At 43.4% G+C, this 65623-nt stretch overlaps 1 protein-coding gene and 1 pseudogene across 1 annotated transcript; one reads left to right on the top strand and one right to left on the bottom strand.

The window, feature by feature from the left end:
• The first annotated feature begins 25819 nt into the window (after positions 1–25819).
• On the top strand, positions 25820–59053 carry TTL (tubulin tyrosine ligase). The gene is made up of 7 exons (XM_032843931.1): positions 25820–26166; positions 28731–28809; positions 36677–36909; positions 45066–45201; positions 46145–46414; positions 54182–54325; positions 57961–59053. The coding sequence occupies exons 1-7, from the start codon at positions 26010–26012 to the stop codon at positions 58073–58075; spliced, it is 1134 nt and encodes a 377-aa protein (XP_032699822.1). The 5' UTR covers positions 25820–26009; the 3' UTR covers positions 58076–59053.
• On the bottom strand, positions 56421–57343 carry LOC116858969 (annotated as a pseudogene).
• Positions 59054–65623: the final 6570 nt, after the last annotated feature.

The raw sequence follows: 65623 nt of genomic DNA on the forward strand, positions 1-65623 counted from the left end.
TGCAATAAGGGAAAAGGCCTAGCACTGTGTGTAAGGTCCCCTTACCTGGAATGAAGAATTTCCACTTGTGACTTCCAAGTGCCCAGAAGACGCAGAACCCCTTCCCAAACCCACGTCCTCCCTCAGCAGCTTCTCTCGGGCTCACTGTTTGAGGTGTTGATCTGGGCTAGACAGCGGGTGTGTCTCTGCCCCCCCAGGGAGTGGGACAGTGGCACAGACATATGCCATGCATGGTGATTGTCCCTTTTCTGCAGGCTCTTGCATGGGGTGGGGGGCGCTAGAGGCAGAGCCACAGTCCCTATTGGAGTGATGTGTGTAGGACCGTGCTTCCTCTGGGATAGGAACCTTGGAACATGAGGCCTTGCTCCTCGCACAGGGGAAACCAGCCTCCAACAGGAAAGATGACGCCCCTTCGTGGACAGGAGTGGCGATGAAGGCTGAACGGTTCTCTTCACCAGGGGGCGTCAGACCTGGGCGGCAGGCCTCACCTGCCCAGGTGCAACTGTGCGAAAAGCTCCCGACAGGAGGTTTTGACAAAAAGGGGATGCGTCACGGGAACGGAGAGAAATAGAATGTTCTTGAAGCCAGTGGCATCAAGTAAGCGTCAGAAAGACCATATACAGAAAAAGGAGGAGACTGCAGGCTACTGATTTCATGAGACAAACAGCTATGGAGCAAGGTAGGCCTAAAAGACAGCTGGAATCTGAGGCGAGAGGCCTTAGGCTGTAGAGGAAAAGGCACTGTGCCTGCTCTCCTCCCAGCTACTTTGGGAAAAGGGTCCCTCCCCTCTCATGGTAATGACCCTTCAGGGAGAGAAAGGAATTAAAGAGGAAGGGAGTGGAGGCACACGGTCTGGTCAGCTTTGCCTTGGGAGAAGGCCCCGGGAAGGTTTTGGAAGGGCCCACGCAGCCAAGCATAAGGTCATGAAGGGGATGGATCGAGTTGTGCATAAAACGCTGGGCTGAGCACACCTGCTAGGGGATTTTTTGGCCATCACCAACCTACTGTACCTACCACTGACTTTGGTCACAGCAGGTCTAAGTAAATCAAACATCTGGGCTCCCCAGTGGCTGAATGTCCTGTCTGGTGCCCTAGAAGGAAATGTCTCTGTGTGGAAGGTGTCCAACAGACCCAGCACCCTTCCAGCAAACTTTCTGCCTAGGCTGCTTCAAGTTGGGTCCCTACCATATGCCAACAAAAGAACCTCGACTGGGGCGGGGAGGTAAGATCACAGAGGCCAAGGCGGCACAAGGCAGTCTGACCCACAGGAGGGGTGCTGTCTGTCACAGCAAGGGGAACCACTTCCAGCCGGAGCAATAGGGAAAAGCTTCACAGAGGTCCACAATCACAGCCACCACGTAAAGGAAGGACACTTTCTACGTCCCTCCAGGCAAGTGTGAGGATTTTACATGGAAGCTTTCGTTAACCCTCTGCCAGAAGAGTGTCAATGTTCCCAACCCAGCTCAGAAGCTTAACTGAGGTCTCAGAGCTACAAAATGCTGGAGGCAGGCAGAGCCCCGGGCAGTGAGATTCCTGGTCTCAGATTCTCAAAGGCTGCGCTACTCTCTACTGCGTGCCGGATGTGAATTACACAAGTGGGCACCAAGACAACTTTTTCTGGAACTTGGCAGTGGTCTGTGGGTACTAGAAAGAGGGCTGTGGTGGGGGAGAAAGAAAGATGCTGACTGCCCTACCGTGTCCGGGTCTGCCGCGATTGTCCCGGGGATGGCTGGATCGGCAGCGCAGGTCCCTGCTGATATCCCTGGGGTGTTTTGGGGGGCAGCACCCTGAGAATCCACACTGCCCACTGCAATAGCTCCTGATGCACCCTCATCACAGTGGAGCTGGGCCTGGGCAGCATCCTGTTCATCCCTGGGTTTCATCACTGTTGTCTCCTCACTGGGCTTCAGGCACTGGGCCAGGAGTCTCCAGGCCTCAGTGTGACCACCCTTCCAGGCCTGGAGCTGGGCCATAGCACAATGGGCCTTGGCTGCCCACTCCCACTGAAGCCAGTCCAGGGTGTGCATTCTCCACTCTTCTGGGAGTTCTTGGAGTACTGGGACCCTCTGGGCCACCTCCTTGGTGAGGATGAGAATGCTCTCCAGAGCCATAAAAAGATCTTCCTGGCCAGGCCCAGAGTCCTGACTTCCTGCCACGATTCCCTGTGCAGCTTGGATAACAGACACCATTCTTTCCAGGGAGCTTTCTGGTCTGGTCTGAGGTTCTTCACAGACAGGGAGGCTTGGACAGACGGCATCTTGGAAGGCATGTTCATAGTCGGCATTGATGATGCTGAGGTGGCCAGTCAGGGCCTTGGCTTGAAAGGACAGCTCCAAGCAGAGAAGTTCAAAACGTGTGGACAGGCTGGGAGATGGTTTGGGGGAGGAGGCCAGGATCTCAGCCACATCCAGCACAGCATCTGTGAGCACGTGAATTTCCCTGAGCAAAAAGGAGACCTCACCTTTTACATACACATCCCCACACAGGAGGCTAGACAGCCTGGCAGCCTCTTGTAGCCTCTGAGAACCATCTGCTGCCTTGGCCAACCCTTCCTGCAGTCCCTGCTGGTCCTTCATGGCCCGTCGCAGGGGCAGTAAGAACAGGCCTTGTCTCCTGCTGAGTCTCTCCATGCACTGGAGTAGGTCTTGGACAGCCACTGACCATAGAAGGCACCCTTCGTCCATGCTCTCCTTGCATGACTTAGGGGTCTGAAGACCATCAGAAGCCAGAATCTTGTCCAACAGCTGATTAGCTTGGGTCTCTACCTCCTCCAATCTGCCTTGCATTTGTAAAAGTGTTTCTGGATGCCCAGTCGAGGCAGGGTCCTTCTTCCTCAAGCCCACAGGCCCACTTTTGGCTGCTAGTTGAACCATTGAGGCTAAATTCTGCTGAAGCTCCATGAACACTGCCATGTTCGCTGGAAGATCAGCTGCAGCGTTGTGACAAAATAGCTGTTGACACAAAAGGTACCAGTCACCAGCCCTGGCCACCAAATCCTGCCCAGTTTCCCTGGGTCTCCCAGACAGCTGGAGAGCCACTTCCAGAAGCCCATCACTTCTAGCAGTTGTGCAGTGTGCTAGCTCCCTTGCTAGGTCAGTAACAGAAGGTGCTAGTGTTGGGGTTTCTTGGAGTCCAAGCATCCTCTCTGACCCCAGTGGTCCATCCCCAGCCAGGGCCTCTTGAGGTACATCCACAGCTGCCTCCTGCTCCTGCAAGCTGGTGCTAGCTGAGGTCACTGCCTGGTGGCTCTGACTCTCTACATCAAGGATGAGTTTGCTGATGGCTGGTAACAGAGACTCCCTCCTCTGTGGATGGGTGTCAGGAATCAGGGAGCAAGAAAGATTGTCCCTCGGTGGATAGGAAGTACCTGAGTTGCTTTTCTCCAACCTAGGTTCCTCCTGGTGTTTGGGTGCAGGATCTGTAGAGTCCTGAAGGCTGGGGAGAAAAAAATAAGGTCGTCCCTTAGCGGTGTCAAACCTTTGGACCTGGTCCCGGAGAGGGCTGAGGATATCTGGGTGGTTAGTCCCATCCAGCCCCTCTTGGATGCTCTGGGCTGAAGAGATCAGATGTTTTGCCATGGTTAGAAACGCATCTGTGCTCTGAGCACTGTGCCCATCTGAACAGCACTCAGCAGCTGCACTCAAGAACAGGGAAGACTTCTCCAGCTGCTGGATCAGGACTCTCAGGCCGTTCCGGAAAATGGGATCTCGATGTTGGTCCACATACCTGCTCATCACCTGCACTATGTGTGTGGCTCGACCCTGTAAATATGCCACAAGGCCGGGAAACTCTTTGGAATCTCCACTCCTCAAAGCCCATGTAAACAAGTCCAAGTGGTTGGTCATTTCCTGAATGGACACACTCAGGAACTCAGGAATATGGAGAACATCATCGAAACATGCCAACAGGCCTTCAGAGGCCTTGGTCCATTCATGAAGCAGGGTCTGCAAGGCATCAGGGCTCCAGTCCAGACCAGACCCTTGGGGGCTTTGTGAAAAAAGTTGTTGCGCTCTGACCACAAGCCCCCAAAGTCCTGCCATGGCGACCTCCATGTCTTTGCCAGTTTGTTGTCGGGGGCAGCAAACCAAGACCAAGTGAGCCACTCTGAGCATCTGCTTGGCCTGGTCACGGAAAGCAGCATGGAAAAGCTGGAGTTTCTTCGACAAGGCCTCGCCATGGAACGGGGAACCGAATGGACGAGCAGCCAAGGCGGTCTGGACCAGTCTTTGAAGGGCACTTCGCGTGTCAGTGAACGTGTCCAGGATCTGGCGCAGCAGCCCAGCCCGGACTCCCTGGGTGAGGGCCTCGGTCGCGGCCTGCAGCGCCGCGCACTCCCGCCCTTGCTCCGGGCTCCCGGGAGGCCCGTGGACCCGACCCAGGCGCCGGGCGCCCAACAGCTCCAGCAGCTGGCCGCACCGGGCCACCAGGCGCAGCCTCTCGGGTGGCGCGGAGCACGCGGCCAGGCGCATGCAGTGCCACACCACGGCGGCCAGCAGCGTATCCACTGGGCCGCTGCGCATGCGTTCGGGCGCGGGCACCGCCAACAGCCCGTGCAGTCGCCGCAGGCGCCAGGAGAGCGCGCCGGCCGCTGGGGCCACGGCTCGGGGCTCCAGCTGCGCTAGGAGCCCGCCGAGAGTCTTCCTGGTCTGGGCAAAAGTGTGGCGCTGGGAAGCGGCCAGCTGCGGGTCGCGGGGACGCTGCAGGTGGCCGCGGGCGGCCTCAAGCAGCGCGAGGACACAGCCTCGCAGCAGGTGGCCGGCGCGGCCCAGGCGCTCCCCAAGCCGGCGAGCTGTTAGGCCGCCCAGGCGGAGCAGCGCCGAGGCCAGGTCCGAGAAGGGGCCGCGCAGCGAGGCCGCGTCCTCCCCGCACTCCAGCGCATCCAGGCAGGTCAGGCACCACCCCGCCGCCTGCACCATCTTCCTCGCCATCACCTCGTCTTCAAGGAGCAGGACCTGTTCAGACAGATTGGGGCGGGGGGGCGGGGGGCGCTTAAAAACGCTGGCACGTTCCAGGAGCGATAGCAGACAGCGGCAGCTGCTTCCCTCCCCCGCCACCCCGCCCCAGTTTTACGAATAGACGTTCCCCGCAACATCCCAAGGCTGCAGAGTATAGAATCCCAGGGCCAAAACAAAACAACGTAAGGTATCTAGGAGTGACCTTTAAAGTAAATAGTCGGCCTGGCTGAAAATGTGAGGCTTCCTAAATTTGAGCTCCATTTAATGGGAGGTCAAACTTGGGTTTGGAGAGGGCATCTCTAGGTTAGAAGAGGAGCAGTCAACTGTCTATGTGGTAACTGACACGTAACTAAGGGGAAAGTGTTTAGGAGGGACCTACTGTTGGGAGGACTATAAGAGGGACGATAGGAGAGACTTACTATTTGGATGAGGATGATGGGGGCTGGAGAAATGGCCTGTCTAGGAAGTGACAGAGCAGGTACCCAAACACTTCCAACAGACTGCCCTTCTTCCCCTCTGCTCCTCCCATCACCAGGTGCCCCAAAACCCTTTGGCTTTGCCTCTCACATCGCCCCACTTCCAGTCTCACTTTAATGAGGATCTGTTAAGTTTCCAATGCTGTCCCCACACAATTACCCCCATCATTAAAGGTTTAACAATGAATGTTAATATTATAATGTTTAAGACATATATATCCTACTCAGGAACAATGCCCCAACTTACAAGAGTTGTGCCATACAGTGGAATGTCAGGAAAATGGGGAATATTTGGAAGCCAACGGGTTATCCTGCCCCCCGGCCCCAAGATTCTTCCTGAAAAGCTTTCATTTTGGGGCCACATTTGCCAAACAGGTTAAGACTCACAGAGGTTTCAGCAGGCTCTCCCCCCAGAGCTCCTGGCCATGAGCCAGGTGAAAAATGAACCCCTCAGTGACACCTTTTTATTAGAGGTTGATAAACCAAGTGTGGGGGGTAAGGAGGTACATATGCGTTTAAGACCATAGACCCCAGGGTGCCTGGGTGGCTCAGTTTTTAACTGTCTGCCTTCGGCTCAGGTCATTATCCCAGCGTCCTGGGATGGAGCCCCATATTGGTCTCCCTGCTCGGTGGGAAGCCTGCACCTCCCTCTCCCACTCCCACTGCTTGTATTCCCTCTCTCGCTGTGTCTCTCTCTGTCAAATAAATAAATAAATCTTGAAAAAAAAAAGAGAGAGAGACCATAGACCCTAATTTAGTAGGTCTACTGGCTCCCTATGGCATCTTCCACATTTAGCATTTATTAAATTGGTAATGAAGTCGTGCTGTGATCTTATTGGAAGCTTGGGTGAGGGATTTCTCTGTAAAGGCCATCCACTGTGGGAATGATGTGCCCAACCCATGCTTCATTGCAATGAGCTATGTCCCACTAACCAGCTAACCAGGTCTGATATCAGCCTCACCTTGGTAGTATCCACCAAGATCTGTTGAGCTGTAGTCACTAGCTCCTCCTGGTGGCTATGACATTCGGGCTGAAGATGGAGCTTCTGAGCTACCAGCGTGATGGTCCTCCCAGACAGGTTCAGAGACTCAGCAGTAGGCCCCATTTCCTCCCAGAGCCACTCCTCTTCAGGGTCTCCTGCCAGCCTGGACAGACACGTTTTCAGGCAGCATTACAGACATGTCCATGAATGGAATGATACAAAAAAGAAACATACCCATAAGCAGATTATGATACATAGAATTTACAGAGTACTATAAGCTCTTAAAATGGTAAAGTAAATGTGTATTAATGGTGATAAAAGCCTCTCCAAGACATAATGTTAAGTAAATAAAACCAAATTATAAAATAGCATGTATGGCAAGATCTCATCAGTTTTCAATTATGTACATATCTATATAAAGAACTATCTATCTAGATGGATAATCATCAAACTGTGGTTATAGCTTGGCATTTAAAAATATGCTTCATTGGGATGCCTGGCTGTCTCAGTTGGTTGAGCGTCTGCCTTTGGCTCAGGTCATGATCTCAGGGTCCTGAGATCCAGTCTCGCATCAGGCTCCCTGCTCAGCCGGGAACCTGCTTCTCCCTCTGCCTGCCGCTTCCCCTGCTTATGCTTTCTCTCTATCTCTGGGAAATAAGTTAATAAAATCTTTAAAAATAAAAATATGCTTCATTCCTTTTTGAATTGTCCTCATTTTCTCTGCACTGAACATGTATAATTACATAAAACCCCAAAGCCTCTTCTTGTAAGAAAGAAATAGCTAGAATCTCATTTCAATCCATGTTATCAAGAGGAAAGGTTTTGCATAACAAAAATCAATTTCCATGAACACAGATGTCCACAGCAACTGTTTTCATGTGATGCAAACATTTCCCTTTCAACAGTAATCCTTGATTACACAGAGCAGAACAAGTCCTCTGGCCCCCTTGTGATTATTCTTTGCAAATGAAGCTGAGTTCTGTGCCTTCGGAATTGTACGCTGAGAGAACACAGGAGTGCCTGCTGGGGTAATCACCAAGAATCTCCTCTCCACTTTTGGTCCCTTACATAGTGGCAGCCAATTTCAAAGCCCCTTCATCCCGGCCTGTTCCAAACATCCCAGTGACCCTTGAGTTCCCCTCGTGCTGAGTGGGATAAACCAAACAACCCAGCATGTCGAAATGCTGAAACGTTAAGGGCGAGGAATATGTGACAGCCGTCTCCTTCCCTTACTTTACTTTTCACTCCTTTTGGAGAACATACCCCTCAGCTGCACGTGACATGCAGTCCGCTCAGCCCGTAAATAGGACTCGCCACATCCTGTCAGCTGTTCAGTTGCAGAGCTGGGACCTTCCCCAATGCAGCCTGGCCTCCTGGCATTTCTCACTTCCCGATGTCAAAAGGAGGGGAGAGAAACAAAGCTATCAAACATTGGGCCAGTCAATGTTAATTGAGGCTGTGGAGCACTGTGTTAAGGAAATTTCAATGGCTGTATCCCAATACAAGCTTGAGTCCAAGGTGCTCATCAGAGGTCAGTAGACACCTGTCATGACCTGCCAGATTTCCCCATGCTCCTCCCTCTTCCTTGAGACCTGGGGAATATTCTCCTCTCTTCCCCTCAGCCTGAACTCCTATCCCTACTTTCAGATTTGGCTCAGATAGTTTAATGTTATTCATTTGAAGCTACAGTTGGAATTTCCCTTAGCATTACATTTTCTCTTCCAAGAATTTTGATCATCAAGGCATTCCAAGATACGATACTACTGTCCTGTACAAAGTTCTTGGCTTTTTCATCTTCCCTTACCTTGAAGTCTCTGTTTGTGGTTTCTGTTTGTGGGTTTCTGTTTAGTGTTGTTAATCATTATTTTTCTTGATTTTCATGGTTTCTGGAATTAGAGTACATGGTGGTAATAGTCACCACGTCTTTGTACATCTGCACTGTTTATGTCCTTCCTGCGCGAGGGGTTGGGAGAGCAGGAAATATAATGATAAGTGACCATTCTTTGTGGTGGTCCTTTCCTCCAAGCAGCCCATAGACCCGATTCCAGCACCTTCTGGCCTCCAGAGGTACAGGTCAGAAATCTGAGGCCAGTCTATTTGATACCAGTCTAGTTGATTCTCCTTTGTGAGTAATTCTTTTTTTCTGTGTCTGAATGTACTTAGAGTTCAGGAATTTTACCACCATAGGCTTTAGATGTATCTTTTCTCCACAGTCTCACCGAGAACCGAGGGAGCAGTTTTTGTGGACAGATTTGGGTCATTAACAGGCTCAGAGAAATTTTCTTCTATTATTGAAGTTTTGCTTCTCCTCAATGTCTTCATTTTTCTCTTTCTAGAAGCCCCATTATTTGCAAGCTGGGTCTCCTGGATCTGTCCTCCAATTCTACTGTTTCTTCATGCATGATTTCTATCTTTCTGCTTTTGCTCTCTGGTTTGAATTGTATTATTGGCAATCCTTCAGATCATGATTGGAGGGATAACTATAAACATTCTCAAGCTTCTGTGTCAAGTCGTGAGAGCATCAGAGTAACCTGCTCATCAAGAACAGTTATAAAAGATGAATAAAACAGTTTACTAAACCCAGAGAACAACCAAGATAACCAAGACTTATCCCTGAGTAACACAGGCCAAAAGACAGAAAAGCCATTACAAAATGGCAGCTGTAACACAACGTCTGAGAAAACAAAAAATTGAGTTTGGGTCTTGTTGTTGTGAAGGGAACCTGATGAACACCCCCAGGATTTTAGCTGAGACCCCAAAAGCCTACACCTTGGGAACAAGAACAAGTCAGAAATAATTATCTTCGTACAAAGAGTGAAATTAGTCCTGAATCCTCTCAAGGCTTTGATTGGATAAGTGTTACCTTTCCCTATGTTAATTGCCCACCAGAATAAATTAAAATTTCTCTAGAAGGAGACAATACTTCATAGAAGCACTAAAACTTTTCATTCATAATGTACTGTAGCTAATTTTTCAAAATTATCCCCCACATCAAAAAATAAAGGTGGCTCAAGTTATTTGGGTGAACATAGACTTTATAATAAATAGTGCTGGGAAAACTGAATAGCCATCAGAAAAACATAGTCAGATTGTTATTTTAAGATACATTCAAGGAGCGCCTGGGTGGCTCAGTGGGTTAAAGCCTCTGCCTTCAGCTCAGGTCATGAGCCCAGGGTCCTGGGGTCGAGCCCCGCATCAAGCTCTCTGCTAGGTGGGGAGCCTGCTTCCTCCTCTCTCTCTGCCTACTTCTCTGCCTACTTGTGATCTTTGTCTGTCAAATAAATAAATAAAATCTTTAAAAAAAAAAAGATACATTCAAGATGGAACTCTGAGTGGATTAGGGAATCTAATGTAAAGTCAAAACCATACAAGTACTAGAAGAAAACACCAATGAATGCCTCTTTAATCTTGGTATAGGGCACCTTTGTTACTATGATTCAAAAATTCAAAGGCAATAAAAATCGGTTGATAAATTTAACTACATAAAAATTTTTAAATTTGCATAACAAAATAATTTTTTTAAGTCAAATGACATGGCAAACTGGGAAAAGATATTTTCGGTATATATGGCAGTAATAACTTTAGAATATATAATATATTCAATGTTTATAAACCTGGTAATATAACTTTGCATTGTACACTTTGCTTTTACCACTTAATACTGTATGTGAGTATTGGGTTAATAATACAGTCCCAAAATATGTTACAAAAACCTATTATATAGGGATGCCTGGATGGTCAGTTGGTTAAGTGTCTGCCTTTGGCTCAGGTCATGATCCCAGGGTCCTGGGATCAAGTCCCACATCTGGTTCTTTGCTCAGTGGGGAGCCTGCTTTTCCCTCTGCCTGTTGCTCTCCCTGCTTGTGCTCTCTCTCTCTCTCTCTGGCAAATAAGTAAATAAAATATTTTTAAAAACCCATATTATAGATTTCAATATATTCAATATATAATATGTGATATATTTTAATCCAGCAATGTCACTACCAGGAAACTACCACCTCCAACAATATGAAAATAAATATGCACAAAGTTATTCATTGCCACATTGTTTGTAACTTCAAATATTGGGAACCTAAATGCCCATTCATAGGAAAGTGGTTAAATAAATTATGGTATACTCATACACACAACGGAGTGGTATGCTATTATATAAAAAAGCAAAGAAAATTTCTATGAAGTGATATGTGTGATCTCCAAATATATTCTTAAGTAAAATAATTAGAGTGGTGCCTGGGTGGCTTAGTGGGTTAAAGCCTCTGCCTTCGGCTTGGGTCGTGATCTCTCTGCTCAGCAGGGAGCCTGTTTTCCATCCTCTCTGCCTGCCTCTCTGCCTACTTGTGATCTCTGTCTGTCAAATAAATAAATAAAATCTTAAAAAAAATAATTAGAGTACAAACAATGTCTACAGTATGCTACCTTTTGTTCCCAGTGTGGAGCCCAACATGGGGCTTGAACTCACAACCCTGAGATCAAGACCTGAGCTAAGAACAAAAGTTGGATGACTGAATGAGCCACCCATGAGCCCCTGAGAAAATACACGTGTTAAAATTAACTGGCATGTGGGGGGAAACCCCAAAATGAAATATGAAAAGGAATCTAACTATTAATAAAGTTGTCAGAATTCTAAGATGGCCCCAAAATTCTAATCCCATGGTGCACACACCTGTATAATGGCCTCCCCTTACGTGTGGGTGGGACTTACAAATAGGATGGGATGTTATTCTATGATCAAGTTATGTTATATAGAAAAGGAGAATTTTGGGGGGGTGTAATTAGGGTCTCTAATCAGTTCGCTTTAGTTAATCAAAAGGGGAATATCTTAGGTGGGCCTGACCAAATCAGGTGAGCATTCAAAAGAGGGTGTGTGGGTCCTTCTTGAAGAGACAGATTTGAAGCAGTGAGAACACTCTCCGGTTAGCCTTGAAGAAACAAACTGCCACATTGTGGAGAGGACCATACGTCAGGGCCTCCGTTTTGCAGCCCTAAGAAACAATTCTGTCAACAACCAGTGAGCTTAGAAAAGGGACCCAAGCCCCAGATACTGCAGCCCCAGCTGCCACCTCCAACACACAGCTCACCCCATCTGCTGAGACCCAAAGCAGTGGACCAGATCCTGACCCACAGACACTGGGAGATAATAGATATGTGCTGTTTTAAACTGTGGCAATTTGTAATGCAACAGTACAAAACTAATATGAATACAGGTGGGTAACATAACAACTCCAAGAGGGACAGGGAAGAACTAACCTAAGTAACTTTGGAGAACAGTATTGTTCCTGGCTAGGAGCAGGTTAAAGACAGTAGGAACTACACAGGAATACTGCTGTCCAGTTAGTCAGTTTATTTCTCCTATGGTTACATAGGAGTACTCCAGGGTTGAACAGGTAAGTGGACATACTGTGGAGATAGGGAGTCAGGATTCATATCTGTCTTATATCTCATATGAGTATGAGATAGACAGACAGACAGACAGACTGACATACACAGGATGAGGGAGAGATGGGAAAAGAAAACAGGATGGGAAGAGGAAGTGCAAAGAGAGAGAGAAAGGGAAACTCCCTGTAAACAACATGTACCAAGATGTTCTCAGTGGTTATCTTTGGGCAGGAGGCTTATGGGCAATTTCTTTTTTCCTCATTGCACTCATATTTTCTAAATATTCATCATAGGATACATTTTTAAGCAAAAGGAAACATATACTTGTATTGACCTCTTCTTGTGGGGTCTTCTCTGAAGTCCTAGCTTCCTGCCAACACTAGTCCACTGATGTGGCAAGTTCTTTTGGCTTCCTGAGAGCTTACTGGCAGACAGATACAGGGGAACTTGCCAGCCAAACACTTAACCACGTTTTGTGCTGATTGTCTCCTTTTGACCTATCTTGAGAAGTGCTTAAGGAGCTGCCCTGAAAGCCAATGGAACCAAACCCAAGTCAGAATATGAATTATTTGCAGTACTGTCCTGATGGGTGAGCTGGACCATTTCCCATGGTCATGAGCATGGATAATTCTCTTTATAAATAATTTGTTTGCTCAAAACAGACCATACAACAAAGACATTCATACTGAAACAGACAAAAAAGCTTACCTACTCCCAAAATTTTGTGTGCTTTTTTTTGTGTGTAAATTACCCTGTGGTGGGCAATTCTAAACGCACTCCCACAACCCCAATTTCCCATCCCCCGGCTAGTCAATCATGTGTTAATCTGTGAAGGGGCTTTGCGGAAGTAAGTAATGTTAATAACTACCTGAACTCAAAACAGGGAGAGTGTCCTGAACTACCCAGGTGGATCCAGTGTACTCGCATGAGCCCTTAAAAATAGAAGAAGGCAGATGGAGAAGTCAGAGAAGTTTGAAGTATGAGAGGAACTTGACCTGCCATCGCTGGAGGGAACACATGGAATGTAGGCAGACTGGAAGGGCAAAGACTGTCAGCTTCGAGCTGACAGCCAGCAAGAAAATGGATTCCTCATTCCCATCACCACAAGCAACTGGCTTTGGCCAACACCCTGAATAGCCTGGAAGTGGATTCTTCCCAGAGCCTCTGCATAAGAGTCCTCAATTTTTGCTTGTGAGACCCCAAACAGAGGAACCAGCCAAGCCCACCAATTTCCAACCTGCAAAACTGTGAGACAATACATTTGTGTTGTTTTAGGTCCCTAAGCTGGTGATCCCTTGTGAGAGCCCCCACAGGAAACTAATTCAGGTCCCCTCAGTCTCCTTTACTCTGGAACATTTCCTGAGACTTTCCGTCTTGATTCCTGACGTCTTATGATGAGTACAAGCAGTTATTCGTAGTTATTGTCTGTTTCATGAATAGATTCTCATTATAGTTTGGGAACATTCCAAACAATGGTGCTGGGCACCACATCAGCAGGTACATTGTGTTTTTCTCCCAATATAATGATGTTAACTTTGATTACACTTGCCAGGCTTCTCTTCTTTAAAACCACTACTGTCCCCTTTGTAGTTAATAAAAACCTTTGCCAGAAGACACCTTGAGACAATATACATATCTTGCTCCTCTTAAACCTTTGCCCACCAATTCAACAACCGCTGGTGACCCTTGCCTGGAAGAGTTGTTATGACAGTTGCACACTCTGTCAGGATCAATTCTAGCTCTATTAGCTTAACATTTTTGTTTGGACCAGCTTCTCCACATAAAGCAATGCTACAGATTGCCCCTAATTAGCCAATGTTCATCAACAATTTTAGCATCCGTTTTGTGTTTTAGGTTTCACCATAAAGCTGTATCATGCTTAACCGGACGAGGGCATTTAGCTTGTTTCTGCTTGGTCACAGTTTTTAATTATGTGGGGCCAGAGACATAGAGTCTTACCATCATAATTTGCATTTTGTTGTTTGCTAAATTGTTTGGTAAAAGAATTACTGAGTCTACGGGCGCCTGCGTGGTTCAGCTGGTTAAGAGTCTGACTCTTGGTTTCAGGTCATGATCTCAGGGTCACGAGATCGAGATCCATGTTGGGTTCTGTGCTGGGCATGGAGCCTGCTTAAGATTCTCTCTCTCTCTCAAAATAAATAAATAAATAAATAAAATTACTGAGTCTAAGATTGAATATATTTTTCATTTAAAAAATTCATTTTAATTTCTTCTTCAGTGAAATATCTGTCCTTTTCCCACTTTTCTATTTATGTATTTGTTCTTTCCTTCTTGATGTAGTTATGTCCTTTTTAAAAAGATTTTATTTGGGGTGCCTGGGTGACTCAGTGGGTTAAAGCCTCTGACTCAGGTCATGATCCCAGGATCCTGGGATCGAGCCCTGCATTGGGCTCTCTGCCTAGCAGGGAGCCTGCTTCCTCCTCTCTCTCTGCCTACTTGTGATCTCTGTCTGTCAAATAAATAAATAAAATCTTTCAAAGAAAAAAAGGTAAGATTTTATTTATTTATTTGGCAGAGAGAGAGAGAGAGAGACAGCAAGAGAGGGAACACAAGCCGGGGGGGTGGGGCGGAGAGGGAGAAGCAGGCTTCTCACCAAGCTGGGAGCCCCATGCAGAGCCTGATCCCAGGACCCCAGGATCATGACCGGAGCCAAAGGCAGATGCTTAACTGACTTTGCCACCCAGGCGCCCCTAGTTATGTGTTTGTATGTTTTTCTTTTCTGTTTGCTCCACTGCTCCTGAAGGCAGGAACTGTGAACGTCTTATTCACTTACTCATTTCAGCACTTAGGATAGGACCTGACCCCTTCCCATGTGGTGAATAAATACTTGCCAGATGAGGGAGAGGAATACTGGGACACCTGAGTGGCTTAGTGGGTTAAGTGACCAACTCTTGGTTTCTGCTCAGGTCATGATCTCAGGGTTGTGGGGTCCAGCCCCATGCCTGGGAGCCTGCTTGGATTGTCTCCCTTTGTCTCCCTCTCTTACCCACTCTCTCTCTCTTTTAAATAAATAAATAAAATCTTAAAAGAGAGAGAGAAATATTTATGATGCCTCTTTTTATTGTAAAGATCTATATGAAGCAATCGGTCATCAGCCACCATATGTTGGGCACCGTGCTCAGTGACTTGGGCAGTCTACTCTCGTACACTGATGACAGGTCTGTGAGGGAGATTTGGTTATTTCCTCTACCTACCCAGATGAGGCACCCAGAGATTTCAGACGTTAGCCATGGCTAGACAAGCAACAAGGGGTTGGGGCTGGCGTTCAAACACAGGCAGTCAAGCTGCTGTGTGTATGTTGTTTGGGACAGTGAAATGTAAATATTTTGTTGTAGTATTTACCTCTGTTTCATTTATAGAGTTCAGTTTTGCTGTTACAACTGACTCTTTTTATGTGGACCCTGGAACTAAAGTTAATATGGAAATAATTTGCATGCAGGTTTGCTAATAATCAGGCCCAATGCAGATAATAAACAATAGATAATGAAAATCCTGTTTAGACAACTCTGAAAATTCTTATCTCTACCATACAGAATAACCTGTAAAAAAGAAGGAATCAAGAAACCTCTTGATGGAACATACAATGGCTTCTTAGTGCAAAATGGAACTAATCCTGAAATGACTGTATACTGAAAGTATCCCCCAGAGTGCCTGGGTGGCTCAGTCAGTTAAGTGTCTGACTCTTGGTTTTGGCTCAGGTCATGACCTCAGGGTCATGTGATCAAGCCCCACATCAGGCTCCATGCTGAGATTCTCTCTCTCCCTCTTCCTCTGTCCCTCCCTCCTCTCTCTCAAATAAATAAATTTTTTTTAAAGTATACCCCAACTAATAAGTAACAATATATTAACTAAGTTTGCTTTATGTTATACTGATTTATTTTCCCAACTGACTTCTTTCCAGAGCCTTTAAGGAGACTATAACTGGCTCTAGTTAACACTCCTCTTCTTTGGCAGTCCTGTCAGGGAAAAGGGCTGGAGTTCTTTGAAATTATTACCTTTTGGCAACTTGCACAAAGTCTTCACTAGCTTGAGCCAATTCCTCTGCCATCTTCTCCAAAGAGGCGAATACTTCATTTTCCATATCTTTCCTCTCCATCGAAATGATCAGATGGCAAAGTTGGACAGTCATTGGGGAGATGATTTTCTCAATGGCCCTGTTCTGTATCATGGAGCCAATGTCTTCCAAGAGGAAAGATTCCATCTCTTCCAGTCTGTGAACAGAAGTGTGACGTGATCTGAGCCCATGCTTACTCACATGTATAAATATTTCTCCAACTTGATGTTCATCTAATTTTACCTCTACAATGGGAAAGAAATCTACAAAGTATTAAAGGGCTAAGTGGAGGTAATTTTCAGGACCCTACAAGTATAGAATATATTGTGGCTTAGCAGCAACATGCTAAAAAAAAGTAAAAGAAGGATACTTGAGACAGGTTCAGAGGAAGGCAAATAGGAAGGAAAACGGAGTCACTCATGCAAACTGTATGACAAGACCAGTTTAAGCAGTGGTTAATCTGATTAAGAAGACATGACTGAGGTCTTCATTATTTGGAGAACTACATACAGTAGAAGAAAGAAAATTTTTAAAGATTTTTATTTACTTATTTGAGAAAGAGAGCACAAGCAGAGGGAGTTGCAGGCAGAGAGAGAAGCAGCCTCCCCACTGAGCAAGGTGCCCAACTCAGGACTCAGTCCCAGGACCTTGGGATCACAACCCAAGCCAAAGGCAGACACCCAACTGATTAAGCCACCCAGGGACCCCTCAAAGAAAGAAATTTTGCCTGACTTTTATTCTATGGAGCTTCTCAGAACAAGGGATGAAAGTCATATGGCAAGAGAAAGTTCTCACTTAGGTTGAATGGACATCTCAAATAAAAATTCTCAAAGACCCTAGGAGTCCTATTACTTGGAGATAAATAAACTTCTTTTCCCTGGCAGTATACAAGGCTGAATGACAACTTGAGGATAGTATATAGAAATTTCAAGCATCGTGTGGGCAAATGGACAAATTCCAGTACTGAAATTTTTTTTAAAGATTTACTTTTATTTATTTGACAGACAGAAATCACAAGTAGGCAGAGGCAGGCAGAGAGAGAGGGGGGAAGCAGGCTCCCCACTGAGCAGAGAGCCCGATGTGATATGGGGCTCCATCTCAGGACCCTGAGATCATGACCTGAGCCGAAGGCAGAGGCATTAACCCACTGAGCCACCCAGGCGCCCCTGAAATGTTTTTGATCAATAATTCCAAGAGTGTAGCCGTGCATAGGGAGCCAACAAGGGAGAAAAACATGGACATTTTTGCTTACCTTGATGAGAAGATACTTTCCACTCTCTAAGCCAAAGAGAAGACCCCTGAATTCACTCTAAATGTAAGAAACCCAGTTTGGGTCTTTTTTTTTTTTTTTTAATTCAGCAACAGGAATCTATTTACATCCACACTACAGTTCAAGACTGTGGCATTGCCCAGCAACTGTTAGCTGACTCTGCCACTGACGTCACAGGCAGGATTGCTAAGAAGCAAACATCATAATTTATGCATGCAGCTATAGAGGGTCTGCTGTTTCTGCAGTATTAAAAGTCCTGCTTCTCCACAAGAATAAGAACGAGGTTCAAGTATGAGAAAAAAGCTAACTTGTTTTAGTCAATCCAGTCATAAAAATAAAACTCAACTATGAGTCTTTGGACAGTTTTGTTGTGGGCAACAAAAAGGAAATTTGGCACTAGTGCTAATAAAAGGCAGATGATGAATCACTGAGCAATTGAATTAACTTGGCTTCTTTCTAGTTCCTTCGTGTGGATTTTCACAAGAATTTGCTGAGGGAATATTCTGGCTATTTCTTGGAACAAAAAAAGGAATTGGGGCTTAAACTAGAGGAAAAATAGACTTTAATTTATATTAATTTGTATTGTGTCCCAGGTGTTTTCCACATATCAGTTCACTTATTCCATAGAATAATTTAGTTAGGTAAGTATTTTTTTTTAAAGATTTTATTTCACAGATAGAGATCACAAGTAGGCAGAGAGGGAGAGAGAGGGGTGGGGGGAGGAAGTAGGCTCCCCGCCCAGCAGACAGCCCGATGCGGTACTCGATCCCAGGACCCTGAGATCATGACCTGAGCTGAAGGCAGAGGCTTAACCCACCGAGCCACCCAGGCAGCCCAGTTAGGTAAGTATTGTTAAGTTCACTTTATGAGTGAAGAAACTGAAGACTGGGGCATATGAATAGTACCAAGTTTCTGAGAATTATTTCCTATTCAAATTACTGGACTTTTAGTAAGTTCCTAGAAATTACTGTTTGAGTTGTGTCTGGTCAGGAAAACAGAAACCACTTTAGGTATTTAAAATAGAGGGAATTTGGTTCAAGGAATTAATGACAACAGCGCTGGGAAGGATGGTGACTGAGGCAGGACTTCTGGTAACAGCTGAGTGAGGAGACAATCAAATCCTCTTCCTCAGAAGCAACTCCAAAGATGGATGAAATGGCCCTAAAACAACCATTTCAGCACTCTGGAAGTTGACCAAAGGCAAAAAAACAATCCTAGGAATGGTTATGCATGAGCACTTGCTGGACGTTGTGGAGCTCTATGGCATTCCAGTCTGGGGCTGATTCCATCTAAGCCATCAACATGGGGTTCAGCCAGAGAGGGAGGTCCAGAAGAACCAGTAGCTTCTCTCTTGCCATTGAGAGGGATTCCCTCAGTTTGGAGTGGTGGATGATGACACCCAGGATGACTGTCATTGAAAGTGATTTCCCCGAGGCAGGAGAGTCTGTGTTTATCACAAGTCAAACTATCCTGCAGCCTATAGGGCAATGGCACTGGATGTTAATTCAAACCAACAGAAAGCAATGAAGAAGTCCTATAAAGTTAATTACATAAGTTATTATCAGAACCGTACACACATTTTCTTCTTTTCTCTTAACAGATTTAAAAATATAAGATTATGTAAAGTAACTATAACACTGTATTGTTGGATTTACAAGAAAAAGAGCATGAAGGAAGAGAAAGAGAGAATAGAACTACATTAAAGCAAATTTTCATTATTTTACCAGAATTAAAATAGTATTAACTTGCAGCAGATTTTTTTTTCAAAGTTAACGTGCACGTTATAATCCCAATTGCAAACACCAAGAAAATAACTGAAAAAACAATAAAAGGGGCACCTGGCTAGCTCAGGTGGTGGAGCATGTAACTCTTGATCTTGGAGTTGTAGGTTCAAGCCCTACCTTGAGTGTAGAGATTAAGAGCCTGACATGGGGCTTGATCTCACAACCCTGAGATTATGACCTGAGCCAGAACTAAGAGTTGGACATTTAACTGACTGAGCCACCCAGGCACTGCCCCCAAAATAAAATATTTTTTTTAAAAACACTAAAGTTAACCAAAAATTAATTAAAATTGCACACTAGGGGCACCTGACTAGCTCAGGCAGAGGAGCATGTCTACTCAGGGTCATGAGTTCAAGCCTCACGTTGGGTAGAGAGCTTAATTTAAAAAGTAAACTAAGAAAACATACTAAAAGCATTTATTTTACATAAAAGAAGGCAATCAAGGAGTAGAAAACAAATAGAAAAATGACAAATATATAGCTAATATCAATAATTATATTAAATCTGAATTCTCTACACACCCTGATCTAAACACAGAGATTGACAGCATAAAAAAGCAACATCCAGGGGCACCTGGGTGGCTCAGTCAGTTAAGTAACTGACTTTTGATTTCAGCTCAGGTCATGATCTCAGGGTTGTGTGATCCAGCCCCACCTTGGGCTCCATGCTCAGAGGGGAATCAGCTTGAGAGTCTCTCTCCCTCTCTCTCTGCCACTCACACTTGTGTTCTTTCTCTCTCTGAAATAAATAAATAAACTTAAAAAAAAAAAAGGGAAGACCCAATTCTATCTACAAGAGACACAGACTTGATTCAAAAACACAAATGGGTAGGAAGTAAAGTGATGTGTGTAAGCTATCCCTTGCAGACAGGAACCAAAATAGAGTGAGTGCTCTACTGGTTTGAACAGTGTCCTTCCAAATTTCATCTCTACCCAGAGCCTACAAAAGCAACTTTATTTAAAAACAAGGTCTTTGAAAAATGTAATCAAGTTAAGATAAGGTCATCCTAGATTAGAGTAGGCCTTAATTCAATGACTGATGTCCTTAGAAGAGGAGAGAAATTAGGACAGAGAGACAGACAGAATGCCATGGGATGGTGGAGGCAGAAATTGGAGAGAGATAAGCCGAGAGCATCAGGGACTGCTAACGATTACCAGATGCTAGGATGAGACAGGAAAGGATTCCTTCCTAGAGCCTTGAGAGAAAGCATGGCCTGATGATGCTTTAATTTCAGACTTCTAGCTTCAGAACTGTGAGAGAATCAGTTTCTGTTGTTTTAAGCCACCCATTTTGTTAGCAGCCCTAAAAAAAATTGAATATACACACCTCTGTTACTGTCTTAAAGTAATTTTAAGACAAAAATATTGCTAGACAAAAAGAGACATTTCAAATGATAAAAAGGGTCTCTATGTCATAAAATATAACAACTGTAAGTGTAAGTGGACCTTACAATAGAGCTCCAAAATACATGAAACTAAAACCAAAAGAATTAAAAGCAGAAATATACATGTATAGTTGTAGATTTCAAAACCCAGTTTTGGGGTGCCTGGATGGCTCAGTCAGAAGAGCATGCAACTCTTAATCTTGGGGTATGAGTTCAAGCCCCACATTAGAGGTAGAGTTTACTTAAAAAAATACAAAATCCAATTTTAAATAATTAATAGAACAACTAGTTAAAATTAGCAAAACTTCAACAGTACTCTCAACCAAGTCACCCTAATTAGCACATACTGGAGAAGACACATTCTTTTTAAGCACTCATGGAATAGTTCCAAGATAGAACACATTCTATGCTATAAAAGTCTCAATAAATAAAAAGGATTAGAATTATGTAAAGTATATTCTCTGACCACTGTAGACTTAAATTAGAAATCAGCAACAGAGGGGCACCTGGGTGGCTCAGCTGGTTAAGCGTGCGCCTTCGTCTTGGGTCATGATCCCAGGGGCCTGGGATGGAGCCCCGCACTGGGCTCCCTGCTGGGCGGGAAGCCTGCTTCTTCCTTTCCCTCTGCCTGCTGCTCCCCCTGCTTGTGATCTTTCTCTCTCTCTCTCTCTGTCAAATAAATAAATAAAGTCTTTTAAAAAAAAATCAACAACAGAAAGAAATTTGGGCAGTCCTTGAATATTTAAAAATTGAACAACACATTAATAAATAGCCTATAGATCAAAGAAGAAATCACAAGGGAACTTAGAAAATTTTTTGAATCGAATGAACATGAAAGCACAACAGATCAAAATATATCAGATATAGCTAAGGCTATAGTGGGAAATTTATAGCTTTAAATCCATAAGAAGGAAAAAAAATCAGTAAATTAGAATTCATTGAAATTTAAAAATTTGCACTACAAAAGACATCATTAAAAATGAAAAGATAAGCCACAAACTGGGAAAAATATTTACCAATCATATATATGATAAGAGGCTTGTATCCAAAGTATATAAAGAATTCTTGGGGCACCTGGGTGGCTCAGTCAGTTCAGTGACCCACTCATGGTTTCAGCTCAGGTCATGACCTCAGGATCATGCCATTGAGCCTGGAGCCAGGCTTCTTGCTCAGCGGGGAGTCTGCTTGAGATTCTCTCCCTCCCTCTCTGCCCCTCCTCCTGCTCATTTGCTGTCTAGGTAAGTAACTAACTAACTAACTAACTAAATAAATAAAATATTTTTTACAATAAATAAAAATTTAAAAGACAATACCAAGTATTATCAAGGATGCAGATAAATTAAGACCCTTGTGCATTGCTGGTGGGAATGTAAAATGCTAGACCCACTTTGGCAAAAGGTTTGATAGCATCCTAAAAAAATTAGACACAAATATACCATAGGATGCAGCAATTCACTTCTTAGGAATCCACCCAAGATGGAGCAGGCTAGGCTGCAACCAGTAGTCCAGACAGACTGAGAGGTGATCTGCCTTGAGGAGCAGGGGGCTGGTTTTTGGAGTGGAGGCTTGGAGCTGAAATGAGAATTTCAGTAGGATCACTGAGAAGACAGTAGAAGAGTCACTCCTTCGCTCTACTCTAGGACTGGGAGCTCTATGAAGTGGCAGTCTTCCCCTTTCAGTAGAGACACTGGGGACACTCATATGGCCCTTCCAGCTTTGGGAGAACACCAGGCAGCGTGGCCCAGAGAAGGGTAGAATTCACCCTGAGGAGCCCTGAGGGCTGGTGAGCCCCAGAGCAGGCTTGCTGAGGCTTGGCCTGAGAAGCAGCCTCCCAGAAATATCTGAGGGGAAGAGAATCTCAGGAGTTATGTAAAACCTTGATGTTAAATTGTTGATGTATCCTTCAGGATACCCAAAGTTGGACAAGGCTTAGGGATAAAGGGGGTAGAGGAAGATGTGGCCTTCAGCCTCTCCTTTGGCCAATACATATGGGACTCAGTTTCCTTCCGTTCTAGACTGGCTTCAAAACTGGTTTCTTCTAAGAAATTTTCCCTGATGATTCTCCCCTCTCAAATGCCTCTTCTATTCCTATCTCCTTAGCACCACTAGTTATTTATGGGATGTGGAAAACTATCTTATATTTATTAATATTTTTATTCATTTGAAAAGATGTCACCTGGGCACCCAGGTGGCTCAGTCAGTTAAGCATCTTCCTTCGGGCTGTGTCCTGATCTCAGCGCTCCCTGATCAGCGGGGAGTCTGCTTCCCCCTCTCCCTCTGCCCCTCCCCCGCCAACCCATGTGCCTGCCCATGTTCTCTCTCTCTCAAGTAATTAACATCTTAAAAAAAAAAAAAGAAAAGAAGATGCCACCAATATCTAATTAAGTTGGTCCTTCCCAGGCCTGTTATCCTGTGTGCAAATTCTCAGCATGCACCACGCTGTAGCAACACAGCCCAGGGAGAAAGAGAGTATGGGCTCCATTGCTGGTCTCTGGATAGGAGGCGTGGGCATCACCTCACAGTCACCGACACCTTGTAACTCTAGGTTTCACAATGTCCTTCGAGTGCCACTCACTGAGTTATTTTTCTATTTTTTCTACTTTCTTTCATCTCTGTGTGGGAGTTATTGCATCTCGGAAGAACAGGAAATAGGGGAGAAAATGACTCAGGTGCCATATGGACTTGAGCAGCTTCATCCTACATGTTCAGATGTGAGTATCTCTGGAAGGTATTCCTGTCCTCACAACTGTCCCTCCAACCCAGAATTCCAGCAGCAGCAGAAACTGTAGGGATATTTGTTCCTCCAGTTAAATTTCTCTAGGTAGCATCCAGAAAAATGTAATCTTCCTCAGGAACAGAGCTCTGTGAGGACAGGGACTTCGTCTTGTGCCCTCTATGCCTTGAACATGGTGTGCAACGAGGACTTGTTAAATGCAGGTTTTCTGGGGGTAGAAGTGTGTGAGTGGCATCTTCTTCAGAGAGGGGTGTCAAAAGGCTCTGTGGAAGAGGAACGCAGTCCTACCCCCCAAGTGCTATGAGCAACCAAGACCTTGGTCCAAAGAAATGGCCAGTCTTATTTTATTCAGCACAACTGTGAGACTGAAAATGCTAGCTAATTAAAGGTTTTGATTAATAGGGACTTTATGATCCATCTGGTATATGGTTCGTCAGTTTTGGAAGGGTTAATACAAACTCAACGTTAAAACTCCATCTAACACACTTCTGTTTGACCTTGATAATAATCAGGGCACTTCAAAGACTCTGACTGAAGTAGTGTGGTAAATGTGGCAAGAAAGTTACAATGGAAAGACTTAATAAAAGGCTATGACTTTGAAACTGAGGATGTTGGTTTCAATGAGCCATTACAATCTTTGATACATGGGTAGATGTGAGGAATGCTGTGTTTTAGGAAGATTAATTTGGTAATGATGTTCAGGGAAGACTGGAGAGGTAAAGGGGCTAAAGTAAGAAGAGCAGCTAGAAGACAGGTGCGAAACCCAAAGCATGAAGTGCTTGTGGTAACATTAGAGATGATGGGAGAAAAAGAATTTTGAGTTGTTTTCCTGTCCAAGTATAGGACACAAAGAGCAGAGAGAGGGGAAAGGGTAGTAGAGGATTCTGAAGCTTGTTTCTGAGGAGTATGACCCTTAGCCCCATGTAAGAAAGATCCTTGCTTTAGAGGCTCCCAGTCTGACCCACTCTAGCCATGTCCTTCCCTATGGATAAGATGTTTGGGAGGGCAAAGGGATATGCGCCCCCCCCTCCTTTCTAGACTATGCTAGGTACCCGAGAACCAGAATTCACCATCCAAATAGCCCAGCTCTTTTTCCTGAGCCTGCTCTAGCTTCTTCCCAGGGTCTATTCTTCCACACACAATGACATTGCTGGTGTGCACACCCCTAGGTCTGGGCAGAGACCAAACTGCAGCTGTTTGTGGGAGGTGCCGGGTGAGCAGATGGAGCTTGAATTTCCTGGCTGTACTGTCCCCGTGCACATATGCATGGCCCCTCATGCTGCAGGATGGAGTCAAGGAAGGGAAGAAACAGGGGCCGGCCATGGGTAGAGGCCAGGGCCATCTCCTCCAGTATTTCCAGTTTCTGGCATTGAATGTCTAGGAATATGAGAATTCTAAAAATTCTGGCCTTCGAGGTCATCCTTATCATTATATATTTGCAAGGTGGGAAATAGACACTTTATCTAGCAGCTTATGGGCATGGTTTATAACTTTAAAATATTTAGGCATACGGTAGACATTTAGACATATGGTTTCCATTTGTACTCCTGTCCTGCAACTATTAGATGTGGCCTTGCTTTTTGGCTCAACATATTCCTTATTTAGTGTCTTCCTATGACTCTTCTCCCAATCTTCTCTTGGGCTGAGAGCTTACCTATTGGATTGTCCCTTAAAATATCCAGCTCACTTCTTTTGTTAATTGGCTTGTCAATTTTTTGAATTATTCATTTATAACTCTTCATGTGTCCTAAATATGGGTCCTCTGTCAGATACGTATGTACACACACACACACTCACACACACACACACACACACCAGGCATCATATCCCATTCTGTGGCTTTCCTTTTCCTTCTCTGGATAGTGTCTTTTGATAAATAAGAGTTCTTATTTTTAAGAACTACTAATTCACCAGTTTTTTTCCTTTATTCCTGAAGACTTGTGTCCTCTTTAAGATCTTCACCTAGTGTAAGATCATAAAGATTTTCTCTCGTGTTTTCTTTTAAAAGTCTTATTGCTTTACTTTCATATTTGGATGCATCAGCTCACAATGAATCTGCAACTGATTTTGTGTGTGATAGAAGTCAAAATAACTTTTGTTTTCCAAATGTACATCTACTGAGCCAACTTCATTTATTGAAAAGTCCGTCCTTTTCCCCACTGATCTGCAACGTCACCTTTGTTATGAACCAAGTGACTATATCAATCGACAGATATCTTTCCTTTGGTCTATTTGTCTCTCCTGTGCCCAAACCATACTTTCTTAATTACTGTAGCTTTGTATTTGAATACTATAACTTTTATAGGTCTTGATTTCTGGTAGTGTTAAGTTTTCCAACTTTCTTCTTCAAGATTGCTTTTGTTATTCTTCGACCTTCGCATTTCTGCATAAATTTTAGAATTGCCTTGTCCATTTCCATTCCGCAGACGTGGGACTGCGAGTTGGAACGTTTCATTTTTATCCACAAATTGTCCCTTTGGAACAGCGGGGGTGGAAGAGCCGCAGCGTGCCGCGCAGAAGAGGGGGGTGGGGGATCCTCCGCTGGCACCGCCCCCTGACTGGGACCGGGGACTCGGGGACACGCCCAGTCTCCCTCGGTCGCACACTGCCAACGCTGCGTCAAAGCCGCGCTCGTCCCGGCCGGCCTCCAGCCACCGGGAACCCCCGCCAGGGCCCAGGACGCGCTGCGGAGCCACTGCGAAGAGCCCCCCCCACCCCAGCCCGCGCCGGGCGGGGGCGGCCGCGCAGCATCACGGGGCGGAGGCGGGGCCGCGCCGGGAGTTGAAGGAGGGGGAGGGGGCGCGGCCTCCGGGCTGACGCGCGGGCGCCGGGGCGCGGCGCCACCGGGACCCTAGTGGCTCAGGGAGCCGGGCGGCGACGGGCGCCCGGGCGGGTTCCGCGCTGAGCCGCCACCTCGGCCGGCTGGTCCCTGCGGCGGCGGCCCGGGCGGCCCGGGGGCTCGGCCCTTCGCCATGTACACCTTCGTGGTGCGCGACGAGAACAGCAGCGTCTACGCCGAGGTCTCGCGGCTGCTGCTCGCCACCGGCCACTGGAAGAGGCTGAGGCGCGACAACCCCAGGTTCAACCTGATGCTGGGCGAGAGGAACCGGCTGCCCTTCGGGAGACTGGGTGAGCCCTTCCCCGTCCCCGCCCTCCCGCTCCTCCCACGACCCGTTAGCACCCGCGCTTTTGTCTTAAGGTCATCAGTCTTCCTCTCCGTCGTTCCTCGGGCGGAGGGAAAATGGATCCGTAAAGGTCTAAACCCACCGCTTTGCATGCCTTCTCGTCCGGTAAGTCGGATTCCGCCGCGGCTGCCGGACAATGGCAGGTCCCTGCAACCCGGCGGGCGTCGGCCGCGCGCCCCGCACTGCCCCGGCCAGACGCCCCCAAATCGCACGGGGCTGAGCTGGGGCGGGGCCAGGCCCCGCCAAGCTGCCGCACGACCTCGGGCTCGAGTCCTCTTGCGAATTTTCTGCACTGAGGATTCCACCCTGCCTGATGCTGGCGCGGGAGGGATCCTTGTGTGTGCTGAAAACCCTGAGGACTCAGCTCCCCGAAGGCTCAGGTGAACCGGGGATTTGGAAAAGACCTCTGGATTCCAAAAGCAGGAGCTGCAGAGATGAGCCAAGCCAGGGAAGGGCCGGAGGGTGTCTGACTTCGGCCTTTCCTTAGTGTTTCCACAGCTGTGTGTTGAATGCAGATTTTACAGGACGCGGGCTTCCCCCTGCGTCCTACTTCTCTGACCTGCTCATCCCGAGGGAGTAACCTTCACTCATATGGTTGATGCTGGCTTGACATCATATCTACATCCATATCCGCATCCTCGCGTGTTGGGAGGGGCCGGGGACAGGAGAGGAGGAGAGGACCAGCAGCACCTTTCTAGATGACGTAATCCAGAAGTTGTGCAGATCACTTCAACTTACATCCCATTGACCTGAACGGTCTCGTGGCTTCTCCTCACCGCGCAGTCATCCCGGAGATGCAGCCTCTCCCACAGTAGCCATCCATGTTCCTTGCCAAAATTCTCCTGGGGTGGGGACCAATCAGTAACGAGGAAAAGTCATTTCTGCCTTGGAGGCAGCCCAGAGAGAGCCGTGTTCAATGTCCAGCAGAGGACACAGTTTTTAGAAATAGGTGTGGTCAGAGGGTGGAGAGGTTGAATGGGCAGACTGAAAGCTGGCCACTGGTGAGCTTCCATAGAGCCTTTGGGTGGGGGGTGGCTTGTACAGTTGTAGTGATTTCAGGAATGAAGGGTGTTTAGCATAGCCTTATGGACATTTTTTCCTTTGCAATGGTACCATGGACAACTTTTTATTGTTCTAGAAATGTAAGATGTATGTATGAGGAGGACTCCATGGAGGGGCTAATTTCAACCCCCAGAAATTTGGGACCACAGGGAATGTGCCTGCAGATTGTTAACCTGTCTCTCCAGGAAGCCCTTAGCAAAGAGAATACCTTCCCTGAAAGAAGAACTACTGACACTTGAGAACATATATTTCCTTCTTGCTCTTGCATTTCCCTGCCTGACCGACTGACTTTCCCCTGCCGGGGCCGAAGCAGGGACGTGGTTGGCATTGCTATGGTGCTCAGGACTAGGGAGGAAGGAGCAGAAACTCACAGGGCCCAAATCCTAAACAAGTACCACAGAGTCGACAGACGATAAATATTTGTTTTTTATGGAAAAGAAAACAGCATCCCTCAGCCATCTGGTTATATGTCTTCACTGTTAGGGATATTTAGTTTTTGCTTAAAGTGTGAAACCCAAGGAGGGAGCTTATAGAGCCAGGTAAAGTCTCGGGAAGGTTGGTACCCTGGAGATGAGAAGGTAGACAGCTGAGGTATAAGCCAGGTTCTTCTGCCCCAGAGAGACAGTGAGAGCTAGTTAGTGCCTAAATCTTTTAATTTAAATTGTATGCTGTTCTCAGATGTATTCTTCTTATCTCTGGCATCTTCTACTCTCCCTTTGTTTGGTTTTACTTTTATTTTTGTTGCTGGAAATTCAATGCATTTTGTTAGGATTTTACACAAAAATGGAGGCCTTTGTGTTTGTATCCTTTCTGCTCTATTTTAGAGAGGAGGGGACAGTCCAATAAGATTTACCAAAGATGAGTTTCTCTGTGGAGGATACTCAGAAGGTGGTCCTCAGGGCTTCTGATTTTATAGACATGGCTTCTCCATGACCGTCGTTCGCCTCTTATGGTTCTCCTAAAAGCTTGCAGAGGTAGACGTGCTTGAGAAAAGCAACAGCATAGTTCTACTGCCTGCCCTGATGGCTGTAGAAAAGCAAGGTTGGGGTGTCAGAGCATGACTGTTACAGTTGTATTGTACAAAGATTATTAAATCCTTCTGTGTTAAGCCAAGAGTGGGGTGTGGTAGGGATCAAAGAGAGGTGAAATGGAAAATGCCCTTCTACCCTAAGGAGAGAAAACAAAAGCAGCAACTGTCTTTGGCAGAGCTAGGACGTTGTTACCTTAATGCCCACTGTGGGGCCGGGGAGGGTTTCCAGGGCCGTGCTGTGGAAGGGGAGTACACGTGCAGGGCAATGGAACAGTTCCATTTCCACCAACCAGTCCTGAAATGGAAGAAAGAAAAACCGGGCATGACACAGCTGTTCTCTCTCCTACATGCTGGTGCTGACATGGTCATTTCCCACCTGTCCTCTTTCCCTTCTGAACCTCCTCTTTCCTTTATAGGTCACGAGCCTGGGCTGATGCAGTTGGTGAATTACTACAGAGGGGCTGACAAACTGTGTCGCAAAGCTTCTTTAGTGAAGTAAGTGTTTAAGATCCTTTCAATGCAATACATAAATGTTTTTCGTTTTCATCCTGAGGCACTTAAACAAAAATGTGAGGTTTTGTTTTTTTTTTAAGAGGGTAAAAATAACTTTAATCTAAAAAGCCAAAAGTATTAGTTCTGGAGCATCCTCTGTGCTACTTTGATTGCAGTTTTAAACTTTGCTCTTTGTGCTTGATAAAGCCTGTCTGTCTCCTAGGAGGCTCCCTAGAAGCAGAGGGGAAACCAGGTTTCTTGTGTGGGCGATTGATGGGGCGGGGGAAGAGGTGGAGGCTCCTGGGAGAAATTCACTTGGAAGCAAACGGGGGCCAGACAGCAGAAGGAGAAGCCAAGCAAAGATGTGGTTTCAACAGAAGTCTCTCCTCAGCTTGACGCCATGACGCGTCAGGAGTTAATGGTACCTCAGCATTGAGACCAGAGGTCCTGTGCTCCAATATCAGGCAGCCACTGGCTGTGGGGGAAGTGGAAAATGTAGCTCCTCCTACATTTCTGAGCAGCACCTAGACCCTGGAGAAGAGGCTTGCATGAGCTCTTGGGAGCCACCTCCCAGCAACCAGGGGTCCCCTCAGAAAGGACAGCGGGGCAGGACATAACACTATCTGCTACACTGCCCATCTCTGAGCAGTGCGGTTATGGCAACATGTCACAAGAATGGTACGGTAAGGTGCCGGGGAGCAATATTATACAGTGATTAAGATTCTAGGATCAGAAGCTTGGGTTCTTTTTTTTATTTTTTATTTTATTTTTATCTTAGAGTTCCAGAGAAGCCTGGGTTCTAATCCCAGGTCTTCCTCTTCTTGGCTGGGGCAAATTTCCTCATCCCTCTCATAAGGTGGCTGCAAGGATTAAATACGGTGACAATGTAAAGAATATAGCACAATGGTAAATAGTAGGTATTTGACTCTGTGCATTAGTTTCCTTTTATGTAAATAAAATGAGGATAGTAGTAGCAACTGCCTTAGGGTTGTTGTAAGAATTAATTGAATTGATTTGTGTATTGGCTTTGAGTCATGTCTGTCTCATAGTTCACACTACATAAGTATAGGCTCTTTTATTACTCTTATTATGGCTGTCACTGCTATGACTGTTTTCATTTGAGTAGGGAAAAACTGGGTAGTGCCCTTAAAATTGCTGCTGTAACAGGTTTCCAGTATTCTTTCCATGATGACCAATGAACATGTGTGTGTAGCCAAACAAACCACTTAGGGAAGAAGACACTGGAAGGTATGACTCAGTTTAAATGCTCTGTTCCCCACTTGCATTTCTCTCTGGACTCCATCTAGGTTGGGTGTTCATGGCATTATTTTCCCCTTTTTGTTTATACTCACTGGCCCCAGTAATGTATGTATCCACTTCTCTCTGTGATGGATTTTCATGATTCACCAGCTACCTCTAAAGGTGAGCAAAGCTTTGTGAAGTCTTATTATTACATTATTTTAAAAGATTTTGTTTATTGGTCAGGGAGAGAGGGAGAGTACGATTGCAAGCAGGGGATGGGCAGAGGGAGAGGGAGAAGCAGACTCCCCATGGAGCAGAGAGCCCAGTGCGGGGCTCAATCCCAGGACCCTGAGATCATACCTGAGCTGAAGGCAGATGCTTAACTGACTGAGCCACCCAGGCGCCCCTTGTTAGTACATATTCACATATTTAGAATGCAAAAGATTGTTTCACCAGAACTAAGAGTAAAAGTGGGACATGATTGTTTATCCAGATTATTCGTTTAGAAAATTTTTAAAAAGGTTTATTCAGTCTTTTTTCTGCTATGATTTTTTAATCTGAAGATAAAGGTAGAATTTAGCTTTTATAAGTAGAAGCTTTTATGAGTATAAGTACAGAGGAATCTGTAAAAAATACATAGCTATAACATTCTACATATTTGCATAGTTAGCAGCTATAATGAAGTGGAGTCAGTACATGGCTGGAGTCTTGATTGGGTCTGAGTAGGTATCTGGATGCTCAGTTGGTTAAGCATCTGCCTTCAGCTCAGGTCATGATCTCAGGGTACTGGGATCAGGTCCCTAATGGGGCTCCCTGCTCTGTGGAGAGTCTGCTTCTCACTCTGCCTGCTGCTTCCCCTGCTTGTATTCTCTCTCTGTGTCAAACAAATAAATAAATTCTTTAAAAAAAATAATAATTCACATTTCCCTGATGATGAGTGATGTTGAGCATCTTAAAAAAAAAAAAAAAAGTGACCCATCTGAATTGTGGATGGTGGTGATCGTACCTGGCTCTGTGTCCTTCTATGGTATGTGACATTGTTGTGATGGCACCTTGTAAATGGTGTCTGGGGCTTGTCATCATCCGTGTAAGCTTTCTTCATTGTCTCAGGTGTCCCTCAAGGGATCGTAGTAATTCCAGGAATTGATGGTCCCTTTGTTGTTTTGTCCCTCTCTCATAATTTTGTATGGTGTGAAAGGGCTCCAGAGAGTTAAAAACATAATATTCTCATTTTAATGTGGGACAAAATGGCAGCTCCGGGAGGACAACTCGGTTGCCTGTGGCCATATCAGTTAGTGTTGAGCTAAGACGGTTCTAATCTGTACAAATGGGACCCGCGGGCCGTATGACTGGGCATCCCTCACAGGGCTTCCCAGAACTGCAATAGGGTTTTCCACTGGACCCTTTACAGCAAGTCCCTTCCTCTTGTTACTTCAGGGCATTTCAGAAATTCATCAAGGCCCTGAGGCTGTACTCTCAGAGCCCGGAGTGGCTTTTCTTTTGACCCAGGGTAGAAGCTTTCTTTTCCTATGGTGAATTTTTCTCCCTTGTGTATATAAGTAAGTCTTCTATTGTGATTTCTTTCCAAATGAGTTTATGAGGAAATGCAGCAATTGCAAATGTTGCTGTCCAGCAGAAATAGAATGCTAGCCACGTGTGTAATTTTAAATTTCCTGATAGCCACGTTAAACTAAGTGCCAAGAAAGAAGTGCAATTTACTTTAATAATATATTTTATTTGACCAGAGAAATCTAAAATAATCAGTTTGATGTATTATTAATAGAAAAAACAATTCATGAGATATTTTATGTATTTTATTTTCATTCTGAGTCTTCAAATTCCGATGTGCATTTTACATTTTTGGAACATCTTAATTTAGACACTAAATTTTCGCCTGAAATCCTTTCCATTTAGATTTCATAAAAATTTATGGTTGGAAAAGTAGATTTATATACTTAGAGATTATTCCCACATAAACTTTTTCAGTAACCAAATGAAAAATCATTTTCCTGTAATAGTCACATGCACATTGACAAAACTGGTTCATATTTTTAGAAGAATTGACTTGACTTTTCAAAACCATGCCCAAGTTAAGTAAATTTGCTAACTCTTGTGTCAAAACCATATTATTAACGTTAAATTCAAAAGAAGTATTGAATAAATTGAAAAGAAAATTTAAATTTAACAATATCAACAAAGTGTTCTTCAAACTTTTTAACTTTTGCAGTCAATTTACATAATGCTATTTCAACTTAAATCTACATGTTGAGTCATGTTCTAAAAATATGTAAAATTCATTATTGTTGACTTATATTATGAAGTTGAAACAAAAATTTTCACACTTGTCTGGCTAGGTCATAAATATGATCTTTTCCCTTCCTTGGAGCTTTAAATTTAGCTTGATCATATGTGGTGTGGGTATCGGTGAGAAAATGTCAATCCCACTGGCATTTTTTATGTTTGATTATTGAGTGAAATAATTATTTCTTGACTTGGGGAGCATTTTCTTTTATTACAAGGAAATCTGATTTCGAGTTGACAATACAGTGAATTGTAGGACTCCTTTATCTCTCAATCAGTGAACACTGGCAGAAAACAGAATCATTAAATCCATTGTCTTCTGTTTCTTTCAACAGTTCCATACTGGGGAATCATTGTAGCATTTACAAGTATATACTAAAGCATTTCAACAACTGTATCCGTGATAGTTTTCACAGAGCCAGCTTCAGAAAATTGAGTGCAAGTGTTTCCGATATGTAACATACGGTACAATGAAGCAATAAAAGAAGCATCAGTCTTAAAATCCCAGTAAGTCAGATGTCAACCCAACCTAGCTGAAGTACTGTCATCATAGAAATTTTCACATACAGGTGAAATTCTTCTTTGACGGATGAAAAAGATTTAAAAAATACCTACATCACAAGGTTCATAGTTTTTTGGTTTTTTTTTTTTTTAAGATTTTAGGGGCGCCTGGACGGCTCAGTGGATTAAGCCTCTGCCTTCCGCTCAGGTCATGATCCCAGGGTCCTGGGGTCCTGCTTCTCCCTCTCTCTCTGCCTGCTGATCTGTCTACTTGTAATCTCTGTCTGCCAAATAAATAAATAAAATCTTAAAAAAAAGATTTTATTTATTTGATAGAGAGATCACAAATAGGCAGAGAGGCAGGCAGAGAGAGCAGGGGGGAAGCAGGCCCCCTGCTGACCAGAGAGCCCAATGTGGGACTCGATCCCAGGACCCTGAGATCATGACCTGAGCTGAAGGCAGAGGCTTTAACCCACTGAGCCACCCAGGTTAACCGCTTTTTTTTTCTTTAAGATTTTACTTACTTATTTGAGAGAGAGAGCATGAGCAGGGATGGGGGACAGAGGGAGAGGGAGAAGCAGACTCCCCACTGAGCAGGAAGCCTTATGCAGGCCTCAACCCCAGGACCCTGAGATCATGACTTGAGCTGAAGGCAGACCTTTAACCAACTGAGCCACCCAGGAGCCGCTAAAATGGTTTTCTTTTGGAGCACCTGAGTGGCTCAGGCAGTTGGGTGTCTGAATCTTAGTTTTGGCTCAGGTTAATTCTGGTTTCAGCCACAGATTTCACTGATTGTTTTTTTAGTTTTTATTTAAATTCCAGTTGGTTAACATAGGATGTAATATTAGTTTCAAGGTATAAAGTTAGTGATTCAGCACTGACATACAACCCATGGTGCTTATCACAGCAGTGCACTCCTTCATTCCCATCACCTATGTCATCTGTTCCCACCACCCTACTCTCCTCTGGTAACCATCAGTTTGTTCTCTTTATTAAGAGTCTGTTTCTTTGTTTGCCTCTCTCATTTTTTTGATTTTTTGTTTTTGTTTGGTTTGATTTGGTGGTTGAGAGGAAACGGCTTATGAAATTATCCGTGTATTTGCTGAAAATGCCTCCTTGGTACAGCAAACAAACTTTTTTCATTTTACTCTGCTATAGCAAGTTGCAGTTGCCATTCATTATGAAGTTTCTGACATACCTTCCACCAGTTCTTTTTTGTTGTTGTTGTTATTTCTCCTTTTTTGTTCTGGTCATAGCTCTACCTTTGGCATCTTCACTCAATTCTGGATCAATCTTTGATTTAAAAAATAAGAAGGGGCGCCTGGGTGGCTCAGTCGTTAAGTGTCTCCCTTCAGCTCAGGTCATGATCCCAGGGTCCTGAGATCAAGCCCCGTTTTGGGCTCCCGGCTTGGTGGGGAGCCTACTTCTCCCTCTCCCACTCTTCCTGGTTGTGATCCCTCTCTTACTATCTTTCTCTCTGTCAAATAAATAAATAAAATCTTAAAAAAAAAAAAAGAAGAAGAAGAAGAGGAAGAAGAAGAGGTGGCTCTGTTAAGCCACTGCCTTCAGCTCGGGTCATGATCCTGGAGTCCCAAGATCGAGTCCTGAATCAGGCTCCCTGCTCAGGGGGGAGCCTGCTGTTCCCTCTGACCCTCTCCCCTTTCATACTCTCTTTCTTTATCATTCTCTCTGTCAAATAAATAAATCGTAAAAAAAAAAAAATAAGAAGAATCAAAAACTGAGAGAAGAAGAAATATCTGACACTAACAAAGCCATGCTAAAATGCATGTCTGCTCTATACTAGAAATGTGTTCGTGAACTTTTTGTTAGCTTCAGAGCTGGTAAGGGAATTCTAGCAATGAAGATGAGGATAATATACAAACTCAAAGGGAATAAAGCTATCACATTAACTTGACCAAAAAAAAATTTGGTAACAATAGTATTCCATTGCTTTAAATTTAAAAATTTGTCCATGCTTATTTTTTAACTAGATATGTAGTGACATTTCACGTTAGTTACCAATTATGATATGCATAGCTATCATTGTAACTCCTGCTATCTGCATAATAAACATAATATAGTGTTTCATCAGCAGTGCCTGGAAGATAAAGTCACTTGAACTGAATGAACCTATTGTCCCTGAGTAGAACAGTGATGTGTTTATGCATGCTACTAGAAACACATGCGCCTGACGTGCTCGCTGCAATACCACAAAAATATCTTAGGTCATGCAGTGGTTAATGTCATCCTACCAAAAGAGTACAATTGTGAATAATGAAAGAATGTTTTACAATACTTGAGTTTTTACATTAAAACTAAACAAAGTTTAAAATTCGGTTTCTGTGTCACATTGGCCATATTTGAAGTACTCAGAAGCCACGTGTGGCTAGTGTGTGTGCCTAGTGGCCACCTTATTGGCCAATGTACATAGAGTTGAATATTTGGTGAGTTAGAAAGTTATTGGTTTTGTTCCTTGGAATTCAATTAATTGTCGCATTCTATTGCCTTCCGCTTAAAAATAACTTTATTTTAAATCTTAGTTAAAAATTTCTTTTCGGGACCCCTGGTGGCTTAGTTGGTTAAGCATCTGCCTTTGGCTCAGGTCATGATTCCAGGGTCCTGGGATTGAGTTCTGCTTCGGGCTCCTTGCGCAGAGGGGAGCCTGCTTCTCCCTCTGCCTGCCACTCCCCCTGCTTGTGCTCTTTCTCTCCTTTCTCTCTCTCTGTCAAATAAATAAATAAAATCTTTAACCATTTTCTTTTTATTATTTCTGCCATTTGCTCATAGAGTGGTTTTTGCAAGTAGATCTTAACATAGGCTTAACATTAATAGTTCTGTTCTAGATAGAGGAGGGATCACAGCTTAGGGAAGGCCTGCAGATGTCTTTGGGGTGAGTTCCCTCCTGCCTCCAATTCTTGGGGAGTAAGAGTAAGTTTCTAGTGAGGACCAGGAGTTTGGGGCTTGTGTAATGGCTGTTTCTTACTACCTTTATGATCTTGGGAAATTTACTTCTGTGGGACCCAGTGGCTAATCTGTGAGATGAGATGCTAGTGTACCCCCACTGGAGGTCTGATTTGAGAGTAAATGCACTGAGAAGCCCTTCTTAAACCCTTATGTTTATTAAGTGCCTTGCCCATGGCCTGACTTTATCTTCCGTTGCGTTATGTTATTTTGGGGGCCGGAGTTATGTTTAGTTATGACTGTAGTCGTGTGCCCTATTAGAAACATTCCTCCTTTATGTGTCATTGAAGCCAGGCTGAACTAAAAGCAAGAAATGAAGAAATGAAAAACTGAAACAAGTCTTCAAATAATTCTTCAAAGACTACTAAGCAGTAGTCTTTGCTCTCCAGAGAGTTGGGCCAAGATAGTTTTTTTTTCTAGTAAGCCAAATAGTTTCCCAAGTTCTCTACTTTGTTTTTTTAGCATGGGTCTAGCTCAACCACAACATGTATGTTGAAAAAGTATTGTCTCAGAATTACTTCAAGTTAATTTTCCTTAGAGGTGCATTTTTAAAAGAGCTAAAGTCCTGGATATTAAGCTCCTTTTTAACTACTTGGAGCATGCCTTTAAGGTTGCATGTCACAGCTGGGTGCTGCCCAGTAGTGTGTTATAGGTCAGCTCTAGGAGGCCAAGAATGAAGAGTGGGATAAAAAGACCAGCTCCTAAATAAATAAAATCTTTAAAACAAAGCAAAACAAAACAAAAGCAGCTCCCGGCCCTGGTATTGCCTTGCCTCCTTGACAGACTCTGGGGGAAAGCACTGGCTTTTCTGAATGGAATGGCAGGGTGTACTAAGAAGGGAAACTGACCTTCTGTCTTCTGTCAGGCTAATCAAGACAAGCCCAGACCTGGCTGAATCCTGCACATGGTTTCCAGAGTCTTATGTGATTTATCCAACTAATCTCAAGACCCCAGTTGCTCCAGCACAGAATGGAATTCACCCACCGATCCATAACTCAAGGACAGATGAAAGGGAATTCTTCCTGGCTTCTTATAACAGAAAGAAAGAAGATGGAGAGGGCAATGTTTGGATTGCAAAGTCATCAGCGGGTGCCAAAGGTGAGTTGGCATTGCTGTCCCCTTCTGCCTCTGCTGTAGGTTCTCATATGGTTTGTTCAATTGTGCGTTAGATTCAGTGATGTCTTTAGATGAGTGACTATTACAATCTGAATGCTCAAGGGTAGAGACCACATCTAGTTACATAGTTTTAAGTATTTATCTAGGTACTGAAGACTTCTAAATCTACATCTCCAGCCAAAGTATTTCCCTTTAAGCTCCAGATTCAGTTTGGCAGACATTTCAAATGTAACATATCTGATATGATCTTTTCATTTCCTGCCCAGTTTAACCCACCCTAGCCTACTCCTCTTTCAGACTTCACATAGTATGTGATCCCACTCTCCACCCAGTCTCCAAAGCCCAAAATCTAGGCTTCATCCTTGACTGCTCTTTTCTTTACAGTCCATACCTAATGCATCAGCAAGTCTTGCTAGCTCTACCTTCAAAATAGATTCTGAATTATACTTTTTCTTGCCATTTCTGCTGCTATCAGTTGAAGTCAAAACTACGATTCTCTCTAGTCCACGTAATTGCTATGCCTGCTCACAGCCAGGTCTCTAAGACAGAGCAATGTCTAAAAACGTAAGCCTGATCAGGTTACTCCCTGTTCAAGACTTACCAGCTGGCTTCCCAATGCAGTCAGATAAATTCCAGATTGCTGATGGAGCCTACACTGTTTAACATTTGCTCCTATCTCTGATAGCATCTCCTGTTCTTGACCTTGCTCACTGTTCTATAGCCATGCCTGCCTAGAGTCCTAAAAATACCCTAAATCCGTTTGCGTATCTCAGATGTCCCTATGGATTATTTTCTGTTTCTTTCAGCTCAGATGATGCCTTGTCAGAGAATCCTTTTCCTCTCTAAAATAGCCTTTATGCCAATTGCTCTCTGTCCTTTGCCCTGCTTTGTTTTCCCTCCCCGCACTAACCTCTTCCAGCACTTCTATTACATATCTGTTTATCCGCCTGTCTCCTCTCTTACACCATAAGCTCCATGTACACACAGAATTTCTGTCTTTTTCATCTCTACCCTCCCCAGAGGCACTCCGTAAATGTGCGTTGAATGAATGCATAGAAGGAATGAGGTTTATAATGTTGACTCAAGCTCAAAATATAGGCAGTACCCAATGTAATGAACACATAAACACAGTCTATCTCTATAGCTACCATCATATGCTCCTTTTAAAACCATTCTATTTTGAACTTACTTCTTCTTTTATTGCCTTGGAAGACCATCTGGCCATTGGTACTCATTTCTATCCCCGGTCCAGTGGACCTCACCTTCTTTTCCACCAACCATGAGACAGGAGGGCATCACCTGGAATCTCCTGAAAGGGGGAGAGTTGGACTCTTGCCACAAGCCAGGTACCTCACCTACTTCTCTCTCCCCTCTTGTGACCTCTTCTCAAGTAATGTCCCCTAGTTTAGTTCTAATGATAAATGGGGGAATTGGAAGAGGAAATAGACATTTACAGTATTCCATATTCCTCCTGTGGATTTGGGCTTGAGTCAGGATGGCCATTGTAAGGACATCTTGTATTATGGAGTCTTAGCCAGAGTGAGAATCAGGAGCAAGGCAAGACCCTTGTCAAGTTGTGGCAGTGATCCCACCTGGGTGGTGTCTGAACCCTTACCCAGACAAGTCATAGATTGGTGGTCAGCATCAGGGTGAGGTAAAGAGAGAATAAAATGCCAAACAAGGGGGAAATTTTGCATTAGGGAGTTGAGATAAGTGGTATGCATTTGTTTTGTTTGGGAACTACAAAATGAAACCAATAGGATGTATAATGGCTTTTATTCTTGTTAAAGAAGTATCTAGTACCTGCCACATGCTAGGAATAGTTAGCTCAACCTCCACACTATATCTGGTGTAAAGACCCCCTCTTCACCACCCCCACCGCCGATCTTGGACCTCAGCTACCTTCACCTCTCACCTGGAGCATTGTTCTTTGTCCTCCTGCCCTTGGCCATTCTCCAGAATACACATGCAGTACAGCAGACAGAGATCAAGTTAAAGCACAGTCAGACCCTGTCACATCTGTGTACACTGCTGTCTCCCTGGCGCTGGGGCAATACACAGAACCCAGCCAAAGTTCGATATATATATTGAGTGATGAGTGAATGAATAGATGTAGTAATGGGTGTTTGGAGATACAGACATAAATAAAATAGATATGATCTCTTGCCCTTATGGATGCTAGGGATACATATATTTCCAGATAAATAGTTGAGATGGGCACAAATAACAAAAAAAAAGACTATCACCTGGAAGCTCCTTAAAGAATTCCAGAGTTTCCTCATAATTTCTCCAGGTTTAGTTAGTGAGGATATAAAGCAATATTAGAAATACAGTTAACGAGGGGCGCCTGGGTGGCTCAGTGGGTTAAGCCTCTGCCTTCAGCTCGGGTCATGATCTCAGGGTCCTGGGATCGAGCCCTGCATTGGGCTCTCTGCTCAACAGGGAGCCTGCTCCGCCGCCACCGCCTCCGCTCCCCCCCCTCCGCCTGCCTCTCTGCCTGCTTGTGGTCTCTCTCTCTCTGTCACATAAATAAATAAAATCTTAAAAAAAAAAAAAGAAATATAGTTAACGAGTCCATGGAAACATGCTACACTGGTATTCAAAATTTACAAAATATATATAGATTTTATGTATCATTTTATACCTACAAAATAAGAGAGACCTTGAGTGGTACTGTTGCTGAAGGTTTGTAATTGAACTGCTTCCTCTTAGTTGTGATGCACTGTCTTTTGAAAAATCAATAGGATAATACAAAGGAAGAGCCATAGAGAGTACATAGGCCTTGGCCTACTAATCTCGTTCCTAAAAACGTAACTCCAGGGAAATATTTTAAAAGAAACAAGAGTGATCTATAGCAAAGACATTTACGACCATGTGACCTGTAACAGCAACATTTTATTTAGAAACAACCCCACTGTCCAGCAATCAGTAAACAAATGTGTAATTTTCTTCAGCTGCTAACATAATTGTAATGTTAATGTAGAAACCGTCAAAATACTGACAATATAAAGTGAAAAAAATTGATATAAGGTGAGTTCACTATGACTGAACCAATCTTTCCTTATGGAAAGGAAAGTGATATTAAAAGATAAAAATAACTATATTAGGAAATAAGACTACAGGTAAATTTTCTATTTCACTTGAATGCCATGTTTTTTTTCAATAATAATAGTTTTTTAAAGTTATCAAAATGTAACTTTCTACCTTCTTCCATTTATTTTTCCCACCTATCAGCATTAGGTTTATTTTCAGTAAGAAATAGTTTATATAAAGAAATAGCATAAGGGAAACAAAGTTGGAGCAAATAGGAGGGAATGTGAGCAGATATGGAGAGCAAGGCATTAAAAGTGGTACAGTTCCAGAGCATTAGTAGGAAGGGATATTTTAGGATAACTATTTATTTTTTTTAAAGATTTTATTTATTCATTTGGCCAAGAGAGAGCACAAGCAGGGGGAGGGCCAGGCTGAGGGAGAGGGAGAAGCAGGAAGCCTTATGTGGGGCTTCCTCCCAGAACCCTGTGATCATGATCTGAGATGAAGGCAGACACTTAACCAACTGAGTCGCCCAGGTGCCCCTTAGGAGAACTATTTTAGGAGAAGTGAAAAGGAAGAGAGACAAAGGTCTGTCCAAAAAAAAAAAAAAAAAAAAAGGAAATAAAGAGGAACTAGGATATCTGAGTGTGGTTCCTGAGGGAGATGAAACAGAAAGAAGCCTGTTCGTACAAAATGAGAGGAAGGAGCTTCTCTGAGGTGATTTGTAGTTTCTGTGGTGGAGCAAGTGACAGAAATGAGGTGGTTTAGACAGGGGTTGGCTTTTAGGAAAGTTGAATTGTTAAATTAATTAATAAAATTAGAGTAATTTGTTTTAAAAGCATGAGATGCAAGTAGAGATAAGCTATAAATCTAAAGCATAGGTGGGAGGTCCTAGAACTAAAAACACTGAGTTCAGCAAGTTTGCAGGATATCAGATCACACAAAAACCAGTTGCATTTCTGTAACTTACAATTAATATATTGAAACTAAAATTAAAAACCGTATTTTTTAATAGTCACCCCAAAGAAAATGAGATGCTTAGGTATTCACTTAGCATAACATGTACAGGATCTTAATGCTGAAAATTACAAAACAACTGAAAGTCAAAAAGGATCTACATAAATGTACAGACATACATGTTCATGGATTGGAAGACTCAACATTGTAAAGATGTCAGTTCACCCCAAATTAATCTGTAGGCTTAATGCAGTTGCTGTCAAGACCTCAACCAGGTTTTTATGCAGACATAAAGCTTCTTCTAAAATTCACATGGGAAGGCACAAGTCCTAGAATAGCTTAAATAATTTTGAAAAAGAAGAATCAAGTCGGGTGTGCCTCGGTGGCTCAGTCATTAAGCAGCTGCCTTTGGCTCAGGTCATGATCCCAGGGTCCTGGGATGTAGCCCTGCATCAGGCTCCCTCCCCAGCGGGAAGCCTGCTTTGCCCTCTCCCACTCCCCCTGCTTGTGTTTCCTCTCTCGCTGTGTCTCTCTCTGTCAAATAAATAAATAAAATCTTAAAAAAATAAAAAGAAGAAGAAGAAGAACAATCAAGTAGGAGTAATCACTGTACTTGATATTAGAGCATACTACAAAGCTACAATAATCACTACCCTGCAGTATTGTTAGGGGCACAGAAACATAAATCTGTGGAAGAAAGAACTCAGAAATAGACCCTACATAAATACCCACCTGATTTTTGACAAGAGTGCAAAAGCTATTCAATAGAAGGACAGACTTTTCAGGACACCTGGGTGGCTCAGTTCGGTTAAGCATCTGCCTTCAGCTCAGGTCATGGTCCCAGGGTCTTGGGATCAAGTCCTGCATCGGGCTTCTTGCTCAGCGGGTAGCCTGCTTCTCCCTTTGCCTGCCACTCCTGCTTGTGCTTCTCTCTCTCTCTTTCTGTGACAAACAAATAAATAAAATCTTGAAAAATAAAAAAAAATAATAAGACAGATTTTTCAACAGATGATGCTGGGGCAAGTAGATATCCATAGATAAAAACAATCAACTTCAATATTACCTCACACCTCATACAAAAACTAACTCAAAACAGTTTTGTGGGCTTAAATTTAAAATATAAAACTATAAATATTACCAGAAAAAAAATAGGAGCTAGGGCAAGGCAAAGAATTCTTTTTTGTTGTTTGTTTTTAAGATTTTATGTATTTATTTGACAGAGAGAGACACATCAAGAGAAGGGACACAAGCAGGGGAAGTGGGAGAGAGAGAGGCAGGCTTCCTGCTGAGCAGGGAACCCAATGCAGGGCTCCATCCCAGGACCCTGAGATCATGACCTGAGCCGAAGGCAGATGCTAAACCAACTGAGCCACCCAGGATCCCCAAGGCAAAGAATTCTTAAACTTAATATCACATATATGACCATAAGAGTAAATAAAAGTTCATAAGCCAAAACCTCAATAAATGAGGTGGGGTTTTTTTTGGGTTTTTTTGTTTTTTTTGCTCTGTGAAAGACTCTCTTGAAGATCAGGTTGAATATCCAAGCTATAGACTTGGAGAAGGTACCTTCAAACCACCTATCTGACAAAAGACTCTAGATCTAGAATATATAAACAACTTTCAAAACTCAACAGTTAAAAAAAGAAAAGAAAAGAGAAAAAGTCCATTTAGAAGATTAGCAAAGGCATAGGAATGCATTCCTGCTCCCTGCTCAGTGAGGAGTCTGTTTCTCACTCTCCTTCTGCCCCTGCTTGTGTTCTCTCTCATTCACTATCTCTCTCAAATAAATAAGTAAAATCTTTAAAAGAAAAAAAAAAAGGCTCTACAGATAAAAAAATAAGCAAATGAGAAAATTTCCAATATCATTAACAATTAGGGAAATGCAGATTAAAGCCATAATACTTCTATTAAAATGGCTAAAATAAGAAACGGTAATGACAGCAAGTGCCGCAAGGGTCAGGAGAAACTAGATCATTCACACAGTGTTGGTTGGGATGTAAAATGCTACAGCCACTCTGGAACAAAGTGTAGTAGTTTTTTGTAACACTAAACCTATAACTACCATATAACCTAGTAATTGCACACAGTAGGGCTTTTGTCCCAGAAAAATTAAAACTTATGTCCATGCAAATACCTGCATGTGATTGTTCATAGCAGCTTTATTTGTAATAGCTGGAAACAAACTGGAAACAACTCAAATTGCCTCAGAAGCCGAGTGATTAAGCCAACTGTGGAGAATTGATACCATGGAACAGTCCTCAGCTCCTCAGCAATGAAAGGGAATGAAGTATTGATCCATGCAACAACTTGGATGCATCTCCAGAGTGAAAGAACCCAAGCCCCAAAGATCACATACTATATAATTCTATCTGTATAAAATTCCTGAAATTTTGGACAAAATTATGGAAATGGAGAACAGATTAGCAGTTGTCAGGAGGGTATTATGGGGAGGGAGGTAGTTGTGGCTTTAAAAGAGGAACACTGTGACGGATCCATGGTGATGGAACTGTTCAAAACAGAATATATTTGCAAGTCATATATCTTATCAGACACCTGTATCCAGAATGTGTAAAGAACTCTGATAACTCGGGGACCTGGGTGGCTCAGTTAGTTGAGTGACTGCCTTCAGCTTGGGTCATGATTCTGGAGTTCTGGGATTGAGTCCCGCATCGGGCTCCCTGCTCGGCTCGGGGTCTGCTTCTCCCTCTGACTGTCCCCCTCTCGTGCTGGTTCTCTCTCATTCTCTCTCAAATAAATAAATAAAATCTTTAAAAAAAAAAAGATAAAAAAAGAACTCTGATAACTCAGTAATAAAAGGACAACCTAATAAGAAAAGAACAAAGAACGGAAGTAGCTATTTCTCCAAAGAAAATATACAAATAGCCAATAAGCGCATGAAAACATGCTCCGCATTGTTAGTCGCTAGGGAAATGCAAATCAAAACCACAATGAGATACCAATTCACACCCGCTAGGATGGCTATAATCAAGAAGATAGTAAGTGTTGGCAAGAATGTGGCAGAATTGGAACACTCAAATATTGCTGTTGAGGGTGTAAAATGGCGTGAACATTTTGGAAATTAGTTTGGCAGTTTCTCAAAAAGTTAAACATAGAGTTACCATATGACCCAACTATTACACTCCTAGGTATATTCACAAAAGAATTGAAAATGTGTCCACACAAAAACTTCTGTGCAGGTCTTCATAGCAGCATTATTCATAAGAGCCAAGCAATAGTGGAAAAAACTCAAATGTCCATCAGTTGTTAAATGAATGAACAAAAATGGTATATCCACACAGTGGAATATTATCTAATCATGGAAAGGGAGAATGATGTAGTGGTACATGCTACAACATGGATGAACCTTGAAAACATTATGCTAAATGAAGAAGCCAGACACAAAGGCCATATACTGTGTGAATCATCTAGACTGAGCAAATCCAGAAAGTAGATTAGTGGTTGTCAGAATAGGATAAGGAAGGAATGGGGAATTTACTGCTAATGATACGGATTTTTGCAGGGTGGTGATGAAAATGTTTTAAAATTGTTAGTGGTTGTTGCAAATCTCTTGGATATATGAAAAACCATTGAATTGTATACTTGAGAAGGGAAAATCTTATGATATATAACATATCTTAATAAAGCTGTTGAAAAGGACATTGTATCATTTAAAGTTGATTAACACTTTACATGTATCAAATTTTTCGTATTACAGTACTGTAGAGAATTGACTTGTATGATTGTCTTTATGCCCTAACTTTCTGGATATTTCTATAAGCTATAGTATGAGAACTAGGTTTATTAAGGTCTTTATCAGGGTAGCCATGTGGCCAACAGTAAAGTGACATTTATTTAGGATGTTTGGATATTTTGGATGTCTGTGAAAATGAAATTTCATGTTTGAAGCCTGTCAAGGTAGTGTTAAAGTCCTATGTGGGAAAAGAGTTAGATGGCCCTGGTGCTCTTGTGTGCAGAGGGGAGAATGTAAGAGATTGGGGAAGTGATGGGATGGAGGAAGAAAGGTGAGCAGGCCATAGAAGCCTCCTCTCGGTTTTCTCCTGCTATCAGTATTCCCCTTTTGGCTTTGTAGAGATCTTTTCCCCTTGGGATCAACTGGACTCATTTCTCTTACAATTTTGCCCTGTTAGGTGAAGGCATCCTCATCTCCTCGGAGGCTACAGAGCTTCTGGATTTCATTGACAACCAGGGTCAGGTGCATGTGATCCAGAAATACCTTGAGCACCCTCTGCTTCTGGAGCCAGGTCACCGCAAGTTTGACATTCGGTAATGCATCGGTGTCCAGAGTTTTTGTTACTAATCTTAAGAAAAATGCTGTGGTGGGTGATAAGGGTAACATGGAATGTGAGGAAGTATTTGACCATGTTTAACATATAGCCAAAATTGAGCACAGCTGAATAGAACCAAGCTTCTGTACCTAATTTTCTATTTTTCCTTCAGTATTTCTCTTTTCTTTCTAGAAAACATTACTAAAACTATGGGTTTTCCATTTTTTGGTATGTTCTCTTTACTCAGAATGACTTGTGTCTCCACAGAGAGTTTAAGTGTATGGGGCTTGCTTATGGAAGCAACTGAGAGATAAACCTAGAACACATAATTCAGACACAGGATATAATACGTCCTTGCTTTGTTATTTGTGTCCTCTATTTTTTAAGGATTTCATAAACACACCTCACATACCTTTTTGGATTCTGACTTTCTGAGCAATGTTCTGTCCTAGAATAAGAGGTTGTATTGTGCTTTCTAAAGCTAAACAGCCCTCTCCCCCGCTTTCCTGTGGTCTTGCTGACATCTCCTCTATGAGGATTCTCTCTTCTTGTTGTCTTCATAATAACTTGCTGCTTCTTGAACACCAATCCTATGTCAGATCACCTTCAGGATGAACACTCTCCCTTTTAAGATTACTATAGAGCAAACGTGGCAAATGGAAATTTCATGGATAAACCTTAGGACCCAGCCTATCCAGATCTTTTCAAAATGCTGTCTTTTGAAGATCAAACGCTCCTTGTCATTTTTGATAAAATGTTTTAATTGCCTCATTACAGTGATAATCCACTATCTTGGCTAATTGTCATGGCTTGCCTCATAGAATTTTAGAACCTGTCTCCTTCCTCTGCTTCCCTCCAAAACTGTTAAGGTGTGGTGATGATGTATATGCTATGGAGAAACTTTGGATGACTTGAGTGAAACTGTTTTTATTGACTTGCAGAAGCTGGGTCTTGGTGGATCACCAGTATAATATCTACCTCTATAAGGAGGGTGTGCTTCGGACTGCTTCAGAACCATATCATGTTGATAATTTCCAAGACAAAACCTGCCATTTGACCAATCACTGCATTCAAAAGGAGTACTCAAAGAATTATGGAAAGTATGAAGAAGGGAACGAAATGTTCTTTGAGGAGTTCAATCAGTACCTAATAAGTGCTTTGAACATTACCCTGGAAAGTAGTATCTTACTACAAATTAAACATATAATAAGGTAACTTAATTGTATCTTTTTTAGTTATGTGTTTTGGAGAAGCTTTGGGAGTTTGTGCCTTTCAAGGAATTATTCTATTTAAGCTGTCTAATTTAAGGACAAAAATTATTTGTAATATTCCTTCATTATCCTTTCAATATCTATAGGGTCTGTAATGATGTCACTGCTTGCATTCCATATATTGGTAACTTATTTCTTCTATTTTACTGGGACAGAATGGCTAGAGATATATCAGTATTATTAATCCTTTCAAAAGGTTACTTTTTGGTTTTATTGGTTTTCTCTGTTGTTTTTATTTCTTTGACTTATGTTTCTTATTATTTTCTTCCTTTTGCCTTTTTTTTTTTTTAAGATTTTATTTATTTGTTTGACAGAGAGAGAGATCACAAGTAGGCAGAAAGGCAGGCTCCCTGCTGAGCAGAGAGCCCAATGTGGGGCTCAATCCCAAGACCCTGAGACCATGACCTGAGCTGAAGGCAGAGGCTTAACCTTCTGAGCCACCCAGACGCCCCTTTCTTCTGCCTTTCTGAGGGATTTGTTTTGTAGTTTCCTTAAGGCAAAAATTTAGATCATTGATTTGAAAGAATTCATTTTTTAAATGCATTTAATGCTGTCAGTTTCCCTCTGAGTACTCATTAGCTGCATCCCACAGGCTTTCCTATGTTATGTTTTCATTTTCATTTTATTAAAATATTTTCTAATTTACCTTGTTACTTCATCTTTGACTTGTGTTATATAGAAGTTTTTGCTTAATTTCCAAATATTTGGGTATTTTCCAGATATTTTTCTATTACTGATTTTTAGTTCCATTTTGGTCAGAGAACACTTTAAAATTTGTTAAAGATTGTGTCATGGGGGCGCCTGGGTGGCTCAGTGGGTTAAGCCTCTGCCTTCGGCTCAGGTCATGATCTGAGGGTCCTGAGATCAAGCCCCATATCAGGCTTTCTGCTCAGCAGGGAGCCTGCTTCCCCCCCACCTCTCCTTGCCTCTCTGCCTACTTGTGATTTCTCTCTCTGTCTGTCAAATAAATAAATAAAATCTTAAAAAAAAAAAAAAAGATTGTGTCATAGCCCAGAATGTGGTCCAGTTTTAGTGACTGTTCCATGTATACTAAAAATAATGTTTATTCCCCTGTAGTTGGGCTGAGTGTTCTATAAATGTGAATTAGGTGAAGGTGGTTAGTAGCATTGTTAAAGTCTTTTATATCTTTGCCGCATTTCTGTTCTACTTGTTCTGTCCATGATTGAGAGGAAAAACTTTGAAGTCTCCAAGTATAATTATGGATTTGTCTGTCTCTCCTTTAGATTTACCCATTTTGCTTCATATATTTTGAAATCTGTTTTTAGGTGCATATGTATTTAGAATTATTACCTCTTTGTGGCAACTGACCACTTTAACCTTACGTAATGTCTTGTCTTTATCTCTGGTAATGTTTCTTATTTTGAAAGTCAATTTTGCCTGATATTAATATAGCCACTCCAGCTTTTTTTGATTAGAGATATGTCTCCATCCCTTTAATTCTATCCTATCCTATTCCATTCTATATTTAAAGTGGGCTTCTGGGGTGCCTGGGTGGCTCAGTTGATTAGGCAACTGCCTTCAGCTCAGGTCATGATCCTGGAGTCCTGGGATCGAGTTCCGCATCGGGCTCCCAGCTCCGTGGGGAGTCTGCTTCTCCGTCTGACCTTCTCCTCACTCATGCTCTCTCTCACCGTCTCTCTCTCAAATAATTAAATAAAATAGTAAAAAAATAAATAAATAAATAAATAAATAATAAAGTGGGCTTCTGGCAGACAGTATGTAGTTAGGTTTTGTTTTCATTTTGTTTAACAAATCATTCAACATGGTAATCTCTACCTTTCTAATTGGTATGTTTTTATCATTTAAATTTAATGTAATTATTGGTTTGGTTGGATTTACGTGTACTATTTTATTATTTGCTATCTGTCCCCTTTTGGTTTTTTCATTTTTCCATTTCCTGCTTTTTATTTTTTATTTTTGTATTTTTAAAGTTTTTTTTTTTTTTTTTTTTTTTTGGTCAGAGAGAATGAGAGATAGCATGTGTGCTCATGCACACAAGCAGGGAGCAGCAGGCAGAAGGAGAAGCAGACTCCTCACTGACCAAGGAGCCCAGTGTGGGACTTGATCCCACGACCATGGAATCATGACCTGAGCCAAAGGCAGGCAGTTAACTGACTGAGCTACCCAGACCTCCCCATTACCTACCTTTTAAAAATTATTTAAATTTATTTAAATAATAAATTTAAGTTTAGAGTTTCATTTTAATTTTTCTGTTGAGTATTTGGCTTTCTCTCTCTTTTTAGTGCTTACTCTAGGAATTATGATTAATATACCTAATTTTTATTTTACAGACTTCTTAGAATTAATAATTTACCACTTCAAATAAAGTACAGAAAACTTAAAACTTTATAGTTCCTTTAACTCTCCCCCAGTTGTGGTGTGGTTTATGTTTACATACACTGAAATCTCTACTGCATAATATTATAATTCTTGCTGTCAATTGTCATATATATTTTTATTTGTATGTTAGATTGACAGGTTGGATTTTTTTAAACAAAATACAAGACCAAATGGTATGCTGTGTACAAGAAAACCCACCTTAAATTAAAAAAGAGAAAAATATTATTTTTTATTTACCCAAATAATTGCCCTTTTTATTCTCTTCCTTTAGTCCTAAAGTTCCAAGTTTCTCTCTGGCATTATTTCCCTTCAGACATTAGCATTTCTTTTAGAGTAGTTCTTTAGATAATCAGTCCTTTTAATTTCTGTCATCTGAGAATGTCTTTATCTCACCTTATTCCTGAAGGATATTTTCACTGGTGTTACATAAACATAATATCAAGCAAAAATTGCAAAATATATAAGCTGTATACAAGATGTATGCAGATTGATTCTGTTCATATAAATTGAAAAACAAGCAGAAGTAAAAAACGTTATTTAGAAGAATATTCATGTATGGTAAAAACAGAGAACTGAAGGTATGAAAAACACAACATTCAGGATAGTGGTTATCTCTGAAATGGAAGCAGGAGGGATCCAAGAAAGAGACTTAAAGGAATTGTGGTGTGGGTACATGGGTGGTCATTAATGCTACCTATATTGTAAACTCAGAAGACATTATTATCATTAGTATTGTATAGTTAACATTATTTATATTTCCCCATACATTTTTACCATTTATGTTGTTTCTTTTTCTTTCGTGTATTTTCTTAATTTTGTCTAGGATCAGTTTCCTTTTATTTGAGAGAGAGAGCTTGTTTAGGGGGTAGCGGGGGGTGGGAGGAGGAAGAGAGATTCCCAAGCAGACTCCCCACTGAGTGCAGAGCCTGATGCAGGGCTCAATCTCACGACCCTGAGATCTGACCTGAGCTACCCAGGTGCCCCCAAAGCAAGTGTCTTAAAAAAAAAAAAAAAAGAAGGGGGGCACCTGGGCAGCTCAGTGGGTTATGTGTCTGTTTTTGGCTCAGGTCATGATCTCAGGGTTGTAAAATCAAGCCCTATGTTGGGCTCCCTGCTCAGTGGGGAGTCTGCTTGAGATTGTCTCTCTCCCTCAAATAAATAAAATTTTAAAAATTAAAAAAAAAGATATTTGCTTTGGAAACAGATTTCTAGATCAGCAGAATCCCCCCCCACCCTTTTTTTAAAGCACTTAGAAGATGGCTTACCATTGTCTTCTGGCTTCTATTACATGGGTGTCATAGTGCTTCTCCAATCTGTGGCTTCAAGTCTTTTATTTGTTTTGGGATATTCATGGCCACTATCTTTTCAGTTAGGGCTTTCGTCCCATTCTTCTCTCCTCTGGGATTCTAATTACATGGATGCCAATTTTTTTCACTGTCTTCTGTTTCTCCCATGTGTATCATTTGATCTCTCTCTTCAGCAATTAAAACCTGCTTAAAAAGGAAAAAGCCTAGGATGCCTGGGTGGCTCAGTCGTTAAGCGTCTGCCTTTGGCTCAGGTCATGATCCCAGTGTCCTTGGATCGATTCCTACATCGATCCCCACATCCAGCGCCCTGCTCAGCAGGAGGCCCGCTTCTCCCTTTCCCACTCCCCCTGCTTGTATTCCCTCTCTCACTGTCTCTTTCTCTCTCTGTGTCAAATAAATAAATAAAATCTTAAAAAAAAAAAAAAGGAAAAAGCCATTAAAATTTGTTGTTAAACTCATCTGTTGAGTTCTTGATTTTAGGTATTGTATTTTTCAGTTCTAGGATTTCCATTTGACTCTTTTTAGGTTATAATTCTTTTGTGAAATCTCCAACTTGTCTAATAATTATATCTTGAACATGTTAATGGTAAGTCTTTAACATCTTTATTTGATTAGTCTGAAATCTGAATTACCTGTAGTAAAGGTTAGCAAAACTCTGTTCTATGGGCCAAATCCAACCTAAAGCTTGTTTGCAAATAGGCCATGAGCTAAAAATAGTTTCTACATTTTTAATAGGTTTTTTAGAAATTAAAGAATATGTAACAAAGACCATATGTAGTCTTCAAAACCTAAAATAGTTACTGTCTGGTCCTTTATAGAAAAAGTTTGCCAACCCCTGACTTTTATGGATCTTGTTTCTATTTTCTGTTTTTTTTTTTTCCTTTTGGTCCTGTTAATATGCCTGGAAATAATTAATATGCCTGGAAATAATTTTTTAGTGTTATTCATTTATTATAGTTTACTAAATCCAATAATTTTTTTTTAATTGAGGTGTAACATGCATATGGTAAAGTCCACAAACCACAAACCACAAACCATTAAGTATATAGTGTAGTAAACTTTTAATTAGGCACACACTCAGCTAATCATCACATGAATGAGGATATAAAACATTTACAGCACCCCCAATACTCCCTTGGACTCCCTCAAAATATATACTTCATGCCACAGATAGCCACTCTTCTGACTTTTATCATCATCCATTCCTTTTGCTTACTCTATGTTTTATGTAAATGGAATTATACTGTGTTTCCTGTTTCATGTTCAACTTTCTTTCACAATTGTAGGTATGGGTTTCATTGTTGCATATAGCAGTGATTTACCTTTTATACTGCTGTGTAATATTTCATGGTGAGAGTATTACATGGTTTATCCCTTCTATAGTTAATGGGCATCTTGGTCTTTATCTTTTACATTGTAGACCTCTAATCTACCTGAATTCTTATATGTCAAATTTCATGTTTTTCTATGGGGTATCCCGTTGACCCAGGACCATTTGTGCATAAGACTGGCCTTTTCCCACTGCGTGTTGGTGAGCTTTTGTTATAAATCAGGTGGCCATTTGTGTTAGGGATCTCCATTCTCTTCTGTTGGTCTATTATCTGTCGTGTCATTAGCACCTTATTGCAATGACCGAGGCTTTTTCCTTAACGTATTCTTACATCAAGTCTGGCAGAATAACTAGAGTCCTATTTCTTCAGGGATTGTAGGTGCTTAGAATTCTGACACCAGATAAATCAAGTATGCTGAATAAAGATTTCCCATTTTAGGCAAAAATTTATTAGATATTTATTACCCCCACCATTGTCCTGTATAGTTCAGAAAGTGTTGCTACTTTGATGCTATACATGTCCCTAACAACTCTCATGGTTTTTCTTCCCCCCACTCCCCCAGCTAGCCTCCCCCTCCCTTCCCACTCCTGCTGGAAAAAGATGTACTGTCTAAAGTCTCTGATGACGAAAAAAAAAACTATTTAAAGTGAATTATTAATCTTGAGCTTCTAGCATATTCAAAAACGTAATATTTAATTTTAATTTATTTCTGGCTCTTAGTTTTTCCTTTATGTGTTTGAGCATAGTGTTTCTTTCATTTTGGGTGGGGGGCGTTTCCTTTTTTTAACCATGAGCCTCTATTAAATGTAAAAGTTTTCTTAATTATAATATTGGAAAGGGTCTTTTAATTAAAAGAAAAGGTAAGGTTATTCCCTTAAAGAGTACAGATAAAGCTATAGGAAAAAAAAAAGTGATAGGTGGCTTACCAGTGCAGGTTAAAATGAATGAGAGAAGAAATTTTCATTCCAGTTGATTCTTAAATGGCTAACTGCCCAAAATTACTTTTAAAGGTTTAAACATATGCATAGAAATACTTTCCTTTAGGCAGGGGGTAGAAAGTAAGCTGATGCTTGGGCTGGGGTGGGGGGATGTGGTGATGGAGGGAGGTTTGGGAAGCAAAATTCTGGCTCCAAGTTCAGGGAGGTCTTAGTTCTTGAAAGTCATGAGTCAAAACATACTTGTATGGATACATCTTGGACTTAGTCACATGAAAGCCAGTTCCTTCATTTTTCCTTCTAAACATACAGTTATGTAGGAGGAAAGCTATTTCTGTTAATCTTAGAGTCATCATAACATACATTATTACTAAAATAGATATTTTACCCCAACATTCAGTTGAGGGAAAAAGTCAGGGAAGATCTGCATAAAACAGAAATGACATAGGGCGCCTGGGTGGCTCAGTGGGTTAAGCCTCTGCCTTTGGCTCAGGTCATGATCTCAGGGTTCAGGGATCGAGTACCACATTGGGCTCTCTGCTCTGCAGGGAGCCTGCTTCCTCCTCTCTGTCTCTGCCTGCCTCTCTGCCTACTTGTGATCTCTGTCTGTCAAATAAATAAATAAAATCTTTAAAAAAAAAACAAAAACAGAAATGACATAGGTTTTCTGGATGGTTATACAAAATAGTGATTTATCAGTAGTAAGTTATTTATTTATTTTTTAGAAAGAGATTTTATTTATTTGACAGGGAGAGAGCACAAGGAGGGGTGGGGCAGTGAGGGGCAGAGGGAGAAGCTGAGCAGAGAGCCTGACACGGGTCTTGATTCCAGGACCCTGGGATCACAACCTGAGTGGAAGGCAGATGCTTAACCTTCTGAGCCACCCAGGTGCCCTCATAAGTTCTTTATGTAATTATCTTATTGAACATCCCAGTGCTAGGAATAGGTATTATTTTTACCCCTTCCTTTATGGATAAAGAAATCAAAGCTTGGCTAAGAGAGGTTAAAAACTTGCCTAAGATTCTGGCCTTGGGCTCCTGACCTTAGATCTCATGTATTAACTCAGTATGTTTTTGAAGTTCGTGTTCAACTTTTTCGTGTTTTCAGTTTGTCTGTGTTTTTTTTCCAATTTTTTTTGAACAGTAGTTGATGTTAATAGTAATTCTATTTTGTATTTTAATATTTAAATCTTTTAATTAGTAATAATTTGGCATTAGAACTGAAGCTAATGAAAGTAATGAATGAGGCCAACTTCACTGCCAGTTTTGCTCTTCACCAAATGGCAGTCCAGTTCTTCTACATGGCAACAATGCATGGGAGTGTTTTATTTATTACAGACAAACATGGCAGCAGTCTCCTGTTGGGGGAAGCCACCTTTCCAGGGGCTGTGGTGACTTAACACTGTGCTGGGAAAGCAGCCCCTCCCTGTAAGAACATGAGTATTTACAGAGTTTTCTAACAAGTAGCTTGATAAGTAGTTTTGTCTTGAATAATCATTGGTAATTAAAAAGAGAATTGGGGCACCTAGCTGGCTCAATTGGTGGAGCGTGCAACTCTTGACATCTGGGCTATGGGTTTGAGCCCTACACTGGGTGTAGAGCTTACTTCAAAATAATATCTTTAAAAAATAAAATAAAATAAGTAAAAGAGAGAATTAAGTCCAAGTGGATTTCTTATCATCACTTTTGATACAAAATCATCCAAGCACATCTTCCGTGTTCCTTCTCCCTCAACCAGCCAATTCTCAGTGAGCTCTCCTCCTTTGCCCCGCAGAAGCTGCCTCATGAGCGTGGAGCCCGCCATTAGCACCAGGCACCTCCCTTACCAGAGCTTCCAGCTCTTTGGCTTCGACTTCATGGTGGACGAGGAGCTGAAGGTGTGGCTCATTGAGGTCAACGGCGCCCCGGCTTGTGCTCAGTAAGCCTGAACACCACTGTGTTTTAACAAATGGGAAGTTGGTTCCACAGTTGGAATAGCCTGTCTTGGCAAGGTGGTGAGTCTCTCTTCACCTACGTGTCCAAGTGGAGGCTGTTTTAACTGCTGTGAGGGAGGATGGCCTCTGGCAGGACCCTGGCCAGCAGGGGGCTCTGCTGAGTCAGTCCTCCCCAATTTTCCTGGGTGTTGAGCAGGAGTCTGTGCTTAGAGAGTTTCAAACAAAACTAGTAACTGTCAGGAGACCCTCTTGTGTGACCAGTTCAGGGAATGGGGTCCTGTGAGTTGGCGGGGGGGTGCTGATAATTGAGGGGGTTCTCCAGGCAGGAAGTACTCTGAGAAGGCACTGTAGACACAGTGGAGCTAGAATGGGGATGTAAGGGAAGAGTGTCACATGTACCATGGAGCGGAGGGGAGAGCCTTCAGAAGGGGGACATGGCATCCAGTGGGACCACGCCCCGTGCCCGGCTCTGTGGGGGATGCACAGATGAGCAGACCCTGCCCGCGAAAGCCTCATGGAGGCCTTAGAAGTTAGGGGCAGCTGGACATGATCTTCGAAGGCTGCTGGTTCTTCTGAAGATTCACTTTCATCAGGTCAGGACCCTTCATGGTTCCCCACGTCCGCATCTTGGAGGAATTGAGGTGATCGTCCACACGTTCAGGAGAAAGTTCTGGACCTACAAGGGGCATTGTTGACACACAAGCCACTCTTTCATTAGGAGCCAGGCCTTCGCCGCTTGCTCAGTGGCTGTGACATGGCATGTGTGATTCATCTCGTTCGGCAGTCCCTTCAGCTAACCCGTACTCGTTAGTACCCCTAACCTCCCAAGCCCCAGTATGGGGGTCCCAATCATGAGCTGAAACACAGGCCCTGTCCTTGGAAAGACTGTGGGCATGACAAAGGACCAGACAAATACAGATTACAAACTGGGACATGCTTTATCCTTGATCAAGGATGTTAAAGTAGTATCATTGAGCAGAGGGCTGCCGTTGAGAGGTGGTGCTTGGAACTGAGTCGGAAGGAGGAAGGAGAGGTGAGCAGGACAGCTGGAAAACAGCGGCATGCCTCTGTTCCCCTGTCCTTCCAATAAAGGTTCAGTCATCCCTTGTGTCCTGTGCCCTCTCCACCCCGCTTCCTGTCCCATGTCCCTTTGCCTTCCTCATTCAGTGTCAGCCTCTCCCCCCTCTCCCTCTTCGGGGTATGGTTCCCATCAGCGCATGCATATGCAGCAGATTTCCTCAGCAGTTATAAAGAGCCCTCCCTCGAGGCCACGTTCTGCTCCAGTAACTCCTCCTCCCTGCTCCTGTTGTAGCCAGACTTCTGGAATGCAGTGTCTGCTCAGGCTGGCTCCTCTTTCTCTGTCCTCATCCGTGCTGTGGTCCATCCTGGGCTGGATGTCATCCCCTCCACCCCACATAAATGTTCTTTGAAGGTCCCCAGCTAAGTCCATATTGCCAGGTCCAGCGGCCCCTTTCCGTGTGGACATCCTGGACCTCCCAGCAGCATCTGAGGGAGCTGCTGACACCGTGCTGAGATGCTCTTCTGTTGTAGCTTCAGACACACTCTGTAGTGGGAAGCTTTGGCTGAGGAGATGTGGGCATGATTGGCCTCTTGCTCCTCATCAGTGGACCCCAGTCAGCGCCTCAACCCTGGGTGTTTGTTTTCTCTCTCCACTATGCTTTCTCTGAACGTGATCTTAATTCAACTTCATACTTTTAAAGCCACCAGATTACATCACAGCCCAGAGTTCCAGAGCCGTGTGTGCACCTGCCTGCCCACTGTCCTGCGGGGATGTCTGTGAATGTCTCTGAGAGGCACACCCTGCCCCAGACTCGCGCATCTCCGTGAATGCCCACCTCCCCTCCCCACAGAATCTAAGCTGGAATCCTGACCGAGATGCAGCCTCCTCCTTTCCATTACCCTCAGGTTCTGTGCATTGGGAGCTGGTCAGCTCAGCCTCCAGCCTGAGCAGTCCTCTGCTCTCCACCCCCACTGTCCTTGCTCTCCCCCAGGTCCTCTTCCATCACTGTGGATGCTTTTGCAGGAGCCTTCTTTTTTTTTTTTTTTTTTTTTTTAATTGATCAGTTATTTAATTAGGTTCTTTGTAAGAAATTTAGAACACCAATTTGTGAGGGTAAACTCCATTTGTGAGAGAAAACACAGAGCGGAGGTAGCCCTGAAGCTGAGGAACAGCCTTGATTTTTGGCAGAATTTGTGAGTCCACAGCTTTCTGATCAACCTTGCGCTGCTCTGTAATCTCGTATTTCTCTTTCTCAGTGTCGAAGATCTCACCCTCCTGGTGTCTGGGCTTACGCAACTTCTTCTTCTTGAAATAAGCATCAGTGAGATGTTTGGGGATTTTCACGCTGCTGATATCAATTTTGGTAGAAGTGGCAATGACGAATTTTTGGTGTGTTCTACGCAGAGGAACTCGATTGAGGGACAGAGGTCCAGTTACAAGTAGCAAGCCCCTGCTCAGCTGCTTCAGGAAAACTACCCTCTTGCCTCTGTGGCGCCCAGTGAGGATGATCAAAATGGTCCCAGGGGTGATGCTAGCTCGCAGTTTTCTCACATGCTGACTGAAAGGTTTTTTGCCGTGGCTCAACAGCTTTCGAGGCACGTCTTCAGTAGGATAATACCTAGGCATTTTACAAAGTTTAACCACTCGGGTACCACCATTCTTGTCACCACCAACTGGTTTTGTGACGGTAGCAAGAACCTTCTCCTTCTTTTTCTTTTCAACCCTGGATTTAGCTGCCGAATACTTCCTCTTGTACATGGCCTTTCTGGAATACATAGCCGATCGGGAGTACCTGCCAATTCCTCTGACTAGGACAGGGTTTCGGCTGCAGTGGGGCTTCCCCTTCTTCGGGGTTTTAGCCTTCTGGTTACCCTTCTTAGCCTTGCCACCGCCATCAGCCTTCTTGGCTTCAGGTTTCTTCTCTTTAGTATCCGGCTTTTCAGCTTTTTCGCCCGCCATCTTGCAAGATGGGAAAGAGAACTAAGGTTGCAGGAGCCTTCTAACGGGGATCTCCTCTTCTGCTCTTGCCCCAATAAAATCCACTCTCGGTGCGCACTGTTCCTTCTCCCCCTCACATACACACTCTTTCTCTCCTCCTCCTCTCTTTTTTCTTCCCCGCTCCTTTCTGTCTCTCTGGGTCTATCTGTCCTCTCCCTCCTCTTTTCTACCCCATCATCCTCTGTCTGACCTCACTCATTCCCCAGGTGTCACCTATTTGGCACCCCTGGGGAGTCTCTCCTAGGGTCTCCTCAGCCACAGTGAGAAGGTGCTTTCCCTCCAAGTATACCCACCACAGGCAGGCAAGATGGCTCTTACACTCTATGGAAATTGCCCATCTTCCCTGCCAGTGAGAGCAGGAGTTACTGGTCTCTTCACCTGAGACCTTCCCGAAGTATTTGTTAAGGGGCTGCTTGATGCTCGTGCAGCATGTATATGTACCATGGAAGCCAGTTTTAGGAACTTGGTCATGAGATGGAACACCTAGGGCAGGTCCCGGTGAAAAAATATCTATTGACTTTCCACATGCACTTTGATGACCGTCTACAATGATATATATATATATTTTTTTACAATGATATTTTTTAAAACACATTTCAGGAAGCTTTATGCAGAACTCTGCCAGGGCATCGTGGACATAGCCATTTCCAGTGTCTTCCCGCCCCCGGACGTGGAGCCGCAGCACGTCCAGCCAGCGGCATTCATCAAGCTGTGACCGCGGGAGGAGCTCAGAGCTGCCTCAGAAGAAGCACGAGCTCCTGCTCCAGGGGAAGGTGGACTGTCAGGGTGGCTCACTACCAAGCCAGGACTGGAGAAAGAGAGGCAACCGGCAAAGCCGCGACAGAAGGGAGAACACCAGAAGAAAAGGCAGCTTCCCCAAAGAGCGGTGGCTCCGGGGTTCCAGGTGGCACTCTCAGCGCTGCTGTTGAGATGTGAGAACGGGAGCCAGTTGCTCTGAGGGCGGGGAGCCAAATGCTCTTCTAAGGGGAAAAGACAGGGATTTGATTATTTTATGTTCTCATCCTTTAAAAAAATCCAGTTTTTATCCTAAGGCAGCATTGTGAGCAGCGCCTCTCCTCCCTGGGGGTTGAGACTGTTGGACCTTTCGTTGGTGTCTTTCCACCTGCTGCAGCCTTAGTGCCTTAGCTCCATGCCCAGCTGCAACCCTTCTGTCTGGGACACGGATTGGATATTATAGCATCCGGGAGGTTGCCAGTGTGTTCCCTGCCCATCTCTCTCCGCAGCACCCTGCCCGTGGAAGTCTGGACAAGCATGCACCAACAGTGCTCGGGTTTCGTGCTGGGCGCCACCTCACAGCGAGCGAAGGGGGCTTTCCTCGTCATGTTCCTGACGGTGTTTGCTCAGTCACCTGTCAGGGCCGGTGTGGGCTAGGCACCGAAACAGCAAATGCTGCTCTCGATCTGCTCTGTGCATGTTTTAGAAACCAAGCAGCAAGTTTGCCACAAACCCATAAGCATCAAATAAGCATGAGAGAGAAAAAACAAAACAAAACAAAACAAAACACGATGTCTTGCTTTACTTAATAGTTGGGTGTGGTAGGTTTTGGAAATATGATGATCCTCACTTATCTTTGTTTTAACCAGAATTCTACATGCACTTTTGCGAAGTTCCCTTTGGCTCGCTTTTTTTTGTTGTTTTAACTTCTGTAAAAACCCCTCTAGAGGGTAGGAGAAGTAGACAAATACACACACACAAATACACACACACACACACACACACACACCCTACCAGGTGACACTGCCCCAGACACAGGTAGCTCTCCCCCATTTTCTTGCCTTCAAAGCACCTTCTGCAGGAGCTAGAAGGGCACATTTGGTTCCAGGGAAGATTCTCTGCCTGCTTGTGCCTCTGCATGCCAGGCGAGGGTCTAAATGAGTGTTTGTCTGGCCTGAATGGGGGAATCTCCTAAAATGGGAAAGACGTGGTTTCAGAGCTCTATACAGCATCTTGTAAGTCAACAAATGTGTCCTGTTAGGTGTAGTTTCCACTCACTGGATCAAATATTCTGTAGATTTTTCAGGAGACTATATCCCTAGCAGTGGGAAGGACAAGATGCTACTTGCGTTCCAACGTGAGCCCAATAAGCAGGTCCTTCTTAGAATGTACTGGGAACCACAGCAGGCCTCCTGTCCAGTATGTGCTGTGTTCTTCCTTTGTGTATATGTGTGCCCCTTTATTCTTTCTGTGTGGTACCAGACAACAGTTCTGCAGTCAGGGAGACTTTCCTAAAAAGGGGAAAGAGCAATGCCTCCTGAAACACGATGAGATGTGGGAGCTCACGGTGAAGAAAGGATAAGGAGTATTTCATAGATGCAGCAGTGGGTGTAGGACGTGGTAGCATGATGTTGGGGTGAAGGAGAAAGGCCCAACTGGTTCGGCTCTTCTGCAAATTGGAATTACAAAATACTCTGGTTACCCAGAATACAGACAATAAGGTTTGCATCCAGAGTGAAATTAAACAGTCAGCAGGGAAAGTCATTCTTGGAAGGCCAGCACTGTTCGATGAGTGTTTGGGGACTTTGAGCAGATCATGACAAGGTGCACACCCTTCTAGAAAGTGTGAGCTACTCAGTCCTTGGGAAGTCTCTGTGGACTGGTGACGGGGGGAGCATGGAGGTTTTTGTTGTGTTATCACACGTGAATGTAGATCTGTAATGACCTTTTGGACCTAAATTAAAGGGACATTTGAGAGTTTCCTAACTCTCAGTGACAGAGCTAAGAATTTAGATGGTGCAAGTCCATGGATCTTGACAGAATTACTAAGAAACCTCAGTCACTGGCATATATGTGAGGGACGTAAAGCTTTACAAAGAAAATTATGCTTCATTCCTCACATGGTTTCAAATAAATATCTATTTCATGCATTAGTTTTTGATCGGGTGGGATGGTTGGCTCAGAATTGTTCCATACCCTTCCATGATACCTTTGGCACAGATGGTAGTGCCTCGCCTCTCAGTCTTCCTACATGCAGAGTGCGTATGTGTCGCCAGTTGCTAGGGGAGGAGGTGTTCTTTATTTGGAGATGTTAATTCCAATCTTCACACTGTCATTTGACCTCACAGTGTGAGATGAACCCATTGACTTCTCTGTGCCTTAGATTCTTATCTCATGGAAGGGATTGTTGCCTGACCTGGAGACTACCTCAGGGACTTCTAGTGAGGACAGGTGAGGTTAGGAAGACTCAAGAACCTGTGGTACCAAGGTTCTCAGTGCTGACTATATGCTGGAATCACTTGGGGAGCTTTTTTAGAATGTTGGTTTCTACACCCTCCCTTTCTCTTCCACCTCTGACCAATGAAATCAGAACCTGAGGCATCAGCATGCTTTGAGATGCCTTGAACCACTGCTTAAGAAGGAAGGACAAACACACTGCTACCTTAGAATAATCAAGTAAGATCTAGGACTTTCTGAAAAAGTTCCTTTAGGAAGAACAGGCATTTCTTGAGGAATGACCATGTTGGTCAACGCGTTGACCTACGTATTCATGATACAAGCAACTGCTGTCTAAGCATGTTCTCGTTTTGCTTCTTGTCCAGCATTTGTAAACTCAAACATGCTTTCATTTCCTTAAACAGTTTGTGAAGCCTTGACAACAAATGTAAACAGCCAGGAATTTATACATCTGCTAAATATGTGTTAAGGGTATTCGTTACTGAGAGAAAAGCCCCTTCCCTCATTAACTCCTGTGGTAATCATAAACTCGATTTTACCCAGAACATTGAAGTGCCTCAGTGTCTGTATGATTCAGTGGAGCAGGTGCTGGCATGCTTACCTGCGCACTCGCCCTTTCACTAGCACCTCAGGATAATTATCCCAGACTCGGGATATCTGGTAGTGTCAGAAATGTATGGGATCCACAGAATTTGAAAACAGCAGCAAAGCTACAGAGTGTGTTTTTGTTGACAGCCACGGTTGTGTCAAGCAGGTGTGGATCCAGCCCTGTTGTGGGGGTGGGGGACTCTGCTGGGGAAGACAAGGGGCCAGAGTAAGTCCCCTGCAGCATGTGGGTGCTGTGGAGAAAATTCAGTGATACGCTTGTCTCTGATCCTAGATGCAGAATCTGTACCTAAGAGGAAATGACTTCTGAAATAAGGTGATTTTATGAATGTTTGAAATGCCCAGAGCATTAAAGTAATATTTCAAGCGTCTTTGTGCCCTTTGGTTCTATCATCTCATCATGGTGGTTGACTGGCCTAGGATATCACTGGTTATATGAATCCACAGTTCTATTGCTCAGGTAGGCAGACTTTTTCCAGAAAGGGTCAGAGTCGTAAATATTCTAGGCTTTGCAAACCAAACAGGTTCTTTGTTGAATATTATTCTTCTTTTTAACCAACTCTTAAAAACAAACAAACTTGGTTGACAGGCGGTACAAACACAGGCCAGATGTGGCTATTGCTTGCTGACACAGCATGTTACCCAAGACATAAGCCAACAGACTGTCCTTTGAAACTGTAATGTGCTCCTCCAAGGTGAAGCATTGAAATAATTTCTGCTGCCAGAATCTGGTGCATCTCTTCCCTGCCTTGTGTGTTGTCTGAATCGTGCTACAGCTGGTCAGGTGAGACCCATGGTTGTGAGAAAGCATTATGTGTGCTTCAGACATGGGAGGAGGTAGAGGGGCTTCATAAAATGACTCTACAATCAGCGGGAAGACCGTGAAGTTCTAAGAGTTCACTAAGGCCACGTATATGAATATCTGTAAGCGTCACCACCTCAGGCATTTAGTGTCATTTATATAAATTGTAGTTAACTTGTAACTTCCTGTGTGATGAGGCTGAATGCTTTGGACTTCTTTCCCATGTATGGCTGCTTTCGCTCCATAAACATCTTCTGGCACAAAGATTTGTGGCCTTCCACAAATGGAAACCCTGGCGTAAGCACTCCAGACACGTTTCTGATTTGATGTGATACACACCTACCAGACTCGGTGTAGACTGCATGGGCAGGGTGCAGGGACAAGCAGACAGGGACCCAAGCAGGAAACTACTTAGGATCCTGAGAGTGGACAGATTCAAAGCCTTTGGAGGACTTCTCTTCATGGGCTGGTCCTGCTTGCTGTCAGGAGCTGCCCTTTCTCCTTAAAGAACCTGAAGTTACCCATGGCCGCAGAAGTTCAGTGATATTTTAAAGATGTCTCCCTCGAAACATCCCTAAGGGCAAAGGGAAATGAGCCCCTGTCCCAGGGAATCCTTTGCATAGGTTGATTGCTGCAAGCCAAGATTCCTTTTCAAAATTCACATGAAAGGACATCAGTAAGAACAGCAGGGTAAAACCTCTGAAAATCCTCTCTCCTTGAAAGGGATGGGCACACTGGCAAAAACTGTCTAGAAATTAACCAACGGCTTGCAACAATCCAAAAACATTTATTAAAGAAAAACCATTCTACCTTGATTAAGAATAGCAAATTTTGGAATGTTTTAATTCACTCTATTTTCATTCCCCTTTTCTTAGCTCTGTAGTAGCCTTGGAAATGAAAAGCCCCACGATCATGGTAAAAGGCGGGAGTCTAGCAACAATTGGAGGATACAGAGGGGTTTAAGCTCCTCCAAAAAGCCCCATTCCCAGTGAATTGTCATTGACCTGTCTGGCTGTTCCATGTAAGTCCTCATCTCAGGGCTTGTCTTCGGCACTTCTCAAAGTGGGCCTGGTGTAAACAACGTTTTCCCTATGTGAGTTTGTTAAAAATAATCAGCAATTGTTTATCAGCTTCCTGGGATGGCCGTCAAAGTTGGAAGGAACAACAAGCTGACCAAAAAACTTAGGAAAGAACAAAGAAGGCCACACACATGTATAGGGCTGTGTGCAGGCCTGGGGAGACCTGAATTCCTGCCGCTTTTTTTTTTTTTTTTTCCTTTTTAAGTAGGAGCCCAGCACAGGGCTTGAACTCACAACCCTGAGATCAAGACCTGAACTAAGAACAAGAATCAGATACTTAATAGACTGAGCCACCCCAGCACCCTGAATTCCCACAGTTTTTACCTCCATATGACCAGGAGGATCTACACAAGCCTCCCTGGCATGCCCAAGGCGCATGAGCGGACACACACACACACACACACACACACACACACAAACACACACACCCTTGGCAAAGACGGAGACTTACTGGTCCAAGTGTTTAAGGGAATCTGTTCAATCATTAGTTGACCACTAAGCTAAGAGCAGAGACTTCAGTGGCCACACACATCAAAGAATATAAGCTTTACAGAATTATTTCAGGAAAGTCTAATCAATGACAACAATAAATCCTGGAGAGGATAGAGCATCTGGTTTCCAAAGTTGCCCCAACATAGTATTACATTTTTCCAGTTTTCAGCATAAATTATGGGACATGCAAAGAAATAAGAAAGTATGGCCCTTGGAGGGAAAAGGCAATCAGTAGAAACCATCCCTGAGGAAGCCCAGGCATTGGTCTTATTGCACAAAGACTTTAATTCAGCTATTTAAATGTTTAAAGAACTAAAAGAATGATGAGAATGGTGTCACCAGAGAGAATATCATTAAAGAGATATAAATTGTTTATATAATTTATATATCTATGTCTATAAAAATAGAACCAAGTAAGAATTTTGGCTTTTAAAAGTACAGTAATGCAAATGAAAAATTCAGTAGAGGGCGTGTAGGTGGCTCAGTTAGTTAAGAGTCTGCCTTCGGCTCAGGTCATGATCCCAGAGTTCTGGGATTGAGCCCTGCAAGTTGTTGGGCTCTGTGCTTAGCCTAGAGCCTGCTTCTCCCTCCGCCACTCCCCCTACTTGTGCCATCTCTCTCTCTCTGTCAAAAAAGTAAAATATTTTGGCAGGGTGCCTGGGTGGCTCAGTGGGTTAAAGCCTCTGCCTTCGGCTCAGGTCATGATCTCAGGGTCCTGGGATCGAGCCCCACATCGGGCTCTCTGCTCAGCGGGGAGCCTGCTTCTTCCTCTCTCTCTGCCTGCCTCTCTGCCTACTTGTGGTCTCTGTCTGTCAAGTAAATTTTAAAAATCTTAAAAAAAAAAGGATTATAGGGGACTCCTATGAACAATTTTATGCCAACAAATTAGATAACCTGCCCCAAAAGGGCACATTCCTAGAAAGACACAAAACTGATGAACCTGACTCAAGAAGATAGAGAAAATCTGAACAGATGTAAAAAGTGGATTGAAGTAATGACCAAAAAAATCTTTTCATAGGGAAAAGCCCAGCATCAAATAGCTTCACTGCTAAATTCTACCAAATGTTAAAAATGTAATGTAGCCAGACAATGCATTTTTCTTCAGCCCTGAAAGAAAAGAAGTACTGAAACTTGCTGTAACATGGATGAACCTTGAAAGCAGTGGAGAGATTGTGAGGATGATCCGTTCAGAACTTGTGCTCTGAAGAGGATTCTTGGTAGTTGAAGAGGGACAAGGAATCAGTGAGTATTTGTATTGTTTTTTTGTATTGTTCTGTTAAACAGCTTTTCCAGCAAATTTGTAAGCTGATGGAAATGGTTGTTCCAACAATAATCCCCTCATTCTCTTGCCTTCAAAGAGTTCCTGACTGGGGTGGGGGGGGGGGGCGAAGGAAGAGTTTTCCTTTGAAGGAGCAGAGACATGATAAAACGGGAGGAGGCAGAATTTAGGGTGCAGGTGCGCGCATCTCGTTCGGTTTAATGGTGTCAGCACTGAACAGAAACAGAAGATAACTTTTAAAAGTGATACAGGAATAAGAACTACCAGCTGACCTAGGTAGAGGTAAGACTGACAGAAAAGGGATGGATTCCCAAGGGGCAGGAGGACACTTTTAGGAGTGGTGGATTAATTCGTTACCTTAATTATGGTGATGGCTCCACCCTGTGTATACATGGGTCAAAACCTATCAACGTGCACACTCTAAACGTGTAGTTTACTTCAAGCCAATTGTGCCACAATACAGAATACAACTGTTAAATACACACCCAAAGGATGAAGTTGAAAAACATGTGCCGGCATTCCTTGATAAACCCATATCCTGGGGGGGGGGAGAAGTGATTCATAGGACTCGCACAAACTCCAAGGATCTTAAGGCTGTTAGTCTCCTCGGATGTCCCGGCCTCCAGCATGCCTCAGGAATCCGGTCTAGATGTGGGGAGGGGGCTAGCGAAGACAGACCACTTCTTCACCATCGCAAGGCAGCTTTCAGGACTTAAGAGCTGGGTGGTGACAGCAGTCGGTCTGGTTCCCAACTTCTGCTTTTTTCCACAAGTCAGGGTCAGCATCAGGCATCAGCTTCGGAAAGCGATCACG

This window comes from Lontra canadensis, unplaced genomic scaffold, assembly GCF_010015895.1.
Source record: "Lontra canadensis isolate GAN:19392208 unplaced genomic scaffold, GSC_riverotter_1.0 scaffold144, whole genome shotgun sequence".
Taxonomy (NCBI): Eukaryota; Metazoa; Chordata; class Mammalia; order Carnivora; family Mustelidae; genus Lontra; species Lontra canadensis.

Excerpts from the sequence above, each read along its gene's own strand:
- TTL (XM_032843931.1), top strand. The coding sequence starts at position 26,010 with ATGTACACCTTCGTGGTGCGCGACGAGAACAGCAGCGTCTACGCCGAG. Across the intron at positions 28,810-36,676 it reads CGCAAAGCTTCTTTAGTGAA|GCTAATCAAGACAAGCCCAG; the intron begins GTAAGTGTTTAA and ends GTCTTCTGTCAG. Across the intron at positions 36,910-45,065 it reads GTCATCAGCGGGTGCCAAAG|GTGAAGGCATCCTCATCTCC; the intron begins GTGAGTTGGCAT and ends TTGCCCTGTTAG.